The sequence below is a fragment of the Pristiophorus japonicus genome, chromosome 5 (assembly GCF_044704955.1).
Source record: "Pristiophorus japonicus isolate sPriJap1 chromosome 5, sPriJap1.hap1, whole genome shotgun sequence".
Classification (NCBI taxonomy): Eukaryota; Metazoa; Chordata; class Chondrichthyes; family Pristiophoridae; genus Pristiophorus; species Pristiophorus japonicus.
Window position 1 is genome coordinate 227,435,898 of NC_091981.1, and position 72,089 is coordinate 227,507,986.

Genomic DNA, 72,089 nt, shown 5'->3' on the forward strand with positions numbered 1-72,089 from the left:
GAGTCGGTGGTTATTCCACACCACTCCATGGCCGCCGCTTTCAGGCAGCCAGAGGCCTTATCGGGAGGGGCAATTTCCATCCCCTACTAGGGCAGTTGACTAAAAGCTTGGTCAAAGTGGTAGGTTTTAAGGGGTGTCTTAAAGGAGGAAAGAGAGGTAGAGAGGCGGAGAGGTTTACATAAGAACATAAGAACATAGGGAGGGAATTCCAGAGCTTAGGGCCTTGGCAACTGAAGGCACAGATGCCAATAATGGAGCAATTAAAATCGGGGATGCTCAAGAGGTGAGAATTGGAGGAGCTCAGATATCTCGAAGGGTTGTGAGGTTTGAGGAGGTTATAGAGATAGGGAGGGGCAAGGCTATGGAGGGATTTGAAAATAAATATGAGAATTTTAAAATTGAGGTGTGGCTCAACCGGGAGCCAGTGTAGGTCAGCGAGCCCAGGGGTGATGGGTGAACGGGACTTGGTGGGAGTTAGGATACGTGCAGTGGAGTTTTGGATGAGCTTAAGTTTATGGAGGGTTGAAGATGGAAGGCCAGCAAGGAGTGTTTTGGAATAGTCAAGTTTAGAGGTAACTGTCATGTATTCAACCAGCATTGTAACCCATGTATAATCTGACCTAAGTTGTACACTGTGAGAACACTGACCACTAGGTGGTGAACTTGTGGGAGACACTCCTAACATAGACCTTCAGATACAAAAGGGGAAGCTCCACCCACTTCCATCACTTGAGTGCTATGAAATAAAGGACAGGTCACAGACTGACCTTCTCTCAAGCATGGGCCTCATGTGCATTTATATTGTATAGTAAGGACTTATCAATGGCGACAAGAAACTGGGATTTAAACCACGCGAGCATGGCCACTAGCAGAACAGATGAGAGGTACTGTGTTAAGGAATGGTTGGGACAGAGATTCAACATTGTTAAAGCAGCACACAGTTCTCCAGGCAGACAAGGGCAGTCGGGCATGCCCCAACATGTAGTCGAACCTAGAGGGGGAGTTTGACAAAGACAATGGCAAGCTGAATGGCGATTCACGCCATTGCAAGGGACAATGTGGCCAGTAATGGGGCCATCAACACCTGTTAATGGCGCACTCAAGGGCAATAACAGGAGCAATCAGGGACGATCGACTGGCAAGGGACCTTTTGTTTCAAACAGCAGCTCATGCTGGAGGCGTGGAGGCACACACTCAGCCGGAGTTGCAGAGGTGAGCAAAATACCTGCAGAAATTGCAGAAATGAACACTGGGGGAAATCGCTGGAAGCTGAAGTTCAGCGAGTTCATGTGGAGCACGTATACAGTTCATACACCAGGACGCCACCGATAATGATGAAAGTGCTCCTCAATGGCATCCCGGTATCAATGGAGCTAGACACGGGGGGCCAGCCAGGCCCTGATGGGTATCAAACAGTTCGAAAAGTTGTGGGCGTCCAAGGCCAGGAGGCCAAAATTATTGCCGATTGACGCACAACTACAGACTTACAAAAAGCAGATCATCCCGGTGCTAGGCAGCACCACGGTAGTTGTGACCCACAAAGATTCGGAGAACAGACTGCCACTCTGGATTGTCCCATGGGATGGTCCCACACTACTGGGGAGGAGTTGGCTTGCTGTCATGAACTGGAAATGGGGCGATGTCAATGCAATTTCCTCTGTGGAGCGAGTATCATGCTCACAGGTCCTGGACAAATTTGACTCATTATTTCAACCCGGCATTGGCACTTTCATGGGTGCCAAGGTAGTGACTCACATAAACTCGGACACCAGGCCAGTACACCACAAGGCCAGAGCGGTGCCGTACGTGATGCGGGAAAAGATAGAAGGCGAATTGGACCGCCTGCTGAGGGAAGGCATCATCTCGCCAGTCGAATTCAGTGACTGGGCGAGCCCGATTGTGCCGGTGCTCAAGGCGGAATGGGTCGGTCAGGATATGTGGCGATTACAAGGCCACCATCAATCAGGTGTCACTCCAAGACCAGTACCCGCTACCGAGAGCGGAGGACCTCTTTGCAACGCTATCCGGTGGCAAACTTTTTTCAAAATTGGACTTGACCTCAGCTTACATGACCCAGGAGCTGGCAAGTGAGTCAAAGAAGCTGAGCACCATCACGACACACAAGGGGTTGTTTGATTACAACAGATGTCCGTTCGGGATTCGCTCGGCCGCCATGATCTTCCAATGAAATATGGAAAGCCTCCTCAAGTCAATTCCACGGATGGTGGTTTTTCAGGACGAAATCCTCATTACGGGTTACGATACTGAAGAACACCTCTACAACCAGGAGGAGGTGCTACGCAGACTGGACCAGGTAGGGCTGCGACTGAAAAAGGCGAATGGCGTCTTCCTAGCTCCAGAGGTAGAATTCCTGGGGATGAGGGTAGCAGCAGACGGGATCAGCCCTACAGCGTCCAGGATGGAAGCGATCCAGAGAGCACCCAGACCCCGTAACACGATGGAGCTGCGTTCATTCCTGGGGCTCCTGAACTATTTGGTAACTTTCTTCCCAAATTGAGCACGCTGCTAGAGCCGCTACACGTGCTCCTACGCAAAGGTCGCGAATGGGTCTGGGGGGGACAGCCAGGAAAGGGCTTTTAATAGAGCATGCAATTTGTTATGTTCCAACAATCTGTTAACGCTATATGACCCATGTAAGAAACTTGTGTTAATGTGCGAGGCGTCGTCCTATGGTGTCGGGTGTGTGTTGCAGCATGTCAATGCCAAGGGTCAGTTACAGCCGGTAGCTTATGCCTCCAGAAGTCTGTCACAGGCAGAAAGGGGCTACGGGATGGTAGAAAAGGAGGCGCTCGCATGTGTATATGCGGTAAAGAAAATGCACCAGTATCTGTTGGGCAGGAAATTTGATCTGGAGACAGATCACAAACCCCTAATGTCCGTTTTGGCCGACAACAAGGCCATAAATGCAAATGCATCGGTCCGCATACAGAGGTGGGCACTCACGTTAGCCGCCTATGACTACACAATTCGGCACAGACCGGGCACCGAAAACTGCGCCGATGCACTCAGCAGGCTCCCACTAGCCACCACTGAGGGGGCTACCGAGCATGTTGCTGAGATGGTCATGGCTGTTGAAGCTTTCAGAAGCGAAGGCTCACCTGTGACAGCCCGTCAGATTAAAGTCTGGACAAATAGAGACCCGCTATTGTCTCTAGTCAAGAAATGTGTCCTGAATGAGGACTGGGCAGCCACGTACAGGGCATGCCCTGAGAAATTTAAACCATTTCACAGGCGCAAGGATGAACTCTCGATTCAGGCCGATTGCCTACTGTGGGGAAACCGTGTAGTCATGCCCCAGATGGGCAGAGAGGTGTTCATCAGAGAACTCCACAATGAGCACCCGGGCATTGTCACGATGAAGGCAATTGCCAGGTCACATGTTTGGTGGCCAGGGATAGACGCAGATCTGGAATTTTGTGTTCGCAGGTGCAACACGTGTGCCCAGCTCGGCAAAGCACCCAGGGAAGCCCCCCTTAGCCCCTGGCCATGGCCCGCCAAGCCTTGGTCACGCATCCATGTGGACTACACAGGTCCTTTCATGGGGAAAATGTTTTTGGTTGTAATAGACGCCTACTCCAAATGAATCGAGTGTGACATTTTAAATTCAAGCACATCCTCTGCCACGGTAGAAAGTCTACGGGCAATGTTCGCCAGCCACGGTCTACCGGACATCTTGGTCAGCGACAATGGCCTGTGCTTCACAAGCACTGAATTCCAGGACTTCATGGCAGGCAATGGAATTAACCATGTTAGAACGGCACCGTTCAAGCCGGCCTCAAATGGCCAGGCAGAACGAGCAGTGCAGATAATCAAACAGGGGATGCTCAGAATCCAAGGGGGTTCCCTACAATGCTGCTTATCATGCCTCCTGTTGGCCTACAGATCCCGACCACATTCGCTCATAGGGGTTCCACTCGCAGAGCTGCTAATAAAAAGGACGCTCAAAACCTGGTTATCCCTTATACACCCCACCATGAAAGAAATTGTCGAGAGCAGGCGCCAGTCATAATATGACTACCATGACAGGAATGCGAGGGCGCGATGTATTGATGTAAATGATCCTGTTTTTGTCCTCAACTATGCTGCAGGGCCCAAATGGCTCGCAGGCACTGTGGTTGCCAAAGAGGGAAATAGGATTCTGGTAGTTAAACTTACCAATGGACAAATCTGCCGCAAACATGTGGATCAAACAAAAAGGAGGTTCAGCAACCCCATAGAAGAAGCAGAGGAAGAACACGATGTAGAGTTCACTCCACCACAGGTGACTGAACACAGGAACCAAAGGGAGGAGAGCCAGTCACTGTGGGCAGTCGGACAGGCCTGAGGCACCGCAAACAACAGACACTCAGGCCAGCGCCCAACAACCGGAGCCCCAACTCAGGCGCTCTACAAGGGAGTGTAAACCACCAGAGAGACTCAACCTGTGATCCCAATAAGACTTTGGGGGGGAGGTGATGTCATGTATTCAACCAGCATTGTAACCCATGTATAATCTGACCTAAGTTGTACACCGTGAGAACAATGACCACTAGGTGGTGAACTTGTGGGAGACACTCCTAACCTAGACCTTCAGATATAAAAGGGGAAGCTCCACATACTTCCATCACTTGAGTGCTATGAAATAAAGGACAGGTCACAGACTGACCTTCTCTTAAGCATGGGCCTCATGTGCATTTATACTGTATAGTAAGGAAATGGGTGGTGTCAAGCGATGTTTTGGAGGTGGAAGTAGGCGGTCTTCGAGATGGAGCAGATATGTGGTCGGAAGCTCATCTCAGTGTCAAATAAGACAGCAAGGTTGCAAACAGTCTGGTTGAGTATCAGACAGTTATTAGGGAGAAGGATGGAGTCAATGGCTGGGGAACGGAGTTTGTAGTGGAGACCGAAGTCAGTGGCTTTGGTCTTCCCAATATTTATTTGGAAAAAATTTCTGCTCATCCAGTATTGGATGTCGGACAAGCAGTCTGACAATTTTGAGACAATGGAGGGGGAGGGGTCAAGAGAAGTGGTGGAGAGGTAGAGCTGGGTGGTGTCAGTGTACATGTGGAACCTGACAACCTCAATCTGCAATGTGCTTTTTGGGAAATGAAGTGGGACATATACTTGGTAATTACTTCTTCACATAAACTAACAAGTCTATGAAACTGTTCCCACTGGCAGGAGGGTCCGTAACCAGAGGACACAGATTTAAGATAATTGACAAAAGAACCTGGGGAAACGAGAAGAACTATTTTTACCCCGCAAGTTTTTATGATCTGGAATGCACTGCCTGAAAGGGTGGTGGAAGCAGATTCAATAGTAACATTCAAAAGGGAATTGGATAAATACTAGAAAAAGAAAAAAAAATGCAGGTCTTCGGGAAAAGAGCAGAGGGTGGGGCTAAGTGGATAGCTCTATCAAAGAGTCCTCAGAGATACGATGGGCCGAATGGCCCCCTGCTATGCTATAAGATTTAATGAGGTCGACGAATTGTTACTATGGCACTGGACTGTTTAGCTCGCCAGGAGAAATATTAAAAGCGCGCTGAGTATTAATTTGTCATATAGAAGTTATTGGTGTGGCTGCTGCTGAGGGAGGGAAACGCCCTTCCTTCACTACAAACTCGTTTGAAATTGACTACAGCACAAAGTGCAGTAACTTTCAGATCTAATCGAAAGCGCCCCAGGTTTCAGAATGAATTCAATTTATCGATTGAAGGGGACAATTGCAGAATAAATTGGCATATTAATCGACTGTAATCTCGGGTCTCAAACTAACAATCCGAATGCGGGCAGTAAGGGCGTTTTCTGATGGAGGTGAGGAGGGGAAGTACTTTTTCAAGAATCACTCAAATCACTCGGAGCGTAGAGTTTTCTGCAATCAAAGTCCAAACACATGGAAATGGCAATTAACTGTACATTTTAAGACTCCAGATAGACTTTTAATTTGAAAATTAGCTTTGAGGTTTTACAGTTCTCAAGAGGCCTAAAAGTTACAAAAGGTGGACGTTTATCAGACACGCCCTTCCCACAACACTGAGCCGGGTACTGCGCCTCAATACCCAGAGATTGAATGGTATCAGCAGCACTGCATTGTGAGAACAAACCCCAACTCTGTATCACGCAAAAACAAGGTGGCACATTGTAAAGGCATTCGTAGTGATTGATGTTAAGGGATTCCGGCTTCGTATAACAATGACCAGCCCGTTTCCCCATTTTATTGTAACTCTCAATGAAACCAGGGTTTATGTAACAATCAATCTGTGATTTGCCTTCGTAATAAACAGAAGGGAATATTGTTTTTCTGACTTGTTTGTTCGCGATTAATGAGCTGCCATCGGAAATGCCTTTGACTCTGTGTTACAGTGACCTCTGGCGAAATTATCCTGGTCCCTTGGAATTCATTTTCAGCAAACACGCCTCACTATTGCTTGAAAAGCAACACACTAACCATTTAAGAAAACGAAATGTCCTAACTGTTTCTACGGCAGAGTTCAACTAACCGTGTTAATAGGAATAGTGCAACTCGTGTTTAACAGAGACCGGAGCTTATGCACGAAAGCAGCCTTGTTTTAAGATTGAAGGATCTGTCCGTTACACTGAACAATTCCATTGAAAACGAACGGCTTCATCTACGCTCTCACTCTTGGGGAGGGGAAAAAACGTTGCAGATGTCCAGTCTAAAGCCAGATGCTTGCAAACGTCAACTTGAAGAGAAACAAAGTCCTGCCTCCAAGACACAATCATTGTCCAAAGTTGTGAGTGATGGTCCCAGCGTGTGGTTCCCAGCCGTGGGTTGGTTAATGCAATGCCAATCACTGCATCAGCTCTTGCCTCATCTATCCCCGTGGGAGCGCCGGGAGAGCTCCCTATAAATACCAGGCATCTGCTAGCAATCCCTCTCTTGCAGCCCAGAAGTTTGTGCTCGTGGAAGAACTTTAAGAAAGTGTAGCATCTAGCAAAGGAAAAGGATTACAAAATGGCCTACCCCTCCGTCTACCGCAAGATGTTTTCAGAGCCAACTATTAAGACTACAATGAGCCGTCGCTCCTACTCGCTTCGTGCAGATCCGCGTTCCGGCTCGATCGTTCCTTCTTACTCCAAGGCCAGCTACTCGGCGCCCATCAAGTCCCGAAATGTAAAGCATATGAGGAGCAGCGCTCCCGGGCTATCCTTGGGCAGCAACCTGAACTTCTCCCTGGTCAATGCCCAGAACTCGGAATTCAAGGTGAACCGCAGCAATGAGAAAGCCGAGATGATTGAGCTGAACGACCGTCTCGCCAGCTTCCTTGACAAGGTGAGGATGCTGGAGCAACAGAACAAGGTGCTGCTGGCCGAGTTGGAGCAACTGAAGGGCAAGCCCAGGTCGAGGATCGGGGACCTGTACGAACAGGAGCTGAGAGAGCTGCGCCTTCAGATCGATCAAATCAACAATGAGAAATCCAGGATCGAGGTGGAAAGGGATAACCTGGCCGACGATCTCCAGAAACTGAGAGAGAAGTAAGTCTATCTGGCCGCATACTAGTTTCACTGGGTGGGTGGGGTGGTGGGCAGACGATTTACAGCTGACTCTTCAAAAGCTGCTTCTGTTTCATACATTGGGGGCAAAAACTAACCAGGCAGCGATTTTCTAAGAGTCTCCCCCCTCAAAAACACAAACCGAAAAATCTTCTTCTCTTCGGCCGTCCCTCGGAGTCGAGGATGACCGAAAAATACCCTCAAAGTAAAAAATGTGCTCCTCTGACTTAATTAGGTATTTGCAAAATTTACCGATCTATTACTTTAAGAAAAAGTCTGAGAATACGCACAATCTCATTTTCCTGGCCTTGACCAGAAATGTTTGAAAGCCTCAAGACTGAATAGTTAAACTGCTTTAGTGTGTAGATGTCGTGCAACAAAAAGCGCATCGAAATGGGTTATACCAATTATAGCTGGCCTGGCATTTGTGGAGTAAAGGTACACTGGTTGCTGCACAATGATCGTTGTTTCCAGTCAGGTCGCTTTATGCGATTCATGGGCGCAGTCTTGCCGCCGTCTTTGTGTCACTGTGAAGTGATGTGAGCTGTGCATGGAGGTGAAAGTGGTGGGTTAAATGGCAGCTCAGATCAATAATCTGAGTCGATCTGGAGAGCACTAGAGTGAGAGATGTTACACCAGCTCCGGGTTGGTAATCCGCCACCGCTCCAGGTTTGAACGGGGTGCACTCCAACTCCATAGGACCCCCTCGTGACTGCCTTCTGCCGACTTGAGCATGTGGCACCATACAGATACCACTCCAGATTGCTACCGATGGGGGTTATAAGTTAACTGCCCTCGACAGTGTAAATGCAGCCTGAATCCAAAGTCAAGAATTGCCCTGACAAGTCAGCATCCTTGCTTCAAAGTGAGTTCGGGACGTGACACTCAATTTAGATTACACTCAGTCCGGATAGTAATCCCACGCTTAATATTTGCATACCTCAAGCAGCATTCATATTTTTACTCAGATACTTGAAGAAAGTTGCAAGCGTTTCACCAAACTCTGCTCCTTTTTCAAAAGAATCGATTTCAGTTGCTTCAATATATTCGGCTCTAAGGAATAGCGAAAATAATAAGTATCAATGGGTAGAAGAACACAGTTAAAACGCCAATAAATCTTTAACAGCGGCCGTTCAGGATTGACGGACGCCGCCCTTCCAGCCGCTGTGGGAGTGACTGACATCTCAATACTGTTATTTACAGGTTGCAAGATGAAATCATTCAGCGGGAGGACGCCGAAAACAGCCTAGCAGGTTTCAGACAGGTAAGGACAGTAACAGACTGTAATCTGTGAAATATGGATCTCTGCGATCGGGAGGGTACTAATGTAGCAGATACCCGTTGGAGACTGAACCGCAACCCTACCACATCCGCCCACAGTACAGACACATCGGGAGACACACCCAATGTTCTTCTGTACCTCGAAGTAACGAAATGTCCCTTAAATGGGTCCCTTATTCTAAAGTTTTTTCCCCCAAATATCCTCTCGAAATGCAGCAAGTTAAATATTTTACTGCAAAACTTGCGAGATTTCAGAACTTTTAGCAAAAGGGTGCATGATACCTTCTGAAAGCACCGTCTGGAAAATCAGTAAAACATAAAGGACATTAGAAAAACACTTGAATAATTAAAACATTTTTAATTGTTTATTTTGTAAATTATTCTTTACTAGCCCAGAAGACAGGCCAAAGATCTTTTCCCAGGTATTTGCCCACCCTTCTGAAGTTAATCACTCATAAGGATATCTTCTCCAAGTGGCCATGATTTATGCGTGGAGACATATGGGGGCAATTTTAACTGAATACGCCCATTGAGAAACCGATGGGATCAGGTGGAACACTGATTTTACACCCACCCAATTTTACTCTCCATTACAGTCAGTGAAGAATAATATTGAGCGGGTTGTAAAACCGGAGTCCCACCCAAACCCGCAGGTATTCCACCTGCTGAGTTAGATTAAAATGATCCCCAACTGTGTGAACAGTTTGCTTGGCAGTGGTTGTGAAGAGGGGAAGATTGACAGCTGGGCCTCAGTCTACTCTTACTAGATGTCCATACGTGCACTTTCAATTGAATAGCTAACAAGATGGGGAACCCATGGCTCAGGGGATGCTGATGCCTGTGAAAGTATTGCCAGTACCCCTGCCGAGATTAGTCAGTTCAGCACAGACCACGAACCAAAGCTTTGACAGAGCAGCTTAATACATGGTGTCCTGACTCCCTGAGTCAGCAGGGAATTTTGCTGATGACATTCCAGAGCCACCCTCTGGAAACACAAAAGAGCAGCCCGGGGTGACGTGGCCTGCAATTTTCTTTCACTTCCTGAGGAAGTGCCTGGTCTCTGTTCACTGACTTCCATGGTGGCACACACTACATCTAAAGTGCAGTGTGGACAGAATTGTTGGTGCAGCCAATGGCCAATGCCCTACTACTCTAGTGCCTGTGCTGCACTATATTCTTGTCTCTTTTGGTTTTGTTAATTAAAAAACACAGGGGCTGAAATTTATTATCGCCTTATTTGGGGGCGGTAACATCCGGGAGGTGTGAAACTTTGCACCGCGGCGTAAGCTCCGCCGCGATCAATAAATTCGGGATACCACCCACGGAAGGAAATGGACGCTCCACTTCCTTCCCGGGGCGGTAACGGGGCGCCTGCCTCAGCAGCACTACACATTTGGTCGCGTAGTGCTGCCGCGTCCGAGTGCTCTTCCCTCAATTAAAGGAAAGGGCCCACGCTGCCAACTTTGCAAAAGAAGGCGGCACCTATCTGGCCCATTGGGAAGCGCCGATGCCGTGTGATCAGCCCAGCTCTCAAGCAGAGTGCCGGGCTGAGTGATCGCGGCCATGACCCCACAAAGAAATCTTATCAGGAGTGACACCAAAAAGGTGAGGGGTTTTTTTTCAGCACTCGGCACCTCCCCTTTAATTTTCGGCCGGTAGCGGCCAGCCGCCTGATAGGCGTCCCCTGAAGCTGCCAGTGTTATCGCCCGGGGCAGCTGTAGGGGGTGAAAAACAATTTCGGGGCCCGGGCGCTAATGGGGCGACGCGCATGGCGATGACGTCATGATCAGCAGGCGCAAGAGATTGGTGAGCAATGCCTTAACGCCGCCGCCAAACTCCTGTCGAATATGCCAGCATTGTGCCTGGGCGGTAAGGCATTTGCGCCCCATTAGCGCCTTCCCACCCCGGGGGGGCAAATGCACCGAGTTTCTAGCCCTGTCAGAATTTTAAAAAAATATAAATTCTCCCCGTGTTTGATCTTTTCAGAGATCTGCACCCAGGCATCTTGCACTAGTCTGGAGGGTGTGGCACTCTGGGTCGCTCCCTCTCACTGTAAACTTTTCTTTGCTCTGAGAAGCAGCATATTGCTGTCCTGCAGCGCCCCCTGTGGAAATGGTCACTTTTGTGCATCATGCAGCCATGAGGCTCAAATTCATGACCATATAAAAGGAACTGTAGTACAGATGCAGTGTCCAAAATCTGGAATCCGGACTGGTGGTAGGGCCATCCCGAATCCGTAAAATGTTCCGGAATCTGGAAAATGTTCTGGAATCCGGACCCTGCTGACCTCGAGGTGCCGCCCGACCTCAGGCCTCGCCGCACCACCCCTTGCTGCCGCCGCCCGACTTCGGACCTCGCCGCACCGCCCCTTGCCGTCGCCCGGCCTCGAGCCTCACCTCACCGGCCCGCCCGAACACCTCCTCCATGACGGGGCCCTGCTCGAACATCTCTTAGGCGAGGCCCCGCCCGAAAACCTCCACGGCGGCGAGGCCCCGCCCGAACACCTCCACGGTGGTGTGGCCCGCGCGAACAACTCCACGTCAGTGGGGACCCACCCAGTGACCCGAACAGCTCATCGACGAGTAACCACCCCCCCCTCCCCTTTCTGACGTTCCGAAATCCGGAAATACCAGAACTTGGGCTTGGGTGTTTCCAGATTCGTGACTTCAGAAAGACGTTCCAAAATCTGGCAAAACGCAAAATCTGGACTGGCCTCAGTCCCGAGGGTTCTGGATTCAGGACGCTCCACCTGTAATAATAGTGACTCCAAGGAAGCAGCTGTATATTATGCTCGAGTAATGTAAGGTGAGCTCCAACAAGGATTTATCTTGGAATGCAGCTACAATGAACACAGCGAATGCCAGTAAAAAAAATGAATAGATGCCTTTGTGCGCCTGAACATTGGTGGATTAATGCAGTTGCAGTAGTAACATTGGCATTTTGTTGATGAGGAAGCAACAAAACAAACTTGAATTTTTTTGTCTGCTAATAGAAAATAAGTTTTACTGCTGCACTCTCAAAATGGGTGGTCATGCTATATGCATATCTATATATACAGAAACACAAATAAATTATTTGGTATATTATAGTTGCTGAATAAAGAAATATACAATCTAGTAACCAATGATACTATCAGCAATATACTAATAACAAAATACTCAAATACAGTGAAAACTGTTTCACTTACCTAACTCCCTTTGATATTCCTTTCCTGAAGGCAGTAACTCATAGACCAATAATATTTCTAACAGATTTTTCACTTGTGCACACTTAATAATGAGCTCTTGTAGGAAATGAACAATAAAACTAAAATAGAAAGAATAGTTTGATAATTATACAGATAAGAATGCTCAACATGCTATTATTTTTGGTTAGGGTTGGTTTAATCATCATCATCATAGGCAGTCCCTTGGAGCCGAGGATGACTTGCTTCCACATTAGAAATGAGTTCCCTCCAGTCTCTGTCACAGGTGGGGCAAACGGTGGTTGAATGAACAGGTGGGTGAGGTGCTTGGGTTGCCGTGCGCTTCTTCCGCTGTCGACGCCTGGCTTCAGCTTGCTCTCGGCAAAGAGACTTGAGGTGTTCAGCGCCTTCCCGGATGCTTTTCCTCCACTTTGGGCGATCTTGAGCCAGGGATTCCCAGGTGTCGGTGGGGATGTTACATTTTTTCAAGGAGGCTTTAAGGATGTCCTTGAAGCATTTCCACCGCCCACCTGGGGCTTGCTTGCCGTGTTGGAGCTCCGAGTAGAGCGCTTGTTTTGGGAGTCTTGTGTCAGGCATGCGGGCGATGTGGCCAAAGGTTTAATATGATTCTGTTAGTTGCACAAAAACTTAACGTTGAAATTGTGTCTTTAATTTTCTACTGCTAAAGGCAATGAGGTACTAAGAATATTTTCAGTCTCCCCTGCATTCTCTGGGATTTTTTAAAATACAGGCACCTCTGTGGGAGTCCAAGCAGTTGAAATAACATTCTTTCAGTTTTCTATTAATAACATTCTTTCAGTTTTCTATTAATAAGCAAACAGAAACATAATTTAGTTGCTTTTTTAAAATAAAAGACACAATTAAGTTGACAGTCAAATGAACATATAATCACTGGTACAGCTGATTGAGTAATGATGCCTGCAAAGTACTTCCAAGTGTGGTCCAGGTTACAGCAAAGAGAAGACTGTTTCATAACTGTTTCATAACTGATCCAATTTTAATAAAATCCAGCATCGTGACTGCTGTATGGCAGGACCACCAAACTCACCCTCAATTGAACAAACATAGACGTCATGTTTAATTCGAGAAGATTGGAATAATTTTTTATTACTCAAACTAAATTGGACACTTTATATTACATTGCTCTCCACTGAAGTTACCGCATCAAAGCTCAAGTTATAATTAATGTCATTAACTGTTTGATCACCAAAGGTTATTTGCCGATTTAAAAATCTGTATTTATTTTCTATCATAATCCCATTCAGCTTGAGGGCTAAATGTATTTCCAGCATTGAATATTACACAGTATATTTGGAACTACAGAATCAAATGTTTAACTTTCAGCAGAATTAGAAAAGTCACATAAAAAGGAATAGCCTTTCTTTTAAAGCAAATGTGATTGAATCTCATTTAAAACTCCTTTGCGGAATGGATGTTTGATCAACAGAGTATTAAAATCAATTAAGGACTCACAAATTATTTGGCATTTAGACAATGAATGTTTTTGTTTGAATTGCAACCTCACAATCTCCAGCAGTTAATGACAACCCTTATTCTAAAGCAGCAGGACTGCACAATTAATGTTTGATTGATCAAAAATGACTGAAATTGTTCTGAAAAAGCTCACATGACTGCATTTTTTTCTCCTTGCATGCTGACTGTGATTCTTTGTAGTTTGCATTGGATTGTACATGTAAGTCTGATTTGCTTCTAATTTGATTTTAGTGGCAACTGCCAAGTTTGCAGATAGAAAACCTGTGTGGAGGATAAACTGGTTGGGCCAAATGGCCTGTTTCCGTGTGTGACTTCCAAGTATTTCTATGTAAAATCACCAGAAGGGGGTAGTGCAACACCAAATAGAGTTTGTATCAAATCCACAAATGTCTGGAGCTTCATGAACTTTGTGGCCATTAAAATGCTGTTAAAAGTATCAGTATTTGAGACATTTTTAGCGATTGCCTAAAATGTTTGTTGTCTCTAGCTCAATCTTTACACTTTGTTGACTTTATTTGGGGGATTTTGGTGTTGTTTAGGATAAATGTTTGCTATTAGTCCACTGATGATTAAGCAATGATTTAAATTATTGAACTCCGATTTATATATTGTTTGACACAATTCTATTTTAAAAAGAAAACTAGTGCCGTAATGTTACTGGGTCATAATTAAATAACCAGCAGTTTCAAAATCAACTTTAACTCTAACTTCCGATCAGAGTTTTTCTACACATGACTTAATGATGCCCTATAGTACACCCCTTCCCTCAACGGCTACCTGTCTCACCTGTGGCAGAGTCTGTGGCTCTCGTATTGGAAGTTCAGCCACCAAAGAACTCACTTTAAGAGTGGAAGCCAAGTCTTCCTCAATTCCGAGGGACTGCCTATGATGATGATAGTACTTTAGTTTACTAAAAGGTTGTTTTTGCTTTATTTGGTTTTAACAGTAAATATAAAGTGGATCAACATATTCATTTATACAGTATGTGTATAACCATAAGTAACTAAAAATTACGAATACAGTTCAGTATTGTAAAACATTGCAACTATACAGTATACCTTCTTTGATTAATTTCTTTCTGGCTTTTATTTTTCTATTGTCTCTAACAGGATGTGGATGATGCCTGTCTGGCTCGCTTAGATCTGGAACGTAAAGTTGAAGCACTGCAAGAAGAAATTATGTTCTTAAAGAAACTTCATGAAGAGGTAAGTATGTATCGTTGTTTATAATTTTGAATACTTGGGCAATGTTTATTTTAAATACGTTACTCTATCTAAAGGTGCCTAGAACACACTGTTTTGGCTAAGTAATGACTCATCTATCTTTATTTAACTTATTTATTTCTTCAGGAAATTCTTGAACTGCAGGCTCAAATCCAAGATTCGCAGATCAAGGTTGAGATGGATGTGGTCAGACCTGACCTTACTGCAGCACTCCATGAAGTTCGTTCTCAGTTTGATAAACTTGCTGCTAAGAACATTTCTGAAACTGAGGAATGGTACAAGTCCAAGGTATTTTTTCTGATATGCATTTCTTAGTGGTCATGATAACAAAATAGAGGTCAAACCACCTGCCAGCCTACATCTAACCTGCAGCTATATACCCAGCACTCTCCCAGTGCCCATTCTCATACCATCACTTATTCCATATAAAAATAGATCTTTACCCATTCTCTCACTCACTCCCACAAAGAAACCCACCATTATTACCACACTCCTATCCCTACAAACATCTACTCCTATTCCTAAAAGTGCCAACTGTGTTCGTTTTCAGTTCTACACTCATTGGTTCCCCTCCCCTGAAGTTACTGAATCTGGCTTGATTCAGTTCTACACTCTCTGGTTCCCCTCCCTTTCCTCCTCTGAATGTGTTGACTCTGGCTGGGTTCAGTTCTACATTCACTGGTTCACTTCTCTCCCCTCCCCTGAAGGTGCTGACTGAGACTCGTTTCAGGTCTACACTCACTGGTTCCCTCCCTCTCCTCCCCTGTAGGTATTCCTAAACCTTATAATTATACTCACTTCCAACTCTAAAATCTCATCTTCTAAATTATCACTCAAAATCCCATACCCCACAACCATTTCCGTACTCGTGCACACTTTTGCATTCACGACCACCTAAAATGACCTGTTATACACATTCCCATCTCAACCACAAATTCACTGAATCCTTATCCACAGTCCTTAGACTTAAACTACACCAGTCCATACTTCACATCTTAACACTTAATCCAACCTGTGCACCCACCACACCCAGCACATTTCCCATTAGCCGCTCCGGTGATCACCCCATCCATATTCCTATCTCCACAGTCTCACTGTCACATCCATATTTTCCTACAGCTACTCCCAATCAGAGCAATGTACAGTGATCTTTTTGCCAAAATGAAATTTAGTAAAAAACAAGAACATTTTAAAATGCATTCTATGTAGATCACAGTAAGGGCAATACTCTAGTATTATAGTAAGATTCACTCATAGACGTCTGTGTATTGGAACAGCTGGCTGATGTGAATGATTCTGCTTCTCGCAACACTGATGCTCTTCGCATGGCAAAACAAGAGAATAGCGATTATCGCAGACAAATCCAGACACTGACCTGCGATATTGATGCACTTAAGGGGACGGTAAGTAATATGAATATGAATAATGTCTATAATTCCACAAAATAAATTCATTTATAGAAATGAGAGCTTTGTCTACCAAAAACAACAACTTGTATTTGTATAGCGTCTTTAACATAGTAAAATGTCCCTTGGCACTTAGCAGGAGTGTGATCAAACAAAATATGACATCGAGCCACATAAAGAGATATTAGGACAGGAAGAGGTAGGTTTCAAGGAGCGTCTTAAAGGAGGAGAGAGAGATGGAGAGGCTTAGGGAGGGAATTCCAGAGCTTAAGGTCTTGCCAGCTAAAGGTACAGCCGCCAATGATGGAGTGATTAAAATCAGAGATGCGCAAGAGGCCAGAATTGGAGAAGTGCAGAGATCTCGGAGAGTTGTAGGGCTGGCGAGGTTACAGAGATATTATGGAGGTGGAAATAGGTGGTTTTGGTGATGCAAATGGTATGTAGGTGGAAGCTCATTTCCGGGTCAAATAGGACACCGAGGTTGTAAACAGTCTGGCTTTATCCTACAGATAGGAATATCAAAGCCAGTGGGGTAGCAAGCACACAGCGTTAGCATATTGTACTTCCACTAATGTCAGCAGAAAATTTAACGAAGTATTTGGTTTGACTTTTCCCTATTATTTGAACCCCACCCCTAATACAATGAAATTGGTGTTTTAATATTCCCTGCTATCTTAACCTAGTTTAGCTCTCCTGATCAGTTTTGTTTTTACCTTACTTATCTTGTTTTAAAGTTGCTTTATAATATCTAAATTTAAATTTATTGTATATTAAACTTTTGAAAACATTTCTGTGTCCTATTTACTTTTTGAAACTCCATCTATATCAACATTTGATAGGTGGGTGCCACAGATGGTTAGAAACTATTGCTAAAAACTGCAGGCAATAACGAGAAAAACATTCTTCTTTCCTTTAAATAATTACTATTATAAATGTAAACTACCCTGATCGTTCGAGGAAGGTTTTCATTTAGTGTAATGGGTGGAGAAGCTGAAGCATTACAACTTTAATTTTATGCCGTGGCAGAAATCCCAACTTGTCTCATCGGTTGTGAGATTAAACAATGGGCCATAATTTGTGGCCCCTACAGGCATGTATGAGGCACGCATGTGCCCAGAGAGGCCACTCAAGTTCCAAGTTTAGGCATGCATTGTGCATGCGCTAAAACTCAGAACTTACAATCTGTCAAGAATTCTCGTGACAGATCCTTTGCATCCCCGAAAAAAGGGCCTCCGTGGGTGGAGAGTTGGGCACTCCTGCTCAGTGAATACCTGTGAAATTCTTACGCCTGGTAAGTGTAAGAGTTTTAAAAAACCAAAAAATAAATTTATCAATAATTTATACCTTTAAAAACCTGTGAAATAAAGTAAGTTTATTTTTAGTCCCTTTAAAATATGTAAATTTATTTGTCAAAAAATTAAATTTTTGTTTTAAATATGCCATTCATTTTAAATATTTGATTTTTAAAAATTTGAAGTATAGAGGTATTTTGTGGTATATTCCATTCATACTTATGGCATTTCCGTACATACAGAATCCCCATAAGCATGAATGGGAATCCCCTACTGTCATTTGTTGAGCCAGGGGCACTTGCAAACCGTGTGCGTCCCTAAGATAAGTGGGCCTCTTCCCGTATATACCCGGAGAGACCCAGGACCACTAATCTCCGTACCACCTGGACACCAGGTATGTGGGAATTTTATTTGCGGATCGGAGGCATTTCCACGCGGGAAGTCTCCAACCGCAAATTCAGGCCCATTATGTTAACGGAACTTGTTTATGAATGTATATGCATTTGGAATAGCATTAGAGTCATTGAAACAGAGATAATGCAATCTGTCTTTCACATACAAACTCAACGTGGGGAAAATGCATGAAGTAGAGAACTGAAGGAAGAAAATGAGAAAGTAACATAAATATTTTCATTAAAATAGAACGAATCTCTTGAGCGCCAGATGCAGGAAATGGAACAACGATATATTATGGAGGTAAATAATGGCCAAGACACCATTCTCCACCTTGAAGGTGAAATCAGTAACTTGAAGGACGAGATGGCTCGTCATTTGCAAGATTACCAGGAGCTATTGACCGTAAAGATGGCTCTAGATATTGAGATTGCAACATACAGGAAATTGCTGGAAGGTGAAGAAAACAGGTAAGACATTTGTGTGAATTAAGAAAAAAAAACTTTTTAATTCAAATGAATACTAGGGTCAAGTTAATTACAAAAGACTTACTTTGAAGATGGTTGATACAATCAAATACTTTATTCTATTTAACAACTCAAAAAATCTACAAAATTAATATCATTAATAGTGCAAAAAATACACTTGAAATGATGGTGCTTTGTGCATGTATTATATACATATATACTGTAAGCTGACAAAGGCATCCCACCACTAGTGTAGCAAGAAAAATGTTTTTTCAAATTTAGGTCTGAGTCAATGCTCCATCTGTCTTTTAAAGCTTCTCTCTGAATATGTGAAGTCTATTAGTTCTTGGCTAGGCTAGGTGCAGGGAACATACCCATCAACACCATCTCAGGGGAACTATGGATGGGTAATAATTGCTGCCTTGCAAGCAATGTCTATGTCCCGAAAACAAATAAAGAAAAAGACCACTAATTGGGGTGTCCCATGCAAATAGAGCAACAGGCCTGGTTGGCTTGGGTGGGTGTAGTAAGTGGAATAAATGGCTGTACCTCAGATAATGACAGGTAGACATTTAAACTGTTGTATCCATGGAGATGTGTTGATGATGGTAGTTAAGAGATTTCAACAGATTTATCTTATCTTTTGTTCCATCTGGAGGAACCTTTTGGAAAGATGGAAGAAAATTCCACAAAGAGTAGTGGAGGGAAAGACTCTTGAGCCACTCTGCTGCTGTAAGAGTAGGATTCTATGGAAGGATGAGCTCAATGGAGCAAATGCTCTCCTTCATCTGAACTTACGTTTGTGTAATTATATATGTTTTTTTTCTTTTGTAGGATTTCTATGCCTATGCCATCATTTGGTTCTCTAAGCCTTTCTGGTAGGTTATTCCTTTTATTAGCCCAGTAAAATAAATGAGTAATGTTTGGACTTGACAAGATCTTTTTTTTTTAAACAACATTAGTTTAAAAAAAAATTACATCGCCCTGTTCTGAGTCATCCGTTGCCCACCATAAAGGACCTTATTTTTCTACTTCATGCAATACATTCTATGCAGAATGGCATCAATAAGTCTGCCTGTTGTGTGGTTATATTTTTCCATAGACTTTTGATCTATTTAAGAAATATTTTTCTTACCTATATAACTAATGGACATTTTAAGAGGCCTATTGAACACTATAACACAAAGTACAAGCTGTCATGCTTATTCTATGCAACCCGACTATAAAATCTGATGTGCTTCTGCTGGTGAAAAAACCCAGTGGTCCGATTTGGATTTATGAATGATACAGTACCATATGGTCCAGAACATTTGTCTGAATATTTGGCTTATAAAGAAACCCATCAATTGAGATACAGAGCTGGATTTCCTTGTTGGCTGGTGGCAGATTGGGACTTCTGTCCGCCGCTTTAACCTTGCTATAATCCCAATTTGGTTTCCTGGATTGGCATGCCAGCTCCCATGAGCATCCCTACCATCATGAGAGAGTCCAACACTGCTGTAAAATCTCACAGCCAAGCCCAAACTTGTCCTCACCCAACATCCACACAGACAGAATTCCAGCAGGGATTGACTAGGAACCATAGTGAACTTTCCCTTCTCTAATCTGAGGACACCAAATCTAATCTGGTAGCACCCTATCGCTGTCCTGGGTAAAATCAGCTAATTCAGCACAGACCAAGGTTCAACAAGTCAAGGACTTTGTTGATTTTCATGGCTGTGCGGTTCACTGGACACATTTGCATGGAATGGAGACACATTAAATGGGCACTGCAACAGTACATATTCTGTGACCCAATATGTTCCAAACTGAGAGCAAACCTATGGAAGCATGCCTAAAATTTATAATTGAACCAGAATGAATTCCATAATGGGAAAGCAACAGGAAGCTTAGTAATAAATGCAGCACACCCAATAACGTCTTTATATTCCAACTTGATTCTGACAATGAGCACGCTTTATAAATATCAGAGAGCAGTATTGTTATTAAAGGTGTGGAGGAGTCTACATTCCTGCATATTCATTGCATCCAAATGCAAATTCATAACATTGAGAGATTCAGTAAACACAAGTAGCAAGGGGAAATAAATTCCTTAGCCTTTGCATAGTAGATATTTTGCCTAAAACAATGCAATGTTATGTAATTATTTATTTTCCTTACAGATGCCATCTATGAGCAGCAGCCAACTGACATTCAAATGTCAAAGAGGAAAGTTATAATTAAAACAGTTGAGACCAGCGGTGGAGATGTTAGTATCAGTGTTCACAAAAAACTATTAAAATATGCTTATACTTTACTAGCTTATAAGAAATAATGTATGATTAATATTTTTTTTCATTGCAGATAATCAGCGAAACTACCCAGAGAATTGAAGACTGAATCTGCTCAGCAGTCTCAGAATGCTCTTTCATGCGCGTGGAAACTAAAGCTGTTTAAAAAAAAAAAGAAAAAAAGCTAGGCAGGAATGTCGCTCCTCTTAATCATCAAGAAGAAAACTGTTGGCTTTAAAGTGCCTTTCTGCATCTAATTGAAGAATGCCAGATTCGATAAAGTTGTGTTGTAAGCTTTATAGAAAAGCAGAAGCCCAGTAAATGGCTTTACAGAAGGATTATATCACACTCTGTTTACAGAAAGAGTCACTAGTTTACAATTGCACAATGATAAATAGCAATACTTCATTCACCAGTTTTGAATCTTTATTTACAGGTTCAGAATCTCAATTGCTTTTTTTTCCCCCAGCAATTACCTGTAAGCAAGCTGTAATAAAACTTTGACGAAATCCTCTGTTGCCTGGTTTCTTATTCAGCATCCCTGTTTTGCTAAAAGGCCCAGTATCATCCCATCAACCTCCTGCCAGGGGTTGCCTTTAATAATCTCCCAGTTAGAAGTATGTACAAGTCAGGAACTTTTTAGTGAAGTTTTGTGTTGATCAGAATGGAGTCCTGAACACTTTTCACTTTTCGCACGAAGTGTCAGCATTCAAGACTCCCAGGTCAAATGTCGTATTGGTCAGATTTGGAACAACTTACCCTCCATTCTACAACAACAATGTGCTTTTCCCAACCTAATAAGAGCACTTCGGACTGGATCTGCATGAAATAGACAATTACCTAGAAATGGGTGTGCGTCTGTTTTTCGGGCGCTACTTGGCTACAAAGTCCACCATTCCTATGCCTGCACAGGTGGCAGAAAGCATGCAGGACCAGTTTGCCTATGCAGTAGTGGAAGCAAACTCACTTGCAATTTGTAGCCTGTACCTATAAGTGAGCCGGAACAATGAGTAGTGCCAGGTTTTATGGGAAAAGCCTGCCCTAGAACTACGATGAGCAAAAGTAGAGGGATGCTGGTTGTAGGGTTGAGTGATGTTATGCATTGTGATTTAGATATAATTTAAAGGCCTGTGGACCCTTTTTTGGTGCAGCCCACACTGGTCCACAAAAACTTTAGAGTATCTTCCAGAGCAATGCAAATCATAGAAGGATGCAGCACAGAAGGACGCCATTCAGCCCATCGTGCCTGTGCCTGTTCTTTGAAAGAATATTTGATTGTGGTGGAAACACAGAGAATGCTGTCATACCACCTTTAAAATTGACTGCAAGTTTAGCGCATGCGCTAAATCCTGAACTGTCGATCTCTCAAGGCACGCCTTGACAGATGATCTGCACCAATGGAGAAATACTCATTGCTGGCACAGAGTTGGGCTAATTGCCCACCAACTGCACAGCAATTATGTCTAAAAATGTTACCATTAGTGGAAGCAAACGCATGAGCCTGTTTCACTGAAAGGAACCCATTTAAGTGCACCTGAAAGGCTTATTAAGTATTCTAGTATCACTTCACCTAGTGGCAACATTTGGAAATATTAAAAATATAAAATATGGCAATTGATATTTTAAATTATCAATGTTTTCTGCACTCCAAGAACTGGGCATTCAGCACAGATCATTTATACTTCCTCTAAATGTATGCATTAAACTATTATGCAATGTAATTATTTTATATAATACAATTGAAGCTGCCCCACAGCTGAGGTGCTCATCATCATCATAGGCAGTCAGGAAGACTTGCTTCCATTCTTAAAATGAGTCCTTAGGTGGCTGAACAGTCCAAAATGAGAACCACAGTCCCTGTCACAGGTGGGACAGATAGTCGTTGAGGGAAAGGGTGTGTGAGACAAGTTTGCTGCATGCTCTTTCCTCTGCCTGCATTTGATTTCTGCATTCTCTCGGCAATGAGACTCGAGGTGCTCAACGCCCTCCCGGATGCACTTCCTCCACTTAGGGCGATCTTTGGCCAGGGACTCCCAGGTGTCAGTGGGATGTTGCACTTTTTCAGGGAGGCTTTGAGAGTGTCCCTGTAAATTTTCCTCTGCCCACCTTTGGCTCGTTTGCCGCGAAGGAATTCCGAGTAGGGCACTTGCTTTCGGAGCCTCATGTCTGACATGTGAACAATGTGGCCTGCCCAGAGAGCTGATCAAGTGTGGTCAGTGCTTTAATGCTGGGGATGTTGGCCTGGTCGAGGACGCTAATGTTGGTGCATCTGTCCTCCCGGGGGATTTGTAGGATCTTGCGGAGGCATTGTTGGTGGTATTTCTCCAGTGACTTGAGGTGTCTACTGTACATGGTCCATGTATCTGAGCCATATAGGAGGGCGGGTATTATTACAGCCCTGTAGGCCATGAGCATGGTGGCAGTTTTGAGAGCCTGATCTTAAAACACTCCTTTCCTCAGGCGGCCGAAGGCTACACTGGTGCACTGGAGGCGGTGTTGAATCTCGTCGTCAATGTCTGCTCTTGTTAATAAGAGGCTCCCGAGGTATGGTAAATGGTCCACATTGTCCAGGGCCGTGCCGTGGATCTTGATGACTGGGGGGGCAGTGCTGTGTGGCGAGGACAGGCTGGTGGAGGACCCTTGTCTTCTGAATGTTTAGCGTAAGGCCCATGCTTTTGTACACCTCAGTAAATACGTCGACTATGTCCTGGAGTTCAGCCTCTATGTTCACAGACGCAGGAGTCGTCCGTGTACTGTAGCTTGATGACTGTGCATGGTGTATAGTAAATCAAAAGGATCATTGCCAATGCCTTTCAGTGCTGTTGAATCGCAATCCGTCTTAATGGACCTTTGATGGGATATTAAATGCTAGCCTTAAAAGAATAAAATACTTATCTCATTTACATAAAATAAATCGAAACACATGCTTAATTTAAAAAGCTGGGATGTTTGAAGTACAGCACAGGTAATTCTGTGGGCTAGCAAAACACCCTACAACACTCTACAATACTCATTAGTGCAAATAAAAAAAGGAACACGTTTTTTAGTATGAAATATAAATAACGTACGGGCTAGACTTTCGGCAACATTCCGTCCATTTACCGCCCATTTAACATTAAGGAAGCCATTACCGCCCATTTCATGCTTAAAGTGGAAACTAACACACAGTTACCGCCCACATATCGCTGGCGGTAAACGGTACCGTCCGCCCATTTGTTTTTGCAGATTTTCCCAGCACTTCAATGTATACCACTCAAATTACCGCCGGGCGCTAAGTTCGGCAATTCGTCCAAATACTGCCCAAATTACCACCGGACTAAAGTACCGCCCTGAAAAAGCTGCATTCACCTGACCTTAATCCATATGGACACCATGTTTTAAAACAGATGGGGCTATACTTTTCCGAGAGCCCCCTCAATGCCCGTTTGCCAGCCCAGAAAAACTGCTAACGTTTGGTAAGTAAAATTTCCACTTTTAAGTTAAACCTAATTAAAACAAATCGTCCGGCGCGAAAATGGGTCTTGCACCATTATGCGCGCCGTTTTTCTCGGCGGTTAAGGGAAAAGTAAGTAAAACGGGCGTTTTAAAAAAAATTTAGTCCGAGGCTGTGGTTTGGGCCTTGGGAGGTCGGAAAAGTTAAAAAAAAAATTTCACAAAAAAAATATAAAAAGTTAAAAAACATTCCCAAAACACTTTTACACATAATCACCATTTTAAAATAAAAAAAAAAAATCTTTAACTTACCTTTCTTTGCAGAGTACTCACCTACCGCCCTGTTTAAGTAGGTTTTATAGGGCGTATCCCTCGGCAATCTGGACGGGCTTACGTTGAGACAAAACTTACACCCTGGCAATTTTCTCGTTGGTGGTTTGGTCCGGGCAGGAGTGTTCAGATTTGGGCGATAACATTGAGAAACAAAAGGGGAAACTTTTGTCGGGCAGAAAAACAGCTGTACCGCCAAGAAAATCACCGAGAACCCGCTGAAAATGAAAGGAAAGTTTAGTTCATGAATTTGAAGAAACGGCTGCTTCAAGTTGATGGCAGCATTAAAGTCATTTGTGAGTGGATTTTAAGGGTGTTTGAAATCAATGCTCATAATCTGAGGGTATTGTAGTGTATCTGGATTAAGTTTTTGGCTGTTTAAGGAAAATTGAATAATTTATGACAGTTTAGAGGACTTTTAAAGGAATGAGGCCTGAAATTTCTCGGCCAATATTGCTGACTAATTACAAGCTGCGGAACAGAGCTGGAAGAAGATTCATTGAAGAGCATTATGCGCCTAATCAAAGAGGTGGCAGACTGCTGAGGAGGAGGAGACCTTAACCCCATGCATTTACAGGGATAAGCGGTTATATCTGGACCTGTCCGATACAGCGTGCGTTAGAAGGCTGCACTTCCGAAAGGAGGGCATCAATGAGATATGCCAGCTCATTAAGGGAGACCTGCAGCCTACCAGCACCATCAGGACCGCACTGCCCGTTGAGGTTAAGGTGACTGCGGCACTTTCATTCTATGCATCGGGCTCCTTTCAGGCATCAGCTGCCGATATTTGCTGCATCTCTCAGCATGCCACACATTGCTGCATTTGACAGGTGACAGAAGTGCTTTATGGACGAAGATTCGACTTTATAAACTTCCCAATGACCAGGGAGGCACAGAGTGAGAGGGCTTTGGGTTTTTCAAGAATAGCAAACTTCCGTAAGGTTCAGGGTGCAATAGACTCAACACACATCACCCTGCATGCACATTTAGAGGATGCAGAGGTGTTTCGGAACCGAAAGGGATTTTACTCCCTGAACGTACAGCTCTTTGTCGACCACAAGCAAATAATCATGGCAGTAAATGCTAATTTTCTAGCGAGCATTCATGATGCACACATCTTGCGTGAGAGCACTGTCTCAGACCTCATTAAGAGTCAGCCACAAGGTCACTGCTGGATGCTTGGTGACAAAGGATACGGCCTCGCCATCTGGCTCTTGACCCCCCCCTCTGTAAGCCCCAGACAGATGCCGAGCATCGATACAATAGTAGCCAATGTAGCCACACGCAATGTCGTCGAAAAGACAATTGGAGTGCTGAAGCAGCTCGTCAGATGCCTGGACCACTCTGGAGGCAACCTACAATACCACCCTGAGCAGGTCACGGAGTTCATTGTGGTGTGTTGCATGTTTCACAACTTAGCAATCAGAAGGGGACAGGAATTGCCACAGGAAACTGTCGGACCACCTCAGGATAGAGGGGACAAGGCAGAGGAAGAAGCAGAAGGGGAAGGGGAGGATGAGGAGGAGTCTGGTGATGAACCCGTGACACCACCCACCTCTACACTGCAGGAGAAGTCCATGGTAGTTACGCAGCAGCAAAACTGATACGTCAGCAGCTCATAAATGAATGCTTTGCTTGAACGGTGAGAGTTAAGTTTAAACCTTGCCTGGCCATTGTTTGCAACCCTTTTATTGATTGTTAACCTCTCATTTTGTAAAAGTGAGTAAGAAACTGCACAATAATTGTTAAGTTGAATAAAATATTTTATAAATTTTGAAAAATGATTCTTTTGAAATAAATTAATAATTAATAAATAATTATTTTTAAAGTAAATGTGCAACAAAATGAAAACAAAGCAACAAGATTGAAAACATTAAACCCACAACACCCACACGCCCACAATGCCCCCCCAAACAGTAAACAATTTTTCATTAAAAATCAACAATTTTTGAATAAACACCCCTCCTCTCTCCTCCCGCCCCCCAACCAGCCAAAAAATCTACCTGCGGCCACCATTCCTAATGCCTTACCCCCAATTATTTTTTGCCATTACCCCTACCCCTACCCCTGCCCAAGTTGGGACCAGTGCGTTGTGCAGCAGGGTGCCTCGAGCGCTGCTGCTGTAGGGGGGGTGGGGGGCGGGGGTGACAGTGGCAGCGTCATGTGTGGGGAATCTGGAGAAGAGGAAGGGTCTGACAACCCATCTTTGGCGTCAGAAGTATTACTATGCTCCTGACTCCCAGGTACTGTCGGCATTAGTGGTACGACACCTTGGGGTTCAGTGCCATGGACCGATTCCGGCGTCTGCCACATGAGCAAAATCGGCGGATCACCGCATCATCGCAATCAGCTTCGCCATGTTCTCCGATTGGCGTGCTGACTGCATGGCAATGTTTCCGGCTAGGCCACCAATAGACTGGAGGATCTCTTGACCAATGTCAACGTTCGCCCTAAACAGCGCAGCGCAGGTCAACGTCTGCCTGTCTTCGAGCACGCCTCCCCTGCCGTATCAGCCACCGCATGGCCTGGGGATTATGCATGACTTACATGGCGCCAACACCGGATCTGCACCCCCACAGGTGGCCGAGCGATCATGTGCCTCTGTGAGGGCTGTGGCCTGCTCCTTAAGGTCCGTGAGCTCTTCCAGCTGTGCCAGCCTTCCTCCAGTGCGCTGACACTCACCGCGATTGAAAGCAATTTTTTTCTGACAAGGTGACAATAGCATGGCATAAGATAATTGCCCAGGTACTAGTACGCAGCACACAGATAGACATCCACAATTACCCACCCCCAGTGCCTTTCAACAATGTCCCATTAATGCATCGTTAACATACAAGTAATGCATCATGAACACATCTTAGTACAGGAAAACAATATAATAACATCGTTGATAGTAAATAATGCATGACACCAAGCTTACCAAGATTAACAACATCACAATATGGCAGATTTACATTTTAAGCAATGAGTCAATGCATGATTAAAGTTATTAAAGTTATTACTTACTCTCGCAGCCGAAACAAGGTCATTCCAGCGCTTGTGGCACTGGACTGGCCCCGATGGACCTGGGCAACTGAGGACACCGCCCATAAGCGCTTGTACACAGATGGGCTGGGTTTCCCACAGCCACCACCGTGCCTCCACTTCATGGACCAAGACAGCTTGGGCATCCACTATAAAACACTTTGCCCTCTTCCTCCCTCCTACCTTGGCCTCCACCATCAATTGATCCTCACTACTATCCATTACATATATAATCTCTTTTGATTAATCAGAAAACCCCCCCCAAAAAATTCAGAAACAGAGATGAGCACAGAACAGGCAGGCAGTCTCTCTTTTCTCCCTTTCTCTCTCTCCCCCCCTTTCCTCATCTGCGCATGCATGCTGACCCCCAAATCACGGGAAAAAGAAGAAAAAAAAACACGCATGCACAGCAAGGCCGTTGCCAAGGACTCCGGCCATACACGAGGAAAAAATAATGTTTCTGCCTGACCACTACTGCTACCGCCGGGGGAAAAAAGCCAAAACTAGCAGCTTTGGATCTTAGCGGTATTCCGGCGGTATTGAGAAGTGTATGCCACTGGAATAGCACTGAGATATGGGCGGTAGCGGTAAAAGTGGAAGGTCTAGCCCATAATGTTTAATGCACTTCCCAAATGAAAAAAACGGTTTTAACCTCAGTAGAAGGTTGAACAGCTAAACGATTTATTTCACTTTCATGAATGGTCAAAGGACAAGAATCTTTCCATTAACCTTGAAGTGGAAGACAGAAAACAGATGCCAAATTATTGTTGGTATTTTGTTACATAATTTTAACAAAATGTTGATATATTAAATAAGTTCAAGCACCAGTTTAATTAAAAGTTTGTAGAAGTTTTTAAAATGTAATTTCAATGGAAGAGAGTGAAAGAAGTTTCTATGGGTGAGTCTTAGTTTTGACAGGTTTTGTGGGTGTGCATAGGCTGTATGCTGCGCTCCTGGCCTTGGTGATGTAATACGCTGTGTGCAACTCTGCAGCGCCGAAGAGCAAATCTGCGTTTGGGGCCTCACTCAAGGTAAGTTCAGATTCTTTTCAGAGGTCAGTGGCATACTCCATAGCTATGCTGCCATCTGCAATTTTTGGGCCATTGTAACTTGTGGCCATAATTCATGTGCATAGGAATGAGGAAAACTATTGCTACGACCTGACATTTTAGATTTCATTTTATTTTTTGGTTCCTTGGAAAAAATACTGAACAAAACTCAAGGGGTGAATTTCCATGACAGTTCTCCTGCTTGTTTGCAGTAACTTTTGACGAGGTACTATGGAAACCCTGACTTATGATAGACGAGTACGAGACCCCATGCAAAATTCACACCCAATGTTCACCAAGAAGTTGCATTTCAGTACTTTTGGTTGGATACATGGGTAGAAGAAAAAAAAGACAGATGATCCTTTCCCATATTGTCATGTTGATCAAGGAATGATATAGACAGCATTCAAGATCCATTAGGTTAATCTAACTGAGGAAGAATTATGTTCATGTGGAGACAAAGAGAAGTAATGCTAATAGCTTAGGAAGAAAATAAGGAAACATGAGGTGAAAACAGAGTAGATAATGTCAGTTGTCTGCAAGTGAGAAGAAGAATGAACCAACAGTTAAAGTGTCACCTTGCAGCTAGTAAAAGGGATTGGTGTTCTATTAATTCCCCCCAGAATATTTTATCAATAATTGCTCCAAAGAAATAAAATAAAATGCGTTGTTTATAAAAGTATCATAATCGGGGCAAGTAGTTTGTCAAGTTACAATGGGAGTGATTTTTATCTGTGCACAGTAAACGGGTGGGTGGTGGGCAGGGTGTGCACAGGAGCTACCTGGAAGAATAAAACATCCCAGAGGCCGTGGAAAGTATCTTGTTGTGATTCCGATCCAGTCAGATACAAGGCAGTTCTTACGTAAGTACTTCATATAGATGTCATTTATGCCTGAAAATTAGAGAGTCAACATGATATGAAAGCTTGTCACCACATTAGCAGTTAACTTGATGATCTGGCATCAGTTGATTCCTTCACTGCATAAATAAATCTGCCACTGCCAATGCAGCAGTTGTGCTGCGAGTACTTTTACTGAAAATTGAGCATAATCATAGAATCATACAAAAATTTTGACACAGAAGGAGGCCATTCGGCCCATCGTGTCCGTGCCGGTCGACCAAGAGCCTAATCCCACCTTCCAGCACAAGGTCCGTAGCCCTGTAGATTACGGCTCTTTAAATGCACATCCAAGTGCTTTTTAAATGTAATGAGGGTTTCTGCATCTACCACCCTTCAGGCAGTGAGTTCCAGACTCCCACCACCCTCTGGGTGAAAAAATATTTCATCATCTCTCCTCTAATCCTTCTACCCACTACTTTAAATCTATGCCCCCTGGTTATTGACCCCACTGCTAAGGGAAATAGATCCTTCTTATCCACTCTATCTAAGCCCCTCATAATTTTATACAGCTCAATTAAATCTCCCCTCAGCCTCCTCTGGTCTAAGGAAAACAACCCCAGCCTATCTAATCCTTCCTCATAGCTATAATTCTCCAGTTCTGGCAACATCCTCATAAATCTCCTCAGCACCCTTTCTAGTGCAATCACATCCTTCCTGTAATGTGGTGACCAGAACTGCACGCAGTACTCAAGCTGTGGCCTAACTAGTGTTGCATACAGTTCTAGCGTAACTTCCCTGATCTTGTATTCTATGCCTTGGCTAATAAAGGAAAGCTTTCCATATCCTCCCAATTATTGTGTATTCCCTTGCCTTGCTGCCCCTCCCCAAATGCATTACCTCACACTTTTCTGGATTGAATTCCATTTGCTACTTTTCTGCCCAACTGACCAATTCATCGATATCTTCCTGCCGTCTACAGCAATCTTCCTCACTGTCAACCACTCGGTCAATTTTTGTATCATCTGCAAATTCCTTTATCACGCCCCCTACATTTAAGTCTAAATCATTAATATATACTATAACAAGTAAGGAACTGAGTACTGAGCCCTGTGAAACTCCACTGGATACAGCCTTCGAGTCCCAAAAACTCCCCATAACCATTAATCTTTGCTTCCTGCCACTGAGCCAATTTTGGATCCAATTTGCCACTCTCCCTTTGATCCCATGGGCTTTTTGATCAGCCTACCATGTGGGACCTTGTCAAAAGCCTTGCTAAATCCACGTAAACTACATCAAATGCACTGCCCTCATCGACCCTCCTTGTTACCTCCTCAAAGAACTCAATCAAGTTAGTCAGACATGACCTTGCCTTAACAAATCCGTGCTGACTTTCCTTGATTAATCTGTGTCTTTCTAAATGAAGGTTTATACTGTCCCTCAGAATTGATTCCAGTAATTTGCCCACCACTGAGATTAAACTAACTGGCCTGTAATTGCTCAGTTTATCCCTTCTTCCTTTTTGAACAATGGTCCAACGTTAACAGTTCTCCAATCCTCTGGCACAACTCCTGTAGCCAGGGAAGATTTAAAAATGACAGCCAGAGTCTCTGCAATTTCCTCCGATGCTTCTTTTAATAGACTTGGATATATTTCATCTAGTCCTAGCGATTTATCTACTTTAAAGAATACTAAACCCCTTAATACATTCTCTCTTACTATGTTTATCCTGTCTGATATTTCATTATCTTCCTCCTGAAATTCAACGTTGGCATCGTCCTCCTCTTTTGAGAAGAGAGCCACAAAGTATTCATTTAATACCTTACCACATCCTCCGCCTCCACACATAGATCACCATTTGCCCTTAGTTATCCTCTTGCTCTTTATATAATTGTAAATCATCTTTGGGTTTTCTTTGATTCTACTTGTCAATATTTTTTCATGTCCTCTTTTTGCTTTCCTAATTTCCTTCTTAATTTTGCCCCTGCACTTTCTAAACTCTTCTCGGCTTTCTGCAGCATTGAGCTCACGATATCTGATATAAGCTTCCCTTTTTTGCCTTATCTTACCCTGTATGCATCTTGTCATCCAGCGGGCTCTAAATTTGGCAGTTCTACCTTTTTTCTTTGTGGGAACATGTTTACCCTGAACTCCATGTACCTCCCTCTTGAATGCCTCCCACTGCTCTGGCACTGATTTACCTTCAAGTAATTGTTTCCAGTCCACTTTTGCTTACTCACTTCTCAGCCTAGTAAAATTGGCCTTTCCCCAATTTAGAATCGTTACTTCTGTTTTTTTTTTGTCCTTATACATAATTATGCTAAAACTAACTGAATTATGATCACTACCACAAAAATGCTCACCCACTGCTACTCCTTCCACCTGCCCAGCTTCATTCCCTAATGCTAAATCCAGAACAGACCCCCATCTTGTTGGACTGGCTATGTATTGGCTGAAAAAGTTCTCCAGAATGCAATTTTAGGAATTTTGTACCCTCTGTACCTTTTACACTGAGAGTATCCCAGTTAATATTAGGGTCATTGAAATCCCCCACTATACTGCCCTATTGTTCTTGCACTTGTCAGAAATGTTCCTAAAAATTTGCTCTTCTATCTCCCTCGGACTGTTTAAGGGTCTATAATACACTCCCAGCAGTGTCATTGCCCCTTTTTTGTTCTTTAGTTCAACCCATATGGCCTTATTTGATGACCCTCCTAACATATTATCCCTCCTCATAGCAGTAATTGTTTCTTTAATCAATACTGCAACCACCCCCCTTCTTTTTTTAACCCCTCTCTAACCAGGAATGTTGAGCTGCCATTCCTGCCCTTTTTTCAGCCATGCCTTAGTAATGGCTATACTACCATAATCCCACATGTCTATTGGTGCCCTCAGCTCATCTGCCTTATTTCCTAGACTCATTGCATTAAAGTATGCACCATTTAGCATAGCTGAACTGCCTTTTGTCTATTTTCTATTCATGGTTTCCTCTGCCTTCCAAACTCGCTTACTAATTTTCTGCCTTCCATTTCCAGCTTGGCTTCTCTCCCTTCTGACAATGCTCTCAGGTTTCCATCCCCCTGCCAAGCTAGTTTAAACCCTCCCCAATAACACTAGCAACACCCCACCCCGCGAGGATATTGGTCCCGGCTCTGTTGAGGTGCAACTTGTCCGTCCGGCTTGTACAGGACCCATCTCTCCCAGAAATGGTCTCAATGCCTCAGGAATCTAAAGCCCTCCCTCTTGCACCATCTCTCCAGCCACATGTTCATCCATTCTATCCTACTATTTCTGTACTCACTAGCACGTGGCACTGGGAGTAATCTGGAGATTACTACAACAATTGTACATTCCTGTCTGGCATAAAAATAAAAAAGGGAAGGTGGCTCAACCGTGGCTATCAAGGGAAATCAGGGATAGTATTAAAGCCAAGGAAGTGGCATACAAATTGGCCAGAAATAGCAGCGAACCTGGGGACTGGGAGAAATTTAGAACTCAGCAGAGGAGGACAAAGGGTTTGATTAGGGCAGGGAAAATGGAGTATGAGAAGAAGCTTGCAGGGAACATTAAGACAGATTGCAAAAGTTTCTATAGATATGTAAAGAGAAAAAGGTTAGTAAAGACAAACGTAGGTCCCCTGCAGTCAGAATCAGGGGAAGTCATAACGGGGAACAAAGAAATGGCAGACCAATTGAACAAGTACTTTGGTTCGGTATTCACGAAGGAGGACACAAACAACCTTCCGGTTATAAAAGGGGTCGGGGGGTCTAGTAAGGAGGAGGAACTGAGGGAAATCCTTATTAGCCGGGAAATTGTGTTGGGGAAATTGATGGGATTGAAGGCCGATAAATCCCCAGGGCCTGATGGACTGCATCCCAGAGTACTTAAGGAGGTGGCCTTGGAAATAGTGGATGCGTTGACAGTCATTTTCCAACATTCCATTGACTCTGGATCAGTTCCTATGGAGTGGAGGGTAGCCAATGTAACCCCACTTTTTAAAAAAGGAGGGAGAGAGAAAACAGGGAATTATAGACCGGTCAGCCTGACATCGGTAGTGGGTAAAATGATGGAATCAATTATTAAGGATGTCATAGCAGTGCATTTGGAAAGAGGTGACATGATAGGTCCAAGTCAGCATGGATTTGTGAAAGGGAAATCATGCTTGACAAATCTTCTGGAATTTTTTGAGGATGTTTCCAGTAGAGTGGATAAGGGAGAACCAGTTGATGTGGTATATTTGGACTTTCAGAAGGCGTTCGACAAGGTCCCACACAAGAGATTGATGTGCAAAGTTAGAGCACATGGGATTGGGGGTAGTGTACTGACATGGATTGAGAACTGGTTGTCAGACAGGAAGCAAAGAGTAGGAGTAAATGGGTACTTTTCAGAATGGCAGGCAGTGACTAGTGGGGTACCGCAAGGTTCTGTGCTGGGGCCCCAGCTGTTTACACTGTACATTAATGATTTAGATGAGCGGATTAAATGTAGTATCTCCAAATTTGCGGATGACACTAAGTTGGGTGGCAGTGTGAGCTGCGAGGAGGATGCTGTGAGGCTGCAGAGCGACTTGGATAGGTTAGGTGAGTGGGAAAATACATGGCAGATGAAGTATAATGTGGATAAATGTGAGGTTATCCACTTTGGTGGTAAAAACAGAGAGACAGACTATTATCTGAATGGTGACAGATTAGGAAAAGGGGAGGTGCAAAGAGACCTGGGTGTCATGGTACATCAGTCATTGAAGGTTGGCATGCAGGTGCAGCAGGCGGTTAAGAAAGCAAATGGCATGTTGGCCTTCATAGCAAGGGGATTTGAGTACAGGGGCAGGGAGGTGTTGCTACAGTTGTATAGGGCATTGGTGAGGCCACACCTGGAGTATTGTGTACAGTTTTGGTGTCTTAACCTGATGAAGGACATTCTTGCTATTGAGGGAGTGCAGCGAAGGTTCACCAGACTGATTCCCGGGATGGCGGGACTGACCTATCAAGAAAGACTGGATCAACTGGGCTCGTATTCACTGGAGTTCAGAAGAATGAGAGGGGACCTCATAGAAACGTTTAAAATTCTGACGGGGTTAGACAGGTTAGATGCAGGAAGAATGTTCCCAATGTTGGGGAAGTCCAGAACCAGAGGTCACAGTCTAAGGATAAGGGGTAAGCCATTTAGGACCGAGATGCGGAGGAACTTCTTCACCCAGAGAGTGGTGAACCTGTGGAATTCTCTACCACAGAAAGTTGTTGAGGCCAATTCACTAAATATATTCAAAAAGGAGTTAGATGAGGTCCTTATTACTAGGGGGATCAAGGGGTATGGCGAGAAAGCAGGAATGGGGTACTGAAGTTGCATGTTCAGCCATGAACTCATTGAATGGCGGTGCAGGCTAGAAGGGCCGAATGGCCTACTCCTGCACCTATTTTCTATATTTCTATGTTTCTATGTTACTAACTTTTGGGTCCTGCTTTTTAATCTCTCTCTTAGCTCCCTAAAATCTGCTTGCAGGACCTCATCCCTCTTTCTACCTATGTCATTGGTACCAATATGGACCACAACCTCTGGCTGTTCACCCTCCCCTCTCAGAATGTCCTGCAGCCGCTCAGTGAAATCCTTGACCCTGGCACCAGGGAGACAACATACCATCCTGGAGTCACATCTGCGGTCGCAGAAATGCCTGTCTGCTCCACTAACTATCGAATCCCCTACCACTATTGCTCTTCCACTCTTCTTCCTCCCCCCACCCCACAGGCAGCTGAGCCACCCGTGGTGCCGTGGACTTGGCTGTGGCTGCACTCCCCAGAGAAACCATCGCCCCCACCGGTTCTCAGAACAGAATACTGGTTGGCGAGCGATATGCACCGCTGCACTTCCTGCCTGGTCCTCCTCCTCTCCACCTGCACACTCTTAAGCTGAGGGGTGACCACCTCCAAAAACATGCTATCCACAAATTTCTCAGCCTCGCAGATGCACTGCAGTGATTCCAGCTGCCGCTCAAGCTCTGAAACATGGATCTTGAGCTGCCATAGCTGGTGACACTTCCCGCACACATGGTCGTTCAGGCCACGAGAAGCATTCAGCAATTCCCACATGGCACGGATGTGCATTCCATGGGACTGAGCTGCCCTGCCATGACTCTATTTATTAGATTAATTAACTAAAGTTTTTAGTACTTCACTCTGCCCTTAGTTAAAGACTAAAAGACAACAGACAAAAAAAACTGATACTCACCGGCCCCGAACCTGACTAGCAAAGAAAAACTATGTGGCCTTGACCAACCAATCAGTTACCAGCTATCCTGTGACTTCAGTCCTTGTGTTGTTTCCCCTCACTGCTGCCGGTGAGTGAATGCAGGCCTCGCTCTCTGTCCCGTTCTTTAAAACTTTGGTCTCTGCTCAGTCTCCACCCAGGGCCGCTATCGCTGCTGCCGCTGCGGTGATGCAGAACAGTCTTCACAATTATTCCTATAAAAACAATAAAAACACATGCTGGTTAGCATATATGTAACTGGTTAAATGCACAACTGAATATATGATAAAGCTTCCATTGATTTCTATGGTGGACAATAGTACAGTCAGTAAGCAATGATTTCCCTGGTTGCCCAACTCCCCAATGACCTCCCCAGTTTTGCAGTCTGTGTTCTCTGAGCATTATTGCAGTTTGATTTGTAATTCTGTCTAACTTTAATAAATCCCACAGGTTTGCTGCCTCATTAAGTACATTCCTAGCCTGGTAACTGATACTATCTTGTGTGCAGTAATGGAACAGCACCTGTTTCCAGCACTGACCTAAACATTTTTGTTCAGCTTCAAGGCAGACACTCAACTATTCTTTACTTCAGCATTGGCACTTTTACATTTGCTTCTGTAGTTTAGATTATAGAAGACCAATATCCCATTTTTACACTGCTAAATTCACTCCCTTAACCCAATCACAGAATTAAACCCATATTTTTGTAGGTTGACCATTGGATAAGAGGGCTGGCTATAGTGATGTAAAAGTGGAGAGTTGGTGCTTGGAATGCTAGTTTCCCTCAACCTGAACTATAGAAGTACTAAATGTAAAAGGCACAAAGAATGCTTCAGCGTGTTGTACCCCACGGTTCAGTTGGAGCTCTCCTTTTATTCTTGATGTATTACTGATTTAGACTTGTTCATAGGGGCCACAATATAGTGATTTACAAACAGCAGAGATGGTTGACAGGGGGGGCGATTGTAAAAGGCTTCAGAAGAATGTAGACAAGTTAGCAGAATGGGCAGACAGGTGCAAATTAACATGGAGAAGCATGAGGTCATATATTTTGTGAAGAATAACAAGGAATGGGAGCATACACCAAATTGAAAGATGCGAAAGGATGTGGAAAAATAAAGATGGGTTCAAATACGTCATTGAAAGTATGAGTGATAAAGCTATAAAAAAAAGAAAAATAGCATTTTGGGGATTTAGAAAGTTGTACAAGGCAAAAGTTAGGCTAGAGTACTGTGGTCAGTTTAGGGTAGCCCATTATGTAAAGGATATAAAAGCCATAGGGAGCATATAGAGTAAATTCATCAGGGTCATGCCAGGGATGACAAACCATAATTATAAGAGGTGAAAAATACTGGACTATTCCACTTGGCAGAGAAGGTGAAAAGAAAATTTAATGGAAGCCTATAAACTTATGAAAGGTTTTGATAGCATGATAGCGGAACAAAACGACAGAAGAAAATGTTCCTGTGATTTTTCTCCTGGGTCCCTCGCAGGAGTATCTGGGAGATTAATCTTTAATTCCAAGAGACTGCAGGTCAATCTGGGAGGATTGTCAACTGTAGGCAGTAGGCCACATTGTAAATATAAGACATATGGCGCCTAAGTTTCGGGCAGCGCCTAAAACGGCGCAGCCTGGACCTGGACACCCGTTTTTTGCGCCAGAAAGTGCGCCTAAAAAAAACGTACCTATTCTCCAGCTCCCTGCAGGCCCACTGCAGCTGGGCGCAGCGCAGCATGAGCTGTAGGGGGCGGAGCCAGGTCCCTGCACTGAAAACAGTGCTGGGACCTCTGCACATGCGCGCTACAGTGGGCGCGCATGTGCAGTAGCTCCAGGCGCCCAAAACTGTGGGAGGGGCCCGAAGCACGCAGCCCCTAGCCCTGGCCAAATGGCCTCACTGGGGCTGCGTGGATAAGGCTCCTCCCACCCGACCGGACCCGACCCGACCCCCGCTCTCCGCCCCCGCCCCCCCCCCGGCGACCCGATCCCCGTCCCCCCCGGCGACCCGACCTCCGCTCTCCCCCCCCTCCCCGGATCTCCGCGACTCTTTCTCCACCACCCCCCCTCCGACCTCCGCGACTCCCCCCCCCCCCGCGACTCTCCCCCCACCCGGACCTCCGCCACTCCCCCTCCCCCCCCGGACCTCTGCGACTCTCCCCCCCCCGGACCTCCGCGACCCCCCCCCCCCCTGCCGAGACCTACCTGTAAATCCAGCCCGAAGTCTTGGGCCCGGCCGTTCAGCCTCCTTCTCTCCCTTCCCCCCCCCTCTCCTTCCCTCCCTCCCTCCTCTCTCCTTCCGTCCCTCCCTCCTCTCTCCTTCCCTCCTCTCACCTTCCCTCCCTCCATCCTCTTTCCTTCCCTCCCTCCCTCCATCCTCTCTCCTTCCCTCCTCTCTCCTTCGCTCCCTCCTTCCCTCCATCCTCTCTCCTTCTCTCCCTCCCTCCATCCTCTCTCCTTCCCTCCCTCCATCCTCTCTCCTTCCCTCCCTCCATCCTCTCTCCCTTCACCCCCTCTCCACCCCTTCTCCTCCCCTCCTCCCCCCTCCTCCGCCCCTCCTCCTCCCCCACCCCCCTCCTCCTCCCCCCACCCCCACCCCACCCCCTCCTCCCCCACTCCACCCCCCACCCCACCCCCCTCTATTCCCACCCCATCCCCCACCCCAACCCCCTCTAACCCCACCTCCCACCCCACCTCCTCTATCCCCACCCCCCACCCCACCCCCCTTCTCCCCCTCCCCCCCCCACCCCCCTTCTCCCCCTCCCCTCGCTGTCAGAAACACAGACACTGACAGACAGAGAGTGAGAGACACACACACAGACAGATAGAGAGATAGAGACACTGACAGAGACACACTGGGGGGGCCGTCCCAGGACTCCCGGTGCTGCAGTCGGTAAGTAGAAAATGTTTTATTTATTGATTTTTAATTTTTTTTTAATTTTTTATTAATTTTTTTTGATTGATTTATTGGTTGATTTACTGATGTATTTATCATTTATTATTGATGATGGCTCTTTATTTGTAAAACTGAAGTGTTTAATGTTTGTAAACTTCCCTTTAAACCCCCCACCCACCCCCACCCCCGCTGTTATTCCCTACGTCTAATTTGTAACCTATGCTTGATTTTCTAAAGTGTAGACAAGGTTTTTTCGAATGTACAAAAATCTTCACTTACTCCATTCTAAGTTAGTTTGGAGTAAGTTTTCACTGCCTAAACTTTGAAAACAGGCATAAATGGCCGGACACGCCCCCTTTGTAACAGTGTGGTTGCTAAGCAAATATTTCTTGGTGTGTGCCAGTTTTCTGCATCTAGATGAAGGGTGAACAGCTGTTAAACATCCAGTATTTTCTGTTATGCCTGTGTAAGGATAAATATGAAAGGCATTCACGACTGAACAATTCAGCACATGGCATAACCAGTGTTATAAAACTTTTTTTGGGAGTATATTTTTCCCTAGTTTCCCCATTTTTATACTTGCACTGACTTTTTCACTCATAATAGCAATCAGAGGACAACACAATAAGGGTTGAGATAACATACAGTACTAAGTTAAATAAAGATTCGTGCAATTATTTTCTATTTATCTGCAACCTGCATTCATGATATAATTACACATTCTAAATTTTTTAATTCATTCATGGGATATGGATGTCACTGGCAAGGCCAGCATTTACTGCCCATCCCTAATTGCCATTGAGAAGGTGACGGTGAGCTACCTGCTTGAAACGCTGCAGTTGAGGGGGGAAGGTACTGCCACAATGCTGTTAAGGGGGGGGAGTTCCAGGATTTTGACTACATAGAAACATAGAAAATAGGTGCAGGATTAGGCCATTCGGCCCTGCGAGCCTGCATCACCATTCAATATGATCATGGTTGATCATGCAACTTCAGTACCCCATTCCTGCTTTCTCTCCATACCTCTTGATTGCTTTAGCCATAAGGGCCACATCTAACTCACTTTTGAATATATCTAATGAACTGGTCTCAACAACTTTCTGTGGTTGAGAATTCCACAGGTTCACAATTCCCTGAGTGAAGAAGTTTCTCCTCATCTCGGTCCTCAATGGCTTACCCCTTATCCTTAGACTGTGATCCCTGGTTCTGGACTTCCCCAACATCGGGAACATTCTTACTGCATCTAACATAGAAACATAGAAACATAGAAAATAGGTGCAGGAGTAGGCCATTCGGCCCTTCGAGCCTGCACCGCCATTCAATAAGATCATGGCTGATCATTCCCTCAGGACCCCTTTCCTGCTTTCTCTCCATACCCCTTGATCCCCTTAGCCACAAGGGCCATATCTAACTCTCTCTTGAATATATCCAATGAACTGGCATTAACAACTCTCTGCGGCAGGGAATTCCATAGGTTAACAACTCTCTGAGTGAAGAAGTTTCTCCTCATCTCAGTCCTAAATGGCCTACCCCTTATCCTAAGACTTTGTCCCCTGGTTCTAGACTTCCCCAACATCGGGAACATTCTTCCTGCATCTAACCTGTCCAATCCCGTCAGAATTTTATATGTTTCGATGAGATCCCCTCTCATTCTTCTAAATTCCAGTGAATAAAGGACCAGTTGATCCAGTCTCTCCTCATATGACAGCCCAGCCATCCCTGGAATCAGTCTGGTGAACCTTCGCTGTACTCCCTCAATAGCAAGAATGTCTTTCCTCAGATTAGGAGATCAAAACGGTCGACAATATTCCAGGTGTGGCCTCACCAAGGCCCTGTACAACTGCAGTAAGACCTCCCTGCTCCTATACTCAATTCCTCTTGCTATGAAGACCAAGATGCTATTTGCCTTCGTCACCGCCTGCTGTACCTGCATGCCAACTTTCAATGACTGATGTACCATGTCACCCAGGTCTCAATGTACCTCCCCTTTTCCTAATCTGTCACCATTCAGATAATATTCTGCCTTCCTGTTTTTGCCATCAAAGTGGATAACCTCACATTTATTTACATTATACTGCATCTGCCATGCATTTGCCCACTCACCTAACCTGTCCAAGTCAACCTGCAGCCTCTCAGCATCCTCCTCACAGCTCACACTGCCACCCAGCTTTGTGTCATCTGCAAACTTGGAGATATTACATTCAATTCCTTCGTCTAAATCATTAATGTATATTGTAAATAGCTGGAGTCCCAGCACTGAACCTTATGGTACCCCATTAGTCACTGCCTGCCATTCTGAAAAGGACCCATTTATTCCTACTCTTTGCTTCCTGTCTGCCAACCAGTTCTCGATCCACATCAATACATTATTCCCAATACCATGTGCTTTAATTTTGCGCACTAATCTCTTGTGTGGGACTTTATCAAAAGCCTTTTGAAGGTCCAAATACACCACATCCACTGGTTCTCCCTTGTCCACTCTACTCGTTACATCCTCAAAAAATTCGAGAAGATTTGTCAAGCATGATTTCCCTTTCATAAATCCATGCTGACTTGGACCGATCCTGTCACTGCTTTACAAATGTGCTGCAATTATATCTTTAATAAATGATTCCAACATTTTCCCCACTACCGATGTCAGACTAACTGGTCTATAATTCCCTGTTTTCTCTCTCCCTCCTTTTTTAAAAAGTGGGGGTACATTAGCTACCCTCCATTCCATAGGAACTGATCCAGAGTCTATAGAATGTTGGAAAATGACAACCAATGCATCCACTATTTCTCGGGCCACTTCCTTAAGTACCCTGGGATGCAGACTATCAGGCCCTGGGGATTTATTGACCTTCAATCCCATCAATTTCCCTAACACAATTTCCTGTCTAATAAGGATTTCCTTCAGTTCCTCCTTCTTGCTAGACCCTCAGTTCCCTATTATTTTCGGGAGGTTATTCATGTCTTCCTTAGTGAAGACAGAACTAAAGTATTTGTTCAGTTGGTCTGCCATTTCCTTGTTCCCCATTATGAATTCACCTGATTCTGACTGCAAGGGACCTACATTAGTCTTCACTAATCTTTTTCTCTTCACTTATCTATAGAAGCTTTTGCAGTCAGTTTTTATGTTCCCTGCAAGCTTACTCTTGTATTGTATTTTCCCCCTCCTAATTAAACCCTTAGTCTTCCTCTGCTGGATTCTAAATTTCTCCCAGTCCTCAGGTTTGCTACTTTTTCTGGCCAATTTATATGCCTCTTCCTTGGATTTAACACTATCCCTGATTTCCCTTGTGGACACGGTTGAGCCACATTCCCCTTTTTATTTTTACACCAGACAGGGATGCACAATTGTTATCGTTCATCCATGTGATCGTTAATTGTCTGCCATTGCCTATCCACCATCAGCCCTTTAAGTATCATTCGCCAGTCTATCCTAGCCAATTCACGTCTCATACCATTGAAGTTAACTTTTTTTAAGTTCAGGACCCTAGTCGCTGAATTAACTGTGTCACTCTCCATCGTAATGAAGAATTCTACCATATTATGATCACTCTTCCCCAAGGGGCCTCGCACAACCAGATTGCTAATTAATCCTCTCTCGTTACACAACACCTCGTCTAGGATGGCCTGATCTCTAGTTGGTTCCTCGATATATTGGTCTAGAAAACCATCCGTTATACACTCCAGTAAATCCTCCTCCACAGTATTACTACCAGTTTGGTTAGCCCAATCTATATGTAGATTAAAGTCACCCATGATAACAGCTGTACCCTTATTGCACACGTCCCTAATTTCCTGTTTGATGCCATCCCCAACCTCCCTACTACTGTTTGATGGTCTGTACAAAACTCCCACTAACGTTTTCTGCCATTTGGTGTTTCGCAGATCTACCCATATAGATTCCACATGATCCAAGCTAATGTCGTTCCTTACTATTGTATTAATATCCTCTTTAACCAGTAACGCTACCCCACCTCCTTTTCCTTCCTGTCTATCCTTCCTGAATATTGAGTACCCCTGGATGTTGAGTTCCCAGACTTGGTCACCCTGGAGCCATGTCTCCGTAATCCCAATTACATCATATCCATTAACAGCTATCTGCGCAGTTAATTCATCCACCTCATTACAAATGCTCCTCGCATTGAGATTCAGAGCCTTAAGGCCTGTTTTTTTAACACTCTTTCTCCTTTTAGAATTATGTTGTAATGTGGCTCTTTTTGGTTTTTGCCCTTGATTTCTCTGCCCTACACTCTTGTTTTTCTCCTTCCTACCTTTTGCTTCTGCCTCTTTTTTACTTCCCTCTGTCTCCCTGCATAGATTCCTATCCCCCTGCCATATTAGTTTAAACCCTCCCCAACAGCACTAGCAAACACTCCGCTTAGGACATCGGTTCTGGTCCTGCCCATGTGCATACTGTTCGGTTTGTACTGGTCCCAACTCCCCAAGAACTGATTCCAGTGTCCCAGGAATTTGAATCCCTTCCCCTTGCACCATTCCTCAAGCCACATATTCATCTGAACTATCCTGCAATTCCTACTCTGACTAGCATGTGGCATTGGTAGCAATTCTGAAATTACTACCTTTGAGGTCCTACTTTTTAATTTAACTCCTAGCTCCCTAAATTCAGCTTGTAGGACCTCATCCTGTTTTTTACCTATATCGTTGGTACCTATATGCACCACCACAGCTGAATGTTCACCTTCCCCCTTCAGAATGCCCTGCAGCAGCTCCGAGACATAGATATAGAAACATAGAAAATAGGTGCAGGAGTAGGCCATTCGGCCCTTCGAGCCTGCACCGCCATTCAATGAGTTCATGGCTGAACATGCAACTTTAGTACCCCATTCCTGCTTTCTCGCCACACCCCTTGATCCCCCTAGTCGTAAGGACTACATCTAACTCCTTTTTGAATATATTTAGTGAATTGGTCTCAACAACTTTCTGTGGTAGAGAATTCCACAGGTTCACCACTCTCTGGGTGAAGAAGTTTCTCCTTATCTCGGTCCTAAATGGCTTACCGCTTATCCTTAGACTGTGACCCCTGGTTCTGGACTTCCCCAACATTGGGAACATTCTTCCTGCATCTAACCTATCTAAACCCGTCAGAATTTTAAACGTTTCTATGAGATCCCCTCTCATTCTTCTGAACTCTAGTGAAGCCCAGTTGATCCAATCTTTCTTGATATGTCAGTCCCGCCATCCCGGGAATCAGTCTGGTGAACCTTCGCTGCACTCCCTCAATAGCAAGAATGTCCTTCCTCATGTTAGGAGACCAAAACTGTACACAATACTCCAGGTGTGGCCTCACCAAGGCCCTTTACAACTGTAGTAACACCTCCCTGCTGTAAGGGGTTTTCACAGGGTTGTTGTGCCTTGGGTGTCTCTCTCTGGGCTTCTGCCCTCACAGCTTATGCCTGGCCTGTGAGATACCCTGAGTGCTGCAAGAGTACCCCTGGAGAGACTGTGTCCACAGCTTATGAAGGGGGTTTTGAGACTCGTGCGTTCCCACAGCTTATGCCTAGCCTGTGAAGCACCTGTGAGTGTCAAACACTCCTAACCCCTTCTTCCCTAGCCTGTGACACACAGCTGAGCGTTTTCGAGGCGCTCCTAGCTTCCCTTACACGTTTCTGACATAAGACTCACGATCAGGAGATGTAATACAATAGAACTGAGACAAGGTGATTCCAAGAGGAACTTTAGGCTTCCAATTTATTTGACAAGGTGTAACTCAACAAACAGCAATACACCAACAAAACAATCCCCCTAAATCCCACTAAAACGGACCCAACGAAAATCTTTACACCAGTTTAGCAGTACAATGCCCAACCTCCCACCTTTCCTGGCCTAACTGAGTTGGGAGTTCTGTGGACCAGAGGTTATATTCACTACTGTGCCTTCCGTAGTCTGATGGTTTGTTTCTTCTATCTTCGGTGTCTTCAGACACTGGTTTTCCTTCAGTGAGGAGAGGCTTGCTGGTTGTGGTTGTTGGATGACGAGGGCAGGGAAAATCATCACTTCTTTTTCACTACATCAGAAACCCCTTTTTTATAGCCAGATTATCCAGTCCGCCTTTCCTGCTGAAGTCGATTCTTCTCATTGGTGGACTTTTTGATTTTGAAAAATGCAGCAGTTTTAGATTGGGGTTTTTTTTTTCCACTGATGTTAACCTACTCAAGGTTTGAGTGGGTGTTGATTGCATTGGCCTCCTGTAGCCATTGTGCTAGTCTGGCCTGAGCCAGATACTTCTATGCCTGATGAAAAAGGTGTTGGAATATGTATGTGGCATTGTTTAAATGCTAATGTTTTCAAGGGGCAAGTTTCGAGGGTATACAGTTCCCAGACAATTTGATTAGTTCCAATGTCCAAACTGGCCCTTTTGATATTGACCCTACCCCTTTTCTTGCAGACCCAACATACACCTTTTAAAAATCCCAAATTCGATTAAAGTTTGTAGTTTCTTCCATGTGCACTTTAGGATTTCAAACTTTCTGGTAGATAGTTCCAAATTAAATTCCCTTTTCTATGAGTCCAAACACTGGTGGGGGGGGTGTCTCCATGAATGCACCCCCTTTTATCCCCTGCAGGCCTCGTCTGCCCCTATAAAATTCATTTGTGTCCCAAAGTTTTCCTTCCATCGGTTTCAATTCACAGCACAGACTGATCCCACAGCCCTTTTCCTTCTGGGTAAAATGAGGGGGTTTTCGTCCTCCCCTACACTGTCCCTGTACTCAAATCCCCTCGCTATGAAGGTCAACATGTCATTTGCTTTCTTAACCGCCTGCTGTACCTGCATGCCAACCTTCAATGACTGATGTACCATGACACCCAGGTCTCGTTGCACCTCCTTGACCCTTGCACCAGGGAGACAACATATCCTGGAGTCTCAATTGCGGCCGCAGAAGTGTCTATCTATTCTCCTTACAATAGAATCCCCTTTCACTATAGCTCTCCCACTCTTTTTCCTGCCCTCCTGTGCAGCAGAGCCACCCATGGTGCCATGGACTTGGCTGCTGCTGCCTTCCCATGATGCGCCATCTCCCCCAACAATATCCAAAACAGTATATCTGTTTTGGAGGCAGAAGACCGCAGGGGAACCCTGCACTACCTTCCTTCCCCTGATCTTCCTGCTGGTCACCCATTCCCTATCTGTCTGTGTAACCTTTACCTGCGGTGTGACCAACTCACTAAACATGCTATTCACGACATCCTCAGCATCGCGGATGCTCCAGAGTGAATCCATGCGCAGCTCCAGTGCCACAATGCGGTCTGTCAGGCACTGCAGCTGGACACACTTCCTGCACATATAGTAGTCAGGGACATTGGAAGCGTCCCTGATTTCCCACACAGCACAGGAGGAGCATGACATATGTCTGGGCTCTCCTGCCATGATTTAACCCTTAGATTTACTTAATTTGGCAACCCTGCCAAAGGTTTCCTACTGATAAGAAAAGAAAAAGTAAAAGGTAAAATAGTCACCAATCCACCAGCCAATCATATACCCGCTTGGCTGTGATGTCACACTTCGATTTATTTTTACTTCTTTGTTTACCTTCTGCCCCTGCACCAGCTAGCTCCTCCGACTGCCCGAACTCCCGAACTCTCAGGCCTTTTATAGGCCTGTCGATCTCCCGCTCCTCTGACTGCCCGAACTCCCGAACTCTCGGGCCTTTTATAGGCTTCTCGATCTCCTGCTCCTTCGACTGCCCGAACTCCCGAACTCTCGGGCCTTTTATAGACTTCTCGATCTCCTGCTCCTCCGACTGCCCGAACTCCCGAACTCTCGTGCCTTTTATAGGCCCCTTGATCTCCCACTCCTCCGACTGCCCGAACTCCCGAACTCTTGGGACTAACTGAAGATGAAGGAACGGCGATATATTTCGAAGTCAGGTTGGTGTGTGACTTTGAGGGGAACTTGGAGATGGTGCTGTTCCCATGTGCCTGCTGCCCTTGTCCTTCTAAGTGGTAGAGATCGTGGGGTTGGGAGGTGCTATAGAAGAAGCCTTGGCAAGTTGCTGCGGTACATCTTGTAGATGGCATGCACTGCAGACACTGCCGGTGGTGGAGGGAGCGAATGTTTAAGGTAGTGGATTGGGTGCTAATAAAGCAGGCTGCTTTGTCCTGGATGGTGTTGAGCTACTTGAGTGTTGTTAGAGCTGCACCCATCGAGGCCAAAAGGAGATTATTCCATTGCACTCCTGGCTTGTGCCTTGCAGATGGTGGAATGGCATTGGGGAGTCAGGAGGTGAGTCACTTACTGCAGAATACCCAGCCTCTGATCTGCTCTTGTTGCCACAGTATTGATGTGGCTGATCCAGTTAAGTTTATGGTTAATGGTAACCCCCAGGATATTGATGGTGGGGGAGTCAGCAATGGTAATGCCATTGAATTATAAGGGGAGGTTGTTAGACTTTCTCTTGTTGGAAATGATCATTTCCTGGCACTGTGTGGTGCAAATGTTACTTGCCACTTATCAGCCCAAGCCTGAATGCTGTCCAGGTCTTATTGCATGCAGGCATGGAGTGTTTCATTATTTGAGGAGTTCCGAACAGAACTGACACCGTGCAATCTTCAGCGAACATCCCCACTTCTGATTTTATGGGCCCAAGTTTCGGCCTCAGTTGCTCCTGATTTTTTGGAGCAACTGGTGTAGAACGGAGTATCTTAGAAATTCAAATTCTCGGCATTTACTTTGCTCCAGTTCTAGTCAGTTAGAACAGTTTCACTTTGGAACAGAATTTTTTTTTCAAAAGGGGGCGTGTCCGGCCACTTACGCCTGTTTTCAAAGTTTAGGCAATGAAAACTTACTCCAAACTGACTTAGAATGGAGTAAGTGAAGATTTTTGTACGCTCGAAAAAACCTTGTCTATACTTTAGAAAATCAGGCGTACTTTACAAATCAGACGTAGGGAATGGAGAGGGGGGGGGCGCGGGCAGAGATTTAAAGGGAAGTTTACAAACATTAAACACTTCAGTTTTACAAATAAAGAGCCATCATCAATAATAAATGATAAAAACATCAATAAATCAACCAATAAATCAATCCAAAAAAATTAATAAGAAATAATTAAAAAACAAATCAATAAATAAAACATTTTCTACTTACCGACTGCAGCACCGGGAGCCCTCCAACAGCGTGCTGGGATGCCCCCCGCCCCAGTGTGTCTCTGTCAGTGTCTCTATCTCTCTGTCTGTCTGTCTGTGTCTCTCACTCTCTGTCTGTCAGTGTCTGTGTTTCTGACAGCGAGGGGAGGGGGAGGGGGGGGAGGGAGGGAGGGAGAGGGGAGGTCAGGTCGGGTGGGGGGGGGGGGGGTGGGAGGAGCGCGGGTCGGGTTCAGTCCGGGGGGTCGGGTCCGGTCTGGTCTGGGGGCGGGGGGGGTGGGGGGAAGCGGGAGCTGGGCGTGGGAGGCAGGCTTATGCACGCAGCCCCAGTGAGGCCATTCGGCCAGGGCTAAGGACTGCATGCTTCGGGCCCCTCCCACACAGTTTTGGGCACCTGGTGCTACTGCACATGCGCGCCCACTGTAGCGCATGTGCAGAGGTCCCGGCACTGTTTTCAGTGCAGGGACCTGGCTCCACCCCCTACAGCTCATGCTGCACCGCGCCCGGCTCCAGAGGACCAGCAGGGAGCCGGAGAATCTGTAAGTTTTTTTTAGGCGCACTTTGTGGCGCGAAAAACGGCGTCCAGGTCGGGACTGTGCCGTTCTAGGCGCGGCCCGAAACTTGGGCCCTATGATGCAGGGAAGGTCATTGATGAAGCAGCAGGTTGGGCCTAGGACACTGCCCTCAGGCTGAGATGATTGGTCTCCAACAAGCACAACTATCTTCCTTTGTGCTAGGTATGTTTACAGCCAGCAGAAAGTTTTTCCGCTGGTTCCTATTGACTTCAATTTTATGAGGGCTCCTTGATGCCACACTCAGTCAAATGCTGCCTTGATGTCAAGGGCAGTCACTCTCACCTCACCTCTGGAATTCAGCTCTTTTGTCCATATTTGGACCAAGGCTGTAATGATGTCTGGAGCTGAGTGGTCCTGGCGGAACCCAAACTGAGCATCGATGAGCAGATTATTGGTGAGTAAGTGCTGCTTGATAGCACTGTCAATGACACCTTCCATCACTTTGCTGTTGATTGAGAGTAGACTGATGGGGCGGTAATTGACTGGATTGGATTTGTCATGCTTTTCCTGGACAGGACATATCTGGGCTCCACCATCATTGAGGATGGGGATGTTCATGGAACTTACTTCTCCTGTTAGTTGTTAAATTGTCCATCACCATTCACAACTGGTTGTAGCAGGACTGCTGAGCTTTGATCTGAACTGCTGGTTGTGGGATCACTTAACTCTATCTATAGCATGCTGCTTCTGCTGTTTAGCATGCATGTAGTCCTGTGTTGTAACTTCACCAGGTTGGCACCTCATTTTTAGGTGCACCTGATACTGCTCCTGGCATGCTCGTCTACACTCCTCCTTGAACCAGGTTAAATCTCTCAACTGTAATGACCAGTTAACTTTTGAGATTTACATCTTCCCGGTAAGTTTTGTAAAATGAAAATTGATCTTAACTTTCCTTTTTTGCTTACAGTTTTTTCACATATGCATTCAGTACTCATTTACATCTGGTTTACAGATGGCACCTTTAGCTTTCAGCAAGCATAAATACCAACTCCTAATTCGAACCAGCTTTCTTAGAGGCTTATTTATTGACTATTTCCACATGTGGGCACACGAACATTTTATAAAGTTAGATTTTGTATATATGGTTATTGATATGCTGTTGTATATAGTAGCTATAATTAGATTTCGATATGATATTAAGAAATGTATATATTGGAATGCTTGTTTATCACTAATTTGCTTCTTTGGTGTTCCAACAACTTGCATGTATTTAGCATGAATGTCCCAAGGTGCTACACAAACAAGCAGACATCGAATTATAGAACAACCTTTAGGGTGCGGTTGAGGGATAGGTTTCGAGGAGGCTTTTGAAGGTGGGCCAAGCTAGTGAGTCAGAGATTTAAGAGAAGAATTTATTTTTCTTATTTTGTATCTAAATAAGAAACACCTGTGTTTAAACAACACCTTATCCTGTCTCTGAGAAATCTCTAAAGTGCTTCATATAGAAGGAATTACTTTTGAAGTACAGCAGTGTTGTTATTTCCCGAAATTTTCGAGGCCTCGCTGTAGGGTCCAAATACGTAAGGGTTTTAATTGGCAGTGACTGGTGCCAAATCGGCCTTGCCTTGCTTGCTGCGCTACGGATTGGTTTTCCGCAGAGACTGGTGCCAATAGGTCCCTCACAGTTACCCAATCTGCTGTTTATGATTTAACAACTGCTTATAGCAAGCTCGGGCGAAAAGAGATACAATGGATTGTCTTATAGAGAGACATGGACCAACGTTTCAAGTTCAAAATCACACAATTCAACAGATCAACACCTCCACTCCACTCACCAGATGCTTGTGAAGTAGAACCACACAGTGTAGTAATACCCAGTAAAACAGTGCACATCCTGAGTTAAACTTACAATAGACCAACCCTTCCTGTGGGCTAAACCCTCCCGGGACCCACCTAACTCTAAACCCCCTCTGGTTTGGTTAGGGCACACTGATACCTCCCTACGCACTTACATGGATCAGATCGTGAGCGTGCAACTATTGAGTTCTCACCCAATCCGCCCTTCCTTGCTCGCTGGTCCTTCCTCAGCAGTTTGACTCCATGGCCCCGTGCTTGACTGAAGCATGCGAGATCCAGGTTGAAATTGAAGTCCATTGGGTTGGAGAAGCGAGTCTTCGCTTTCGGTCCTTATCCTCGAGGGGTGAGCAAATGTGCCTTCACGTAGGATGCGAGAGAATGAAGGTCGAGCTTGCAAAATGCTCGACAGTTATACTCCTGTAATCCACAATTGTGTCCGGTTTGGATGGTTCTGTTGCCTTGGGGAACCTTTCCATGGCTTCTTCAGGTCTTATTTTGCGCTATCTGAGATGTGTTGAGGTCTGAACAAAACAGGCCGATCAATGTCTGAAGGCTTCCCATGTGAGTGTTAAATGGCCCATCAGTCCTGATTGCTGGACCGGTGTGGAGACAATGCAGGTGTCGGTCTTGGCCTAGCACCTTCCTCTCTTCCCTAGACAACCTGGTTCCACACACAAAAGAGTCCCTTGGCCTTCCTAAGAGCACCCAGCTCTGACATCACTGGCCGCTGGCAGGCCAATGTTGAAATTAACATTTGAACAGACCCAGCTTCTCTCACCAGTTTCTGTGGGAGGGATCCGCCCCCACTTGTTTTTCCCAGCAACATGTTTCTTCCTAATCCAGACCAACCATCTTGTGTCACAGTATTTCAAAAGTCCTTTTCAGGGTATACAGCCAACAGGGATTGTAATGTCTGTAAGCTTGTAATGTTTGTAGCTCCACAGTGTGGATGTGGACGTATTGTGTACTACAACTGCATAGTTAATAATAAACAGAACCAGGCAGATTCTGGAGGCTTCCGAGAGAGCTGCCTGTCATGTTAGGAGCTGTGTGTGCCGTGCTCTGTGAAGATATCACTTTTGGCGGCAAGATGGGATTTTTTCGGATGATTTAAAGCTTAAATTTTGTTGGTGAAGGATTCAGTCAGCCAACAGAGAGACTTTGGAAGTTTCTGTCTTTGGAAAAAAGCTACAAAATCCGAAGTAAAATACAGCACACGGTGTGAACAGCTAGAGATTAAAATAGCAGGTGTAATTGGACATTTGGGGGAATATAGACACAACCAGGAATGTTTTAAAGCGTATGTGGATCGGCAAGAAATGTATTTCACTGCAAATAACATAATCGAAGTTCCAGACAATGCAGTCCAGATCCGGGCTGTGTTGGAACGTAAGAAAGCGATCTTCTTATCGGAGGCGGGTCCGGCATTGTACGAAACCCTTGTAAATCTGCTTGTGCCTGACGAGCCAAAGGACACAACGCTTAAAGAGATTTTAATGAAGCTGGAGCAGCACTATAACCCCAAACCATTAGAAATTGCTGAAAGCTATCGTCTCGGGATTCGGAATCAAAAAGCTGATGAAAGTATCAGTGATTACATCGTAGCATTAAAAAAGCTAGCGATGCACTGTAATTTTGGAAACTTTCAAAACCGAGCATTACGGGATCATTTTGTTTGTGGGGTGAAAAATGATGCGATCAGAAGGAAGTTATTGATGACAGATGACTTGACTTTTGAGATTGCTTGTCAGACAACGAGGTCGATGGGCATGGCTGAACAATATTCCCGAGAATTAAATAATAATTACGGTCATCAGTCAACCAAGGTAAATCACCTGCAGGTTCAAAGTAAAAGACCAAAGTCTCAGAAATTGGAAATTTTAACAGAGCGTTAAAGTCATGCTATAGGTGCCTGGGACAACACATTGCTCAAAGTTGTCCATACGTGAAGGCAGAGTATTTCTTCTGCAGAAAGACTGGGCATCTTGCGAAGGCATGCCGCCTGAAGGGTAATCCAGTTTTTAAAGCTATGAGTCCAGCGTTCAAAGCTATGAGTAGAAATCTCAAGAGACTACATAGCATGGAAGAACAACAACAGGACAAGGAGATGTTAGCGTTACACGTCATCTGGAGCACGAGGTTAATGGACAGCGATTCGGAAAGCATCAAAATCCACATAGATGTTGCGGGATTCAAGATACCAATGGAAATTGACACGGGTGCATCCGTGAGTGTAGTACCAGAGTCACTATATCACGATAAATTGCGTGATTTCAACTGGAGAAATTCAATATAGAGCTGCGAGGCTACACGGGAGAGAAAATTCCTGTGGTAGGTCGTATTACTGGACGGGTGAAATATAAAGATCAATTTCAGAACTTGCCTCTAATAGTAGTGAAAGGAGACAAGTCTACCTTATTGGGAAGAAATTGGTTGAGCTCACTGAAGCTGGATTGAAGTAAGATTTTCTGTGTGGAAGCAAGATTTTCATCAATGGATGAGGTTATCAAGAAGTATCCGAAGGTGTTCTGCGAATTGGGCAGTCCGATCCAAGGCTTCAAGGCGAGTGTCAGGGTACAGAAGGACGCTAGATCGGTTTACTACAAGCCACGTTCCATACCATATGCACTCAAGGGGAAAGTTGAGCAAGAACTCAAAAGACTAGAGACTGAGAACATTATTTGTAAGATAGATCGATGTAATTGGGCGACACTCATTGTTGTTGTACCTAAGTCCGATGGTAAGGTAAGATTGTGTGGTGATTATAAAGTAATCGTAAACCGAGAGAGCTGCCTGCCATGACTGGGTCTTTACTCGTTGGCGTTCAGAAGGATGAGGGGTGATCTTATAGAAACATTTAAAATAATGAAAGGGATAGACAAGATAGAGGCAGAGAGGTTGTTTCCACTGGTCGGGGAGGCTAGAACTAGGGGGCACAGCCTTAAAATACGGGGGAAGCCAATTTAAAACCGAGTTGAGAAGGAATTTATTCTCCCAGAGGGTTGTGAATCTGTGGAATTCTCTGCCCAAGGAAGCAGTTGAGGCTAGCTCATTGAATGTATTCAAATCACAGATAGATAGATTTTTAACCAATAAGGGAATTAAGGGTTACGGGGAGCGGGCGGGTAAGTGGAGCTGAGTCCACGGCCAGATCAGCCATGATCTTGTTGAATGGCGGAGCAGGCTCGAGGGGCTAGATGGCCTACTCCTGTTCCTAATTCTTATGTTCTTATGTTCTTATGTTAGGAGCTGTGTGTGCTGTGCTCTGAGAAGATGCCACAGGGATATAAACACAACAGTAGAGCTGACTTTGTCGACTTACAGGAGTCATTTTGCACACAGTGAGATTCCACAAACAAATTTGTCTCTGGTGGTGATGATGCAGAAGTATAGATTTAAAAAAAAAAATTATACATTCTCAGGATATGGGTGTCAAAGGCAAGGCTACAATTTATTTACCATCCCTAGGTGCCCTTGAGAAGGTGGTGGTGGACATTCTTCTTGAACCATTGCAATCCGTGTGGTGAAGGTGCTCGCACAATGCTGTTAAGTAAAAAGTGCCACGATTTTGACCCACCGATGATGAAGGAATGGTGATCTATGTCTAATTCAAGATGGTGTGTGATTTGGAGGGGAGCTTGGAGGTGATGGCGTTCCTGTGCACCTGTTGCCCTTGTCCTGCTAGGTGGTAGAAGTCGCGGGTTTGTGACGTGCTGCCGAAGAAGCCTTGGTGATGTACTACTGTGCATCCTGTTGATAATACATATTGCTGCTACCCAGCCTCTGACCTTCTCTAATAGCCATAGCATTTATGTGGCTATTTCAGTTGAGGTTCTGATCAATGATGATGTCCAGGATGTTGATGTTGATGGTGGGGAACTCAGTGATGGTGATGTCATTGAATGTCAACAGGAGGTGGTCAGGCTCTTTCTTGTTGGAGACGGTCATTGCCTGGCACTTGAGTGGCACAAATGTTATTTGCCACTTATCAGCCCAAGCCTGGATGTTGTCCAGGTCTTACTGCATGCAGACATTGACTGCTTCATTTTATCTGAATAATTGAGAACGGTGCTGAACACTCTGTAATCATCAGCAAATATCCCCACTTCCCTGAGGAACTCCTGCAGACATGTCCTGGGGGCTGAGATGATTGGCCAACATCCTTCGTGCTAGGTATATCAAGTGGAGCATAAATGTCAGCATGAACTGGTTGGGTCTAATGGCTGTGCCTGTGCTTTATATTCTATGTAATTCAGCCAGACTGGATAAGGATGCAGACTTCCTTGCCGAAAGGGGAATAGTGAACCAATTGGGGGTTTTACGACAATCCGACAGCTTAATTGTCAATTTTACTGATAGCATCTCTTTACTCCAGAATTGTTTGTAAACTGACTTTAAATTCTTAAAGTGTCATGATGGGATTTGAATTCACATTCGTTGGATTAATAGTCCAGGAACATAACCAATACACTAACATTCCCAAACTACCCGCTTTGTTTTGAATATGTGGGATCTTTAGTGTCTTTATGAAATAAATTGAGACAAACGGATAGAATGACAAAGAGAAACAACCAAGGAAATCAAACATAGGGCTAGACTTTCCATTATGGTGCAGATCGCCCAAAAATGGCGTTATTCCCAGTGTTGGCGTTTATTCTGGGTTTTGAGATCGCCGGATTATCGCTCATTTTCAAAACCCCAATTTTCCATTTTATAAAATGGACATTACCGCAAGTGATGTGAAATGGGCGTTAGCGGTAAATTTTTTGACCTTCTGCCATAAAATGTCGCCATCCACAGCAACGCCATAGCAACAGTAATTTCCCATGTTTCAGGCGGTCAGGGGTCAGTAATACATGCGCAGAGGAGGAAAGAGAGAGAGAGGGAGCAGAGAGGAACTGAAAGCGTGTGTGGGTGTGTTGTGTAGTTATTTGGCTGTTGTGGGAGTTAGGAAAGAGATTTAGCAGCAATAAAAAGAATTGAGAGCACAAATAACGTTGTTTGCATGGAGATTTTGGCAAAAAAAATCTAGTTAAAATGGAAGGGATGGAGGAGGTGATACACCATGATGTGGAGGTTGAGGACACTGGCGAGAGCAGTGAGGTAGGAGAGGAATAGAAGTGGGAGGACAAAAACGAGCTCGGAGATTCTCCGATGAGGCAAATGCCTCCCTCCTGCAGGAGGTGCAGTCACACTGGGATCAATTGACCCTGGGTAGGCGTGGGAAGCCCACCCCAAAGGTTTACCAGAAGATTTGGGCTGACATAACTGAGGTGGTCTCGTCGGCGACGAACGAGGTGTGTGAGGGCAACCAGTGCCACAAGCGCTGGAATGACCTTGTCGGTTCTGCCAGAGTAAGTATTACATTTATTTACATTTATATAATTTTAGTTGTGCGTGTAATGAGTGATTAAAATCAGATGTGATGTCTTGCACTTATACCGGGAATGTTTTACTCAAAGCCTGCGTTTACAGTGTATGTCTTTAGGTAAATAAGAATAATTATCGTAATAATCATGATTACATCTGTCGGTTATATGTTGTATCAGTCTCTGTGACAGTACCTAGCAATGATCTCATGCCATGTCGTGCTTTTGCAGAAGAAGCTTTTGAAGAATAGGGCTGAGCAGTGGCGGACGGGTGGCGGGCCAGCAGTCATCAGCGAGCTGACAGACATTGAGGAGTGGGTGCTGGCACTAGTGGGGAGCCAACCCCGGTCGGCCACACAAACAGCAGCAGAACCTGATGTGAGTAAAGTATACACCATTGTATGCTGTAAAGTCAATACATGCCACACCCAGTCTTATCCAACCAATAATATATGATAGATTATTGATAAAAGTGTTATCTAAATAATGATGGCCTCATGAAAATCATTGTAATGCAGAATTTGGTCATGGTCATGAAATGTGATGTTTGTGATGATTTTGATGGCGGTAGTGCTTTTGTCGTGCATATGCTGTGTGTAGCGTTTGAATCACCTTGTGACCCTAGCATCTCCTTTTCCTCTAATAACCTCATTTATGTTTTGTAGCTCAGCCAGCAGCGCAGCCCCATGCAACACCACCGAACCAAGAAGCTGCGGGTCCGGCGCCGGATTTGCCGGGGGATCAGCAATATGGTGGTGAGGAGCCCCGAATCTCGCCCGTGGAGCTGCAGAGTGCCTTCGCCACTGATGACAGTGCCGACTTTGAGGAGCCCACATCGACAAGCTCCGTAATCTATGCAACACTGATGACATCTAGTGCTCCTGCGGCCATGCCCTCCTCCACCGTGGAGGTAGCGGGCCCAAGCACCTTGCCGCAGGGCACTCCATGATGGCGTGGATCCCGCGGAGGTTGGTACGACGCAGCAGGACTGCTCCACGAGCGGCAGGTCTGAGCGGGGACATGGTACACTTGTCCAGGAGGAGTGTTGACATAGGTCAGCTGATCCTCCAGACAATGGGGGGCATATCCCAACAGCTGGCCAGCATGTCCGCCACCATGACCGAGTACATGCTACAGATGGCGGAGGCCCTGGAGGTGATAGCCAGGAACACTGGTGCCAGAAGGCACTGCACCCCAAGATGCTGCACCCTCATTGCCAATGACACATACGAGCCAGGAGGAAGATTTTGCTTCTGGCTTAGAAGACGTTGCCTCCTCGGGACCGCCCTCTCCAGTATCCGGCCAACCACTGGTTCTGTCGTCATCACTCCCAAAGAAGCAACGCCTGAGGGGCAGTTTGGCAAGGCGGCTTGGAGTCGGGAGGGAAAGGGGAAACGAAAGTGAGGTATATGGCCGCAGGAGTTGTATAGGTCACAGTATTTTTATGTTGTTGTTGCTATTTTGTTGGGAGGTTTGGGGAAGGGGGGAGGGGAGTACCTTGTTTTTTTTGCATTTGTGTTCTATGTTTATAAAGTTTTGTTGGAAATGGGAAAAATTTAATGAATTATATAAATGTTATAAATTTGTTGTGGGTGGGGTGGGGGTGGAATGTTTTTTACAGTTATAATTATGATTTTAAATAAATGTTCTCATTAAATGTTTTTTATTTCACATAACCTTGTTGCGCATTGTCTCAGATTGCTGCACTGTTACACACTGGTGATTCCTTAACATGAAAGGGGATAATTCAACGTCACTTGAATCAACTTAAACTTTAATTGTCACCAAGGTGATGCACACCATTGATGTATGAGCTGCATACCCAGCAGTGTTGTAAATAACAACAACGTTCTTTCAAGCAAAGCGATCATTGATGAGCTGCTGACGTAAGAGTCTTGCAGCTATGTAGCTACCATAGGCCTTTTCCTGTGGTCTAGAGGGAGGAGGTGGCATGGTTTCATCGTCAGCCTGATTGTCTGCCCCGATGTCAGCATCCACCTCCTTGTCCGCCTCTTCTCTCTCCTGAGGTGAGTCCTTCTAGCAATTCTGGTCCCCTCCTGATAGCCAAGTTGTGCAGCATGCAGCACACCACCATGAATTAAGCTACCTGCTCAAGGTAACTCACCTCCTGAGTGGTCCAGGCACCTATAGCGCTGCTTAAGCACTCCAATGGTATTCGCGAAGATATTGCATGTGGCTCCATGGCTCTCGTTGTATCGCTTCGCAGTTTCTGTCTGGGTGTTACGCAGGGGTGTCATCAGCCAGTTGGTGAGGCCATATCCTTTGTCACCAAGCATCCAGCATTGACCTTGTGGCTGACTGGTAAAATGTCAGATACAGCGCTCTCACGCAGGATGTGAGCATCATGGATGCTGCCAGGAAATGTTTCATTTACTGCCATAATAATTTGCTGGTGGTCGACAACGAGTTGCACATTCAGGGAGTGGAATCCCTTTTGGTTCTGAAAAACCTCTGCATCCTGAAAAGGTGCCCGCATAGCGATATGCGTAAAGTCTATTGCTCCCTACACCTTGGGGAAGTTTACAATCCTGGAGAATCCTAGAGCCCACTCAGTCTGTGCCTCCCTGGTCATAGGGAAGCTGATAAAGTCCATCCTGCGAGTGTAAAGGGCTTCAGTCACCTGTCGAATGCAGCAATGTGTGGCATGCTGAGATATAGCAAATGTCGCCAGCTGAGGCCTGAAAGGAACCCGATGCGTAGAAGGCAAGTGCCGCAGTGATCTTGACCTCAACGGACAGTGTGGTTCTGATTGTGCTGGCAGGCTGGCATATCTCACTGATAACCTCTTTCCGGAAGCGCGGTCTCCTAAGGCACGTGTTATCGGACAAGTTCAGGTAAGACCGCTTCTCCCTGTAAGTGAGTGGGGTGTAAGTTCTCGTCCTCCTCAGCAGTCTGCCACCTCTTTGATTGGGCACATAATGCTCTTGAATGTACCTTCTGCCATCTCTAGTCTGCAGCATGTGTGTAGTCATCGAGACAGGCTGAGAAATTACATGCCCCATTACAATAATAATCAGTATAATACCTATTGTTCACAAACAATAAATTTACCGATTAAAACACCTAAAATAAATTCAAATCGTTCACAGTATAATAAGATATTTGTTCAGATGTTCAAATCACCTTAAAAGAACTCCAGGGTACATCAAAACTCCCCAGAAGTTGAAGCAGCCTTTTATATGAACCGACCTTTGATTTATAACTTGGCAGTCCATACCGCTAGGTTTAGTTCAGGCGAGAGCAACTTTTTCTCAGTGTTTTTTTCGGCGAGCGAATTTTCGGTGATGTGTGGGCGAGGTGCGGAAAGTAACGCTCGGCGATATCATGGGCGTTACTTTCGCCCATTTTGATCTTTACGACAGAAAAAAGTGGGCGGGCGGTATTATTGATTCTCGGTGTTAACTATATGCCGAAACTAACGCTGGGCGATTAGTGAGCGATACATGGGCGTTAGTTTTCATTTTGTGGCTAAATGGGCGATATCTGGGTGTTACACCTCATCTCAGCGTTAAAATGGATGTTAAGTGGGCGGTATCGATGCAAAATAATGGCAAGTCTAGCCCATAGTCTTCAAACATGCAGCATGATTTTACGATTCTGTTCTTGCTGCCCATTATTTTCCTTCCATTAAAGAATGGGGCTGGGGGAGGAGCGCAATTGTAGGCTAGTGGCTGAAAACCCCAGTCCAATTTTCTAATCCTGTCACACTAGTGTTAACACTAGTTTGAAAAAGACTTGGATTTACATGGCACCTTTCACAACCACCGGACATCTCAAAGCGCTTTACAGCCAATTAAGTACTTTTTTGGGGAGTGTAATCACTGTTGTAATGTAGGAAACACAGCAGTCAATTTGTGCATAAGCAAGCTCCCATAAACAGCAATGTGCTAACAACCAGATAATCTGTTTTTGTTATGTTGATTGAGGGATAAATATTGGCCAGGACACCAGTGATAACTCCCCTGCTCTTCTTCGAAATAGTGCCTTGGGATCTTTTACGTCCACCTGAGAAAGCAGATGGGCCTCAGTTTAACATCTCATCTGAAAGACGGCACCTCTGACTGTGCAGCGCTCCCTCAGCACTGCATCGGAGTGTCAGCTTAGATTTTTTTAGTGGGACTTGAACCCACAACCTTCTGACTCAGAAGCAAGAGTGCTACCCACAGCTGACACTGCAAGAACATTGTGACTGGTTTCAGAATTAAACTTCACAGTGGTGGAGCACAGTAAAAAGGAAAATGGCGTTTATACACTGGGCTAACTTAACTCTGGTGGCTGGGAGAAATAAAAATATCGCAACAGGATTCTCCTGCATAGACAAAAGCATTTCCGTGGTTGGCAGGCTTGGGACCAACTGCTGTGTGTCATTATTATAAATATAGCAATGCAACCTGAAATCCCAGAAAGTGAAATATTGTGATAAACTGGGGGAGAAACACTTGCTGAGCCTTTGTTCTTGTGTGTGCATCAGAAATTTAATTTAGGATTTTAAAAATAAAAGATTTCTACCGTGATTGATTTAAATCTTTCATCCATAGCACACTGGGTGGATAAGCTGGCACGATTCCTTACCGTTTATCAGCAGCCGTTCACTTTTATAGCTTTAGAGATGATTGCTCAAGTGCCTCTTGCAATGTTGCCAGGTTCAAACATTCTGAAAAACAGCATCTCCACCACTGTGCAGGAATGTAGGCTGTGAAAGAATTAGTACCAATTTTATGAGATTTACCAAAAAAACATCTAATAAAACGTTGCCATGATACCAAGCAACAGCTTTAAATAGAAACATGTATATTCCTCACCATTTCATATTTAGTTCTCGTCATGAAAATACTCTTAGTTATTTATGTTTTTTCCAAAACTGGGTACTATTGACACAGTATATTTGCGGAGCATAAGATTTTCTCAACTTTTATTTCTCTTGGGTATTTAGGATAAATTCCCCACTTTATTTATTTTGCTCATAATTTTACTAAGGTGGCAGATGCATGATCTGCCACAGCTAACCTCCCCTGTAGCTGGATGTCATAAGCTCAGGCACAATTATCTCTAACTTTTCTCTTCCCACGAGTGGGGAACACCTTTCTGTTTATCACAGCTTGGACAGGCAATGAAGTGGCATGGTACTCCAATTTCCAGCTGTCTTGATTCCATGGCACTGAGCTTTACTGAATGGATGTGCATTGCTATCCTAGAATCATAGAAATTTACAGCACGGAAGGAGGCCATTTTGGACCATCGTGTCCGCGTTAGCCGATAAAGAGCTATCCAGCCTAATCCCACTTTCCAGCTTTTGGACTATAGCCCTATAGGTTACGGCACTTCAAATGTACATCCAAGTCCTTTTTAAATGTTGTGAGGGTTTCTGCCTTGACCACCCTTTCAGGCTGTGAGTTCCAGACCCCCACCACCCTCTGGGTGAAGAAATTGCCCCTCAAATCCCCTCCAAACCTGCCATCCAAAAACAACATTTTAGCGTTGATTTGCTGACTCACTGCTAATCTCACAAGTGACTGGCTTTTTATCACTTGTGTCCTAAGAAGATTCTGGCCTATCAATTCGATATCGGTAAAAAGCTGCCAGTGCCACCGTGGGCCGGTATTTACAGCGTCATTAATGGTGGCAATGGCAGGACAGGTAAATTGGCGCTGATGGCTAATTAACATTAGCCCAGTGCTAAATTTACCGTGAAGGCCGTTTAGGTGGCATCAGTCCTGGCAGGAGGACCAATGTAGCATGGCCATAGCATAATTGCAGCAAGAACAACCTTCTCTTAAAGCAAGGCTGTCATTTCAGCAAGCAGTTTCTGAAATGGAAAAAAAATCATGGAAAAATAAGCTGTTTTTAGCTCATTAGAGCCTAACGACCTTCTGAAAAAAAAAACATTAAAAAGAATTCCCAAATGGGAATCTTCAGCTCTTAAAGCTGAATTGCCTTCCACACCTCAAAAAATGGGAAAACTGCCTCAGCACTAACACAAATGGCTCAGTGTGCCAGGCAAGGGGCATGCAGCACTCCAGCTTTGTGCAGCAGGTCAAAACTGAAAGAGAGGTCGTCTACTCACAGTGGACAGGAGGCCCTCCACAAAGAAGGATATGGGACCAGATCACCGAGGCTGTCACTGCCAGCTGTCTCCAGTGCCCAAAGAAGCTTCATGACCTCATACAAGTGGTCAAGGTCAGTGAATGCATCTTCAAAAGCCGTCTCCTACCAATTGCACCACTCGCCTCACACACTTCCCAACTCAAGAATTCCCCCCCACCCCTCCTCCACGACTCCCCCGCTCAATCACTCACCTACCAACAATCTATTTCAAACACGAGGTACATATAAGAACATTAGAACATAAGAAATAGAAGCAGGAGTAGGCCATACGGCCCCTCGAGGCTGCTCTACCATTTAATACAATCATGGCTGATCCGATCATGGACTCGGGTCCATTTCCCTGCCCGCTCCCCATAACCCCTTATTCCCTTATCGGTTAAGAAACTGTTTATCTCTGTCTTAAATTTATTCAATGCCCCAACTTCCACAGCTCTCTGAGGCAGCGAATTCCACAGATTTACAACCTTCTGAGAGAAGAAATTCCTCCTCATCTCAATTTTAAATGGGCGGCCCCTTATTCTAAGATTATGCCCCCTGGTTCTAGTCTCCCCGATCAGTGGAAACATCCTCTCTGCATCCACCTTATCAAATCCCCTCATAATCTTATACGTTTCGATAAGATCACCTCTCATTCTTCTGAATTCCAGTGAGTAGAGGCCCAACATACTCAACCTTTTTTCATAAGTCAACCCCCTCATCTCCGGAATCAACCTTGTGAACCTTCTCTGAACTGCCTCCAAAGCAAGTATATCCTTTTTTAAATATGGAAACCAAAACTGTACACAGTGTTCCAGGTGTGGCCCCACCAATAACTGGAGCAAGTCTTCCGTGCTTTTATACTACATCCCTTTTGCAATAAAGGCCAAGATTCCATTGATCTTCCTGATCACTTGCTGTACCTACAGACTAACTATTGTGTTCCTAACACAGATGAGACTGCACACAGGGAGGTTAAAGTAACAGTGACCTCAGTCTTTATTAAGACACTCCAGAGTGAGGAACAGGCTTTCGGGGCCAGCTTATATACAGTGCTCCCAAGGGATGCTGGGATCCCTTGGGACTTCAGGGGATGCGCTCGCTGTTGACGGAACATGGAAGTGCATGCTTTACAGATAAACAACACTAACCTTTTGTGTTTCATGCATCAGGACTCCCAGGTCCCACTGTACTGCAGCACTTTGCAATTTTTCTTCATTTTAATAATAACTTGTTCTTCGATTTTTTCTGCCAAAGTGCATAACCTCACACTTTCCAACATTATACTCCATCTGCCAAATTTTTGCCCACTCACTTAGCCTGTCTATGTCCTTTTGCAGGTGTTTTATGTCTTCCTCACATATTGCTTTTCCTCCCATTTTTGTATTATCAGCAAACGTGGCTAAGTCACACTCGGTCCCTTCATCCAAGTCATTCATCCCATTCCTAACTTCACCTCACCCACTTGGAGGAGACGGTGCTACCCATTCTTGGCTGAGCCCTTGGTCAGCAGCGAGGCTGAAAGGAAACAAGATGCTGGTATCCTCATTCTTTATCCACATTCTCACATGCACCTCTTTCACGCACCAAAACCTTAAATGCAAACTTACTTAAAAGATGTGTGTGTCCCTTTAAGAAGTGCTGATATTGGCCTCGAAATCCTGGCCTCCCTGAGTCCATACTGAATGTGTACGGACCCGGGGAGGCCCCGCAGAAGCCGGTTTTCAGCGCACAATTCACATGCGCTGAAAACCGGCTTTTCCAATCTATCAAGCTCTGGACATTCGCATGGGCAAGATTGTGGTATTTACCCATATCTTGTGCAGCGGATGTCCTGAAAACTCTTGCACCTGATAAAAGCAGGTGCATAGCCTATTTTTTACAGGCTTAAGAGTATTAAAACATACAAAAACATAGTAAAATAACATTTTAAAATCACATTCTAATGTTAAAAACCATGCCCACTAAGGTAAATTTATTTTAAACCATAATTAAAAAAACTAATCTTAAATATGTGGTGTATCTTTTTCTATTTTGTTTTGTTTGGATGTTTGGGGGCGTGTTTCTCAATCATAATAACGAGAACTCCGAGTGACTGAGTTCCCATTATTACGAATGAGAAAATACTTTACCTGGATAGGCTGCCCAGAACCATGTGATTCCAGCTCCAGGTTACGGACATCCCAACGTGCACGCGCTCCGATGCGCAATGAGTGGAGGCTTCAAGCCCAGGATCGCCGGTGGGTGCAGCAGGAAAAAGTAGGTGCGGATCTTTTCTACCTTTTTCTATTGAGCACCCGCGGGAAGCAACCGACTGGGATTTCTAGGCCATTGTCTCTGCCAGTCTGCTGAACGGCGCTTTTCAAAATGAGCTTAGGACCCAGCGCTAAATTCAGCGCTAAGGTTGAAGTATGCAGAGCATGGCGTTAAGTCGCTGTTGCACACAGACTGATGCCACACTCTCCCCATGTGTAACTCCAAGGCTACGCTGCTATTAGCAGCGCTAAGAACCTCAACAAAATGGCGGCTGCCAAGTCCCGTGCCAGAGAAGGGCGTTGGAGTGGCAGTAGCCATTTGTTGCCAGGCTAGCGACACAAATGGGTGGGGATAAGGTAGGGAATGTCTTGCCCATATTTATATGCAATGGAATACTCAGTATGTCATAACTCATGAGATCTGTGCTGATAAAATGCAAACGATGTTACCCCCACTGTAAACATGCATCAATGTTTGCAGATGTGCGAAAAGATGGAGGGGAAAGAGTTCAACAACAACAACAACAAAAGAGAGGGGCAATGTAGACTTTGCAATCAGGGAGGAGGAGTGTGAAATATTAGATGAGATACACATAGTGAGAGAGGAAGTATTAAGGGGCTTAGCAGCTTTTAAAGTGGATAAAGCCCCAGGCCCGGATGAAATATATCCCAGGCTGTTAAGAGAAGCAAAAGATGAAATAGCAGAGGCTCTGACCATCATTTTGCTGTCTTCTCTGGCTACAGGTGTGGTGCCAGAGGAGTAGAGATCTGCTAATGTTGTACCTTCGTTTAAAAAGGGAAAAAGGGATTGTAGTAGAACAAATTCACCAGGGGAAAATTAATTTAGTAAAGTTAAAATCTTAGGCAAGAAAGGCTGAAAGAAAAGACATCCATGTGTTCATGGTGGAATAGCTGAACTCTGCAGTCCAGTAACCAACTGTTGTAGCCTTCCCTATTTAACTCATTTTATCTCAGGAACAGAATGTGTTTTGCTGCTTTCAGGGCTGAAACAAAGAACAGAGGTTATTACAAGGGGTTAGGACTGAGGTCAGAGAAGCTCTCAAGGAGATAGTATCTCGCACATGCATGAGAACAAACAAGCAGCTATACCAAGACAAATGGAGACAGTGCTTGTAAAATAACAAATGATAGGGGCCACCTCGGGTTAGAGGAGATAGCAGGAGACAAAGTCTCTTTGAAATCATCCAGCTGAATTTATCAGACCTAGTCAAGGACAACCAAGTATGAGGATCAATGCCTGGGAAAGGAATTCACAGAAATGTAGCACGTAACTCATAAGGGCCGCCCCGGATAAACTTGCTGTAATTGTATTTACCAATTAAATCATTAGAACTGTATTTACCAATGAAATCATTAAAACTGTATATACCAATGAAATCATTAGAAATTGTATGGACCAAAGTAATCACATTAGGAGGGCAAGGACTTGTGGCAAACAACCAATGGAACACTTCTGCGCGTAGTTTACATAAACATAAGAACATAAGAACGTAAGAATTAGGAACAGGAGTAGGCCATCTCGCCCCTCGAGCCTGCTCCGCCATTCAACAAGATCATGGCTGATCTGACCGTGGACTCAGCTCCACTTACCCGCCCGCTCCCCGTAACCCTTAATTTCCTTATTGGTTAAAAATCTATCTATCTGTGACTTGAATACATTCAATGAGCTAGCCTCAACTGCTTCCTTGGGCAGAGGATTCCACAGATTCACAACCCTCTGGGAGAAGAAATTCCTTCTCAACTCAGTTTTAAATTGGCTCCCCCGTATTTTGAGGCTGTGCCCCCTAGTTCTAGTCTCCCCGGCCAGTGGAAACAACCTCTCTGCCTCTATCTTGTCTATCCCTTTCATTATTTTAAATGTTTCTATAAGATCACCCCTTATCCTTCTGAATTGCAACGAGTAAAGACGCAGTCTACTCAATCTATTATCATAAGGTAACCCCCCCATCTCCGGAATCAGCCTAGTGAATCATCTCTGTACCCCCTCCAAAGCTAGTATATCCTTCCTTAAGTAAGGTGACCAAAACTGCACGCAGTACTCCAGGTGCGGCCTCACCAATACCCTATACAGTTGCAGCAGGACCTCCCTGCTTTTGTACTCCATCCCTCTCGCAATGAAGGCCAACATTCCATTCGCCTTCCTGATTACCTGCTGCACCTGCAAACTAACTTTTTGGGATTCATGCACAAGGACCCCCAGGTCCCTCTGCACCGCAGCATGTTGTAATTTCTCCCCATGCAAATAATATTACCTTTTACTGTTTTTTTTCCCAAGGTGGATGACCTCACACTTTCCGACATTGTATTCCATCTGCCAAACCTTAGCCCATTCGCTTAACCTATCCAAATCTCTTTGCAGCCTCTCTGTGTCCTCTACACAACCCGCTTTCCCACTAATCTTTGTGTCATCTGCAAATTTTGTTACACTACACTCTGTCCCCTCCTCCAGGTCATCTATATATATTGTAAACAGTTGTGGTCCCAGCACCGATCCCTGTGGCACACCACTAACCACCGATCTCCAACCCAAAAAGGACACATTTATCCCGAATCTCTGCTTTCTGTTAGCCAGCCAATTATCTATCCATGCTAATACATTTCCTCTGACTCCGCGTACCTTTATCTTCTGCAGTAACCTTTTGTGTGGCACCTTATCGAATACCTTTGGAAAATCTAAATACACCACATCCATCGGTACACCTCTATCCACCATGCTTGTTATATTCTCAAAGAATTCCAGTAAATTAGTTAAACATGATTTCCCCTTCATGAATCCATGCTGCATCTGCTTGATTGCACTATTCCTATCTAGATGTCCCGCTATTTTTTCCTTAATGATAGTTTCAAGCATTTTCCCCACTACAGATGTTAAACTAACCAGCCTATAGTTACCTGCCTTTTGTCTGCCCCCTTTTTTAAACAGAGGCGCTACATTAGCTGCTTTCCAATCCACTGGTACCTCCCCAGAGTCCAGAGAATTTTGGTAGATTATAACGAATGCATCTGCTATAACTTCCATCATCTCTTTTAATACCCTGGAATGCATTTCCTCAGGACCAGGGGACTTGTCTACCTTGAGTCCCATTAGCCTGTCCAGCACTACCCCCCTAGTGATAGTGATTGTCTCAAGGTCCTCCCTTCCCACATTCCTGTGACCAGCAATTTTTGGCATGGTTTTTGTGTCTTCCACTGTGAAGACCGAAGCAAAATAATTGTTTAAGGTCTCAGCCATTTCCACATTTCCACAAATCCCCCTTCTCATCTTCTAAGGGACCAACATTTACTTTAGTCACTCTTTTCCGTTTTATATATCTGTAAAAGCTTTTACTATCTGTTTTTATGTTTTGCGCAAGTTTACCTTCGTAATCTATCTTCCCTTTCTTTATTGCTTTGTTAGTCATTCTTTGCTGTCGTTTAAAATTTTCCCAATCTTCTATTTTCCCACTAACCTTGGCCACCTTATACGCATTTTTAATTTGATACTCTCCTTTATTTCCTTGGTTATCCACGGCTGGTTACCCCTTCTCTTACCACCCTTCTTTTTCATTGGGATATATTTTTGTTGAGCACTATGAAAGAGCTCCTTAAAAGTCCTCCACTGTTCCTCAATTGTGCCACCATTTAGTCTGTGTTTCCAGTCTACTTTAGCCAACTCTGCCCTCATCCCACTGTCGTCCCCTTTGTTTAAGCATAGTACGCTCGTTTGAGACACTACTTCCTCACCCTCAATCTGTATTACAAATTCAACCATACTGTGATCACTCATTACGAGAGGATCTTTTACTAGGAGATCATTTATTATTCCTGTCTCATTACACAGGACCAGATCTAAGATAGCTTGCGCCCTTGTAGGTTCTGTAACATACTGTTCTAAGAAACAATCCCGTATGCATTCTATGAATTCCTCCTCCAGGCTACCCCGTGCGATTTGATTTGACCAATCGATATGTAAGTTAAAATCCCCCATGATTACTGCCGTTCCTTTTTCACATGCATCCATTATTCCCTTGATTATTACCTGCCCCACCATGAAGTTATCATTTGGGGGCCGATAAACTACGCCCACCAGTGACTTTTTCCCCTTACTATCTCTAATCTCCACCCACAATGATTCAACATTTTGTTCATTCGAGCCAATATCATCTCTCACAACTGCCCTGATATCATCCTTTATTACCAGAGCTACCCCACCTCCTTTCCCTTCTTGTCTATCTTTCCGAATTGTCAGATACCCCTGTATGTTTAATTCCCAGTCTTGGCCACCCTGCAACCATGTTTCTGTAATGGCCACCAAATCATACCCATTTGTAATGATTTGTGCCGTCAACTCATTTACTTTATTTCGAATGCTGTGTGCGTTTAGGTAGAGTGTTTTCATACTAGCTTTTAAACCATGATTTTTAGTTTTGACTCCTCCTGCAGCCCCTTTATATTCAGTGGCCCTTTTTGTTTTTTGCCTTGGGTTTTTCTGCTCTCCACTTTTACTCATCTCCTTTCTGTCTTTTGCTTTTGTCTCCTTTTTGTTTCCCTCTGTCTCCCTGCATTGGTTCCCATCCCCCTGCCATATTAGTTTAACTCCTCCCCAACAGCACTAGTAAATACTCCCCCTAGGACATTGGTTCCGGTCCTGCCTAGGTGCAGACCGTCTGGTTTGTACTGGTCCCATCTCCCCCAGAACCGGTTCCAATGCCCCAGGAATTTGAATCCCTCCCTGCTGCACCACTGCTCAAGCCACGTATTCATCTGAGCTATCCTGCGATTCCTACTCTGACTAGCACGTGGCACTGGTAGCAATCCTGAGATTACTACTTTTGAGGTCCTACATTTTAATTTAGCTCCTAGCTCCTTAAATTCGTCTCGTAGGACCTCCTCCCTTTTTTTACCTTTATCGTTGGTACCAATGTGCACCACATGTTTCATGATTTTGTATGTATTTTGACTGTATTTTGAGTGTATAAAAAGTAGCAGCCCAGGCTGTTCGAATGAGACCGGTGGTGATTGCATCTAGTACAGAACTAATGTGACCACGTCTCCCTTGATCGATGAGGTTTAAATAAACAACTCTTTTCTCTATCTACAGACCTGTGTTGAGTGTTATATTTTTAATACTCCACAACATTTGTAGCTCCGAGCAGAGTACATCTGGGAAACTGACAGACGGGCGTTTTACAGAGGCATCACGAGTGAGTATATTTAAATTACCATTCATAATCCGATGTGAGCTGTTATGAAACATGTCTGTTACCTGGGGTACCTGAATCTGTGAAAGATCTGTTATGGTGTAAAAGACTTGGGGGAATTAGAAGGCCACAATAGAAAGTATCATAAGGTATCGATGGGATTGTCAACTCTAGGTTCAAGTGGAACCGAGTAGAGGGACAATCAGTATCGTAGAATACAGATAAATTGATAGGGTATCGATGGGGTTGCAGGCTCTAGGTTTAGGTGAAACCGATTAGAGGGACAATCAGTCTCTAAGAATACTGTTTAAATCAATAAAAAAATTGGTGAGACCGTAAACATTGAGTTTAAGTGAAACCAAATAGGGGGACGGTTAGTATCTGAGAATACAGTGAAACCGATATAGGGGTAGACGTTTAGGGGGGATTATGACTTAGAGGCGTTCAGTCATAATCCCACAGATGGTAGCTTCGCACCATTGGCTCCTCAGCCAAGCACATACACCAAATGTCTGAACCTGCGGTTCCTCTCGTACTGAGCAGGATTACTATTGCAACAACACATCATCAGTAGGGTAAAACTAACCAGTCTCACAACGGTCTAAAACTGAGCATGGCGTGTAAAGATATGCTGACTGGGGGCCGGATGACACCCTTAGTAGATATTTTTCAGATGACAATAAGAAACTGATAGTGACTATGTTACGTGGCGGGTGGAATCCTGAAATAGAGCCAGCCAAACAAAAAGAATTAATAAACTTTGTTGAATGAAAAACTGGTGTGAATGTCTGTCTTTAAATGAAAGTGCTTGTGTGGTTCTTGACTGCAATATTTGAGGTGGGAATTAATGAATTTTTCATTTGTCTGAAAGCCTGTTTTAAAAAAAAAGAAAAATGGTGTAGCTGTCTGTTTGTTTTAGCTCTCAGTGATTACAGGCCAGTCAGTCTAACCTCAGTGGTTGGAAAATTATTGGAAAAAGTCCTGAGGAACAGGATAAATCTTCATTTGGAAAGATATGGATCAATCAAGGACCATCAGCATTGATTTGTTAAGGAAAGGTCGTGTCTGACTAACTTGATTGAATTTTTCGAGGAGGTAACCATGAGGGTCGATGAGGGCAGTGTGTATGATGTAGTGTATATGGATTTTAGCAAAGCTTTTGATAAGTGGCAAGTTGGATCCAAAATTGGCTCAGAGGCAGGAAGCAAAGGGTAATGGTTGATGGGTGTTTTTGTGACTGGAAGGCAGTATCTAGTGGGATTCCGCAGGGCTCAGTGCTGGGTCCCTTGTTTTTTGTGGTATCTATCAATGACTTGGACTTGAATGTTATGTGGTTATGATTAAGAAGTTTGCAAAAGACACTAAAATGGGCTGAGTGGTTGATAATAATGAAGAAAGCTGCGGACTGCAGGAAGATATCAATGTACTGGTCAGGTGGGCGGAACAGTGACAAATGGAATGCAATCTAGATAAGTGTGTGGTGATGCATTTGGGGACGGCTAACAAGACAAGGGAAAGTGTAGAGAAACAAAGGGACCTTGGAGTGCAGGGCCACCGATCCCTGAAGGTAGCAGGCCAGATATGTAGGGTGTTCATTTTCCACTCTACTCTGATTCATAGACCTCGGGAATTACAAGAAGGACTCCACATAATGCAAAGTTTCGGCTTAAACTCAGCTGTTAATTTATTACACAAAAACCAACTAAAAATTACAGGACAAGACTTTATAGATATTGATCAAAGACATACAATCACCCATCCAGCCGATTGCTGCTGTTGTCGATTGTAGGCTTGTGGAGCTCCGGAAGATGTTGGGTCCCAGCTGCGTGCTTCGTGGTCATTGTTCCTTTGACCTGTTGTTCTGCGGTGTTGTTCTGAGCTGTTGTTCTGAGATGTTTTACTTCTGTGAGCTCCTTCATATATATCCATTCAATTATACAAGTCTCCTGCTGGGCTGCTTTCAGTTAATGTGTCTCGATGAGTCTCGATGGCTGTAATGATGGGTCTGGATCTGTTTGGGTGGCCATAATTCGCACCTCGTTCCATGCGCGGAATCAGCAGGGCAAAAGATAACTCCTTATCTTTTGTGCCCTGTTATCCAAAAATGCACGCCTTGCAGGATCCTTTGTGGTCCTGGATTTTCACAGACTTATCGTCTCCATAGGGAACTGTTTTTTCCCCTCCGGCCAATAAATCCACGGGCTTCTCTGCTTCATTGCATCAAAACTGTTTGTCTCAATGTTAATCGGGTCTCGCTCCTGACCAAAGAAATTGCATTAATCAGTTATGAGTCACCACCTGCTCCAGGCTGGCGCTCTTTTTCCTGCCCAACAGTCCCATAGATTTTCTTTTGAATCATTTTAGTCCATGGCCTCTTGGAGTGCCTTGATCACGAAACGTATAACCCTTACAGATAAATAAGGTGGTTAAGAAGGAATATTCGAGGCATGGAATACAAGAGCAAGTAGGTTATGCTTGAACTGTATAAAATACTGGTTAGGCCACAACTGGAGTATTGCGTGCAGTTCTGGTCACCACATTACAGGAAAGATGTGATTGCACTGGAAAGGGTGCAGAGGAGATTTACAAGAATGTTGCCCTGACTGGTGAATTTTGGCTATGAGGAAAGATTGGAGATGCTGGCTCTGTTTTCTTTGGAACAGAGGAGGCTGAGGGGAGACCTAATTGAGGTGTATAAAACTATGAGGGGCCTGAATAGACTGGATAGGAAGGACCTGTTTCCCTTGGCAGAGGGGTCAACAACCAGGGGGCATAGATTTAAAGTAATTGGGGAGATGTTTAGAGGAGATATGAAGTGAACTTTCTTCACCCAGAGGGTGGTGGGGGTCTGCAACTCACTGCCTGAAAGGATGGTAGAAGCAGAAACCCTCACCACATTTAAAGAATACTTGGATGTGCAGTTAAAGTGCCATTACCTGCAGGGCTACGGACCAAGAGCTGGAAAGTGAGATTAAGTTCTTGGTTGGCCAGCGCAGACACAATGGACCGAAATGGCCTCATTCCGTACTGCAAATTTCTATGATTCCAAGATTCTAACAACAACTTGTATTTATATGCGCCTTTAATGTAGTAAAACATCCCAAGGCGCTTCACAGCTGTGTTATAAAACAAAATTTGACACTGAGCCACATAAAGAGATATTCGGGCAGATGACCAAAAGTTTGGTAAAAGAGTTGGTTAAGAGTAAGTTTTAAGAAGTGTCTTAAAGGAGGAAAGAGAGGTAGAGAGGCGGAGATGAGGAGAGAGAAACAGAGTTAACGTTTCAGGTTGATAACGGCAGTCGGGAGGCCAGCATCGCGAGAGCGGAGTGGCATGGGAGGATAAAG

General features: G+C 44.7%; 1 protein-coding gene across 1 annotated transcript; it reads left to right on the top strand.

The window, feature by feature from the left end:
* Positions 1-6,890: 6,890 nt before the first annotated feature.
* LOC139264619 (type III intermediate filament-like) lies at positions 6,891-21,057 on the top strand. The gene is made up of 9 exons (XM_070881362.1): positions 6,891-7,499; positions 8,721-8,781; positions 14,607-14,702; positions 14,847-15,008; positions 15,998-16,123; positions 18,061-18,281; positions 19,113-19,156; positions 20,441-20,526; positions 20,622-21,057. The coding sequence occupies exons 1-9, from the start codon at positions 6,979-6,981 to the stop codon at positions 20,655-20,657; spliced, it is 1,353 nt and encodes a 450-aa protein (XP_070737463.1). The 5' UTR covers positions 6,891-6,978; the 3' UTR covers positions 20,658-21,057.
* Positions 21,058-72,089: the final 51,032 nt, after the last annotated feature.

What these genes read in the sequence shown, in the direction of transcription:
- LOC139264619 (XM_070881362.1), top strand. Translation starts at nt 6,979, where the DNA reads ATGGCCTACCCCTCCGTCTACCGCAAGATGTTTTCAGAGCCAACTATT. An exon ending in TGGTTCTCTAAGCCTTTCTG is followed by an intron (nt 19,157 to 20,440) that starts GTAGGTTATTCC and finishes TTTTCCTTACAG; the next exon opens with ATGCCATCTATGAGCAGCAG. An exon ending in TTGAGACCAGCGGTGGAGAT is followed by an intron (nt 20,527 to 20,621) that starts GTTAGTATCAGT and finishes TTTTCATTGCAG; the next exon opens with ATAATCAGCGAAACTACCCA.